The sequence below is a fragment of the Diceros bicornis genome, chromosome 1 (genome assembly GCF_020826845.1).
Source record: "Diceros bicornis minor isolate mBicDic1 chromosome 1, mDicBic1.mat.cur, whole genome shotgun sequence".
NCBI classification, from domain to species: domain Eukaryota; kingdom Metazoa; phylum Chordata; class Mammalia; order Perissodactyla; family Rhinocerotidae; genus Diceros; species Diceros bicornis.
Window position 1 is genome coordinate 725,751 of NC_080740.1, and position 72,089 is coordinate 797,839.

Here is a 72,089-nt window from a genome sequence, read left to right on the forward strand (position 1 = left end):
GCTGCTTCCCTGTGTCAGACCACACTCGAGGAGCATGGCAGACCCAGGTTGTTTCCCAAGAGTTGGTGTCCAGAACCCCCATCGGGTCCATCGTGTCAGCATGCTGACTCCCCATGTGGCTGGTCTCAGCCTGCAGCCCCTCGGGAGACCCAGCTGTAGGACCCAAAGCCCCTGGCTCATGGCACTTGGTCAGGTCACCCAGGGTGGCCCACAAGGCTGTGGGCAGACAGACATTCCCGTCAGGCAGGGCACCCCAAGGGCTGAGAGGTCACCTCCCAGCAACCAACTATACAATACGCCGTGTGCTCCCCAGTGACATAGCAATTCCAGCCCTGGGTCGATGTGCCAAAATGATGCTGGCACGGTTCTGTGAGACAGTGTACACAGGACAGTTACTCAATCTTGTTTGCAGCCTTGAGAGGTTGGAGGAGACCTGGATCCTCATTACTGAGGGAATGGAAAGGCAGATATTGGGGATGCCACCATGAGAGCTGTGCATCAGGACTAGTTCTGCTGAAAGACATGGACCTGGGGGTCCGTGGACTAGATGTGCATGCTGGAAACATTTGGAGAACTCCAGGGAGAGGCTGGTCTGCTGACGGTGTCTTAGAAGCAGGTGCAGCTTCTGAGGCTGTGACCTGCAGGGGAGGGTGGGGTAGGCTGCGGGGCTATCACCAGACTTGAGGACGGGGCCAAGCTCTGTGCAGACCTGTGCACTGATTCCCACCCTCTTGGCCATCGGTGGTAGGATGTCCCGCCAGCTCTGCCCTGCTGTGGGAGAGTGGGGTCGTGGAACACAAGAACTACCCACAGTGGTTTTACGAGAATGCTGCCATTGCTTTTCTGCCACCAGCAAGCAGGTTGGGGCCACCAGGTGCTTCAAATGGTTTCCTCAGGTGAGATGGTCAGGCTTATAAAAAAATGCCTGTTCTGCCCAACCCAGTGTCCTGTGGCCAGAGTAATACAGACAGATGTTCGGGCTTATAAAAAATGCCTGTTCTGCCCAACCCCGTGTCCTGTGGCCAGAGTAATACAGACAGACGGAGCAGTAGAAGATATTTGTAGTGTGGAGACCAGCATGGTTCATACTGAGACTGTGCAAGGAACTCCTACAAATCAAGAAGAGCCTAAAGCAGCTGGAGTGGTGGACAGACGGATGCAGAGGAGGAGCCAGGTGGCTCAGAAGCCCAGGCAGAGGTGTTCAGACTCTTTGTTTTCTTTTTTTGATCAGCTTTTTATTTTTATTTTTTTGCTGGGAAAGAGTCACCTTGAGCTAACATCTGTTACCAGTCTTCCTTTTTTATTTTCTTTCCCAAAGCCTGAGTACGTAGTTGTATATTCTAGTTGTTAGTCCTTCTATGTGAGCCGCAGCCACAGCATGGCTACTGACAGATGAGTGGTGTGTTTCTGTGACCTGGAACAGAACCTAGGCTGTTGAAGCAGAGTGCGCAGAACTTGAACCACCAGGCCCTGAGGGCTGGCTTTTGCTCAAACTCTTAGTTTTTGGAGCAAGGGAAGTTGCACGCCCCCAGGAGCAAGGACTTTGTTGCACTGTGAGATCTGTGGAGAGGGCCAAGCTCCCCTGCCCCTGCCCACGTCCCACCCCCTGCACTGCTGCTGGATTCTGCAGCATCCATTGAGGGCGTGGTGACCCTGGACCCAGCAGCCCCACTCCCAGGAGTTCAGTTCCAAGGACGTCCTCTCCAGGCCCACAGGGGGTGGCACTTGCATGTGCTCACTGGACCGTCAAAGGGTGGGCAGGGTGGGCGGGGTTGGTGTCCCTCACTGGGGGAGGTGGGAGGTCACGTGGGGGATGGAGGACACGGAGAACGCCGCAGCCCTGCCACGGAGAGGCACGGGGAGACATGTTGGGGCTTAGGGCACCATGCTGAGCCACAAAAATGAAGTGAAGTATAAAACAGCATTCTTCACCTCACTTAAAATGTGTGCACACAGAACAAATTAGTGGTTGTGGAAACACACTGATAAGTGGATCCATTGAGTAGCTGCCTGTAGGGTGGGGAATGAGAGGTGAATGGAGTAACAAAGCAGAAGGAAAAGAACCAAGGTGACAGGCAGGACTGGGGGTGCAAGGCGGGGAGGGGACACCTCGGTGGTCCTGGTGAAGGAAGTCAGGCTTCAGGGTACTTTGTCACTTTGGGTTTTCTGTGGTTAACTGGTTCTGTAACTAGCTCCTTATCAAATCTGGGTGTCCGGGGGGGGTGTGTGTGGGAGCCGTGGACGTTTTTGTGATATTAAAGTGGTATGCACGGGGAAAATGTTGGGAGCCCCTGCAGTAAACTAACAAAGAACACTTGCCTACTCTAACGTGCAAGCACATGGTTTGGTCTTAGAGACTCTGGCCACCTGCCATCATTGAGCTTGTGTGGACCTCCCTCCCGACTCCCACTTTGAGCCTCCCTAGGAGGCTGTGCTCTCCCACCTCGAGTGTCTTCTTACTTTTTCAGTTTTGAAGAGCGGCGGTCCTGCAGGGAGCTTCAGCGACAGCAGCTTGGAAGCCCTCTGCCCCGGAGGACCCTCCCTCCTGCCTCAAGTGTGGGAGGAGCGGAAGCAGCTGTTCCCACGCGGTCGGCATGTCCAAAGACGCAGGGCCCAGCGTTTTCTCGGGAAGGCAGGTGCTGGGAGGGGATGAAGGGCCACCGACAAACTAGGTAAACAGCAGAAATTACTCGAGAAGCGAGGTTCTGTCAGTTGCTCGTCGGCAGACAGAAGCGGTAAAGGGGCCCTGCAGGCGCCCAGGGACCCCACCCCACCCCGTCTTCCGAGTCAGACGGCTCAAAGTCGAGGTGCTTTGGTGCTGACGGGAACCTTACTTTGGAGACGGATAGCTTAAATGAGACAAAGGCCCTGAAGTCTTTTTTTTTTTTTTAAGATTATCTTTTGGATTCCAGGTTTTATTAAACCTCTGTTCCTGAAGAAGGATGTGCTAGTGAGCCACTTCTACTTGACAAGTCTTTCAAGTGTTTATAGAACCATTTAGAAATGAAGAAATGTCAATTAATAAAAAATGTTGGCGCCAGCCAGCTGGCGCAGTGGTTAAGTGCCGGCAGCCGCCGCAGCCGAGGGTTGACAGGTTCAGATCCCAGGCGCGCACCCACGCACTGCTTGTCAAGCCATGCTGTGGCAGCGTCCCGTATAAAGTAGAGGAAGATGGGCACAGATGTTAGCCCAGGGCCAGTCTTCCTCAGCAAAAAGAGGAGGATTGGCATCGGATGTTAGCCCAGGGCTGGTCTTCCTCACAAGAAAATAAATAAAAATAAAGTTCACCCTGTTTTAAGGAAAAATGTCAATTAAAAAATGTCAACACAACAAATGATCAAGTAAATCAACCGGTCAGAGTTAAACTTTCACAGGACACGGTAACAATCTCCAAAGTCGTCTTTTTTTACAGGACAGTGTGACACAAAAGTATGCAGATTTAAATAAAAATCAGCAAAAAACCAATCACGTTGGTCATAGATGTAAAGACTCCTCAGGTCTCCTATTTGGCAGAATAAGGCTATCCTCTTGTAAAAGTTCTCAATCTCACACCTCGAATCAGCCACTGAATTCTAGGAATGGTGTCTCTCCCCCTGCGCGGCAACCGCTCCTGGGTGCCTCTGTGCGCAGACTCCTTTCTTTAGTTAATTTTAAAGACTTGCTTCTCTTAGCCAGACTCCAGAACTCCACTCCTTCGTCTCCCGATAGCGAGCGGGCCGGCGGGGCCTGCCCCGGCCCCGGCCCCGCCGAGCGCAGGGCTGACCGCACCCCCGGGGAGAGCTGGAGCGCAGCGCCCCGCCGCCTCCCGGGGCCGGCGCCCAGCAGTAAGGCGACGCTCTTGAACAAGGCCAGCCCGTCTCGCGCTCGGTGTTTCTCTGGCCCCTGGAGGTTCCGTCGGGGCCGCAGCCCCGCGGGGGCCCGCGATCTCCGCCTGTCCACCGGTGCCACCAGCCTCGGAGAAAACCGGAACGTGAACGGGGACCTGAGGAGTGTGGACGAGCCGAAAGGCCCCTTCCATTGCCTTCCAGGGATGCGGCCATCTCCAAGCATGTGCGCCCCGAACACAGGGAGGACGGCGCTGCGCTCTGCCAGCCCGGGCCGTATGCAAACGAAGTGACTTTCTGGCTTTCGTCTGATTGGAGAAGCCTCAGGACTCGTCATCGCAGAGCAGCCAGCGGGGCCCCCAGGCTGCAGGACGCCTTTATCCCATTGGTGGCCGCAGCATGCGGCGGCGCGCTCCCCGACTATAAAGGTCGGTTCTCCTCTCTTCCCACTCCTGACTGGGAGATGTCTGGTCGCGGCTGGTAGGTTGTGAAGGTGCGCACCAACTGCAGCTGGCCGTTCGCGCCGACGAGGAGTTCGGCGAGCTGCTGGGGGGCTTGACCACCGGGTAGGGCGGCGTCTTGGCCGACGTCCAAGTCGTGCTGCTGCGTCACCAAAGGTTCTTTTCGGAGCCACCCACACGGCCGAGAGAAGAGCTACTGGTATGTCGCCACTGTTCCATCTTTGTCTTTCCTTGCCTTGGTGCAGGTGAAGTCCGAGGGCCAAGATTGGCACACAAGACTGGTAATGGCAATGGTACCGGCCTTTAAGTAGGAAAGGTATTATGCATCACCGTTGGTTAACAGCAGGCACTCGAGCTGGGCCACAGTGGCCAGTTGTGCGCCTTAGTTCTCCGCAAGAATGCTGTATGGAGTCGAAGACACACATGGGCATGTCGTAGTAGGAGTATGGAACAGGTGTACCACAGTGCGCACCAAGGGATGCTCTCCGTGGTCTGGGCCCATGTGCTCGCCAGCAGGCACCCAACCCCGAGCAAGCCATCCCAGGAAAAGAGCTTGGCTCACTGCCAGATTCTGCCCACTGCACCTTTCTGTTTCACACAGGCGTTTCCCACCCCTGGTTCTTTTAATGCCCCCATCTAGAACATAAAGCTCTCTGTTAGCTCTTGATGGACTTCAGGACATACTACCCCAAAATATGGCAGCTTCCACATTGAATACCTTAAGCTGAGGGAATTTGAGGAAACAGTAGGAGGGAGATCTCTGACCTCCTCACACCTTACACTTCTCCCCTGAAACAGGCCACAAAGTCCTCTTGTGAGAGGCTGCCTCCCTATACTCAGAGGAAAGGAGCATCCTTACCTTTCAAGACAAGAACGCCCAGAATCTGAACAAACAGGCCTTGCTGATTCCCCCAGTTCACCTAACTAACCTCATGCTCCTGGACCTGTCATATTCCTCCACGACTCCCCACTCTTCATCAAAGGCCGCATAAAATACTCAGGTCTAACTCTCTTTGGGTCTTCATTTCCTTACAAAGAGTCTTGTGTCCTGTAAAACTTATGTTAAATAAATGAGTATGCTTTTCTCCTGTTCATCTGTCTGAGTTTAATTTTCAGACCCAGCCAGGGACCCTAAGAGGGTGAAGGAAAACCTTTTTCTCCCCTTCACTCACTTGCCTTCTTTCCTCACGTTGTGTTGTAAACTGCACAACCTAGAACCCTAATTAGGTAGGGCTCCCAGTCCTTTGAAGTGGCTTTGACCTCAAATGAAGCCTGGCACAACAGACCCCAGAGGTGAGACCTAATCCAGTCTCCCAACGTCCAGCCCAGCACCATCTGTGGAGTCAGCATGCCCCCTTTGGGATGAAGGAGGCAGAGAGGGGAGAGAAAGGTGAGGCTGCAAAATGTGTGAGCTTCCAGAATTGTCTTCTGTGCAGAAGCTGCTGGCTAGCGACCATTCTCTGTACTGCTGACCGCCAGTCCCTCGTCACGCAAGGTCCTGGCTCTTCCACAATCTTCCCCTCATTTGGTACCCGTGTTGGCTGGTTCTGAACTTGGACAGAGGTTGAGAAGTCTGTAGGTGCCTGTTAACTGATGCTGGGAGTGAGCTAAGAAACCTAGGAACACAGGTCAACTCTCCAGCCTGTGAAAAAGTGGGCTTTTAAAAAACAAATAGTCCCAGGGCCTCGTTCCTGCAGCTTCCTTCTGGGTTCCTGGTCCCCTCATGCTTCGGCTGCTCTTGCTCTCCGGCCAGATGCCCCTTCTGTACCCTGCAGCGAGGAACCTGGTCCTGAAACTCGGAGAGGTTTGAATTGACCGTGTGTGTGTGTCCACTGCAGGCTGCCAGACTGCCCTGCCCAGGTAGGTTTTGGCTAATCTTTTTTTTTTCCTAACAGTTGTTTTCTAATTTTTTTTTTCTAACAGTTGTTTTCTGATTTTTTTCTGCCTGACTTTTTTACCCAGCTGCCACTGATCCTGGTTTTGCATCCTACATTTGTTCCTTTCATAGTTTAATGCGACTGCCTTCCACATTAATTGAGGTTGTTTCCAGAACACTTTCATAAATATTGTTTACGATTTCCAACAGCACTGTGAAGTGACATCTCCCTACATTTTAGAAGAGGCCATTGGAGCAGAGATGTTATGTGACTCATCACAGTGGTGGAGCCTAGTGGGTGATACATATCAACTGAGCCTGTCTGTGGTGGGTGTGCTGCCAAGAGTTCTTAGCCTGCGGGCCGGGGCTGGGTGTTTTGTATGCATTGTTTCTCCAACCACTTTACACACTAGGGTGGTAAAACCATCAACTCTCATCTATCAGACATGGTTATGAGTTCCCATGGGAGATTCTGACGAGAGTGGAATCTCTGGGAAGGTCTGGGCTGGACTGGGGATATCAGGGACCCCTGCCACACACGTGCACAGAACCTCAGAGAAGTGTGGCTCTTGACGGGCTCAAGCGGGAGTCCAGGGAAGAAGCCCTTTGTAGACAGGCAGAGGCGGTTGGACAAACTGGTGCATCTCCACTCCCTCCACTTGGTGGGCAGGGCCTGTCAGTGGCTTCCAAGAGGATGGCTCGGTTGGAAAGGCTCAGGGCAGGCAGATGCTGGCCAGAATGCTGCTGACCATGGCAGGTCCTGCTAGTGCAAAATGCAGAAAGCGCCATGGGGAGGACATGGGGGAATGGCCACCCAACCACAGCGCATGGGAAACGAGGAGATGCATGGATACGGAGCCCCAAGGCGTGTACCTGGATAGGAGGATTTACGGTCAATCGGCCATCCTGTGAATGTCCCCAAGCTGATCTCTGGAGTACAGGATTGCTGGTGTGTGTGTGTGTCTGTGTTGTTTTAATTGAGGTGTAACTCACGTACATCAAGTATTTTAAAGTGAACTCAGTGGCATTTAGCACATCACAATGCTGTGCAAACACCACTCTATCTCCTTCCAAAACATTTTCGTCACTTCAAAAGAAGACCCCAAACCCATGAGCAGTCACACCCCATTACCCCCTCCCCAAGCTCCAGGAACCCACTAATCTGCTTTCTGTCTCTATGGATTTGTCTGTTCTGGACATTTCATATAATTGGGATCATACACTATGTGGCCTTTTGTGTCGGGCTTCTTTCACTGAGCACAATGGTTTTGTGTGTGTAGAGAAGAAAAGATTTTACCTCTCAGGGTTTCCGGCTGGGCCTGAGAATTATATTGACATAAGATTAATAGGAGAAAAACATACAGATTCTTGCATGTACACGGGAGCCCTCAGAAGGAAACGAAGACCCACAGAAGTGGCAAAACCTAAATGCTTTTATACCAGGTTGAACCAAGAGGGCAATTGTGGAAAAGTAACTAAAACATATGGAAAGACTAAAGGAAGATGAGAATTTTGTTAACAGGGTCCGTTTGTGCAGAATTCTCCTTGGTCTTAACTTCCTGTCCTTGATGATAAGAATATTTCTTTTCTCCTGGTACAGGGTGGGCATCCTTCACATGAGAGTTTTAACTCCTGTTTTCAGGAAGAAAAAGGGAGATGAGAATGCCCTTCTTGCATCTGCTGTTTTTTTTAAGTGTCTTTAGCTCAAAATAATCCTTTTGCCAAAGTGGCATATTTGGGGGTGGCATGTTCTGCCCTTCTTCGTGTCCTTCATATTGTACCATGAATCAGAGCTTCATTCCTTTTTGTGGCTGAATACAATGCCATCGTATGCATAGACCACAATATGTTTAACCATTCATCCACTGGGGGACGTGGCTGTTTCCAGCTGTTGGCTGTTGTGAACAATGCAGTTGTGAACAGTGCTGCCGTGAACACGTGTGTACAAGTATCTGTTTGAGCTCTTATCTTCAATCCTAGGAGTGGGATGGCTGGGTCATTTGGTAATTCTGTGTTTAACGTCATGTGTTTTTCAATAAACAAAATGCTGTAAATATGGCTGCCATGTAACTCATTTCCCTAATTGGGACACTTTTGAGAGAAAAAGCAGTGTGATTGGTAATGACTGATTAATAAGTTATTATTAATAATATCATGAATAGCTAATAATAACATTATGGAGGGGGGCAGCAGATGTGTGCTGGGACCACACCAGTGAGATCCGGCGGGGAAAGGCTCTCCGGCTGTACCCCTCCCCAGCCAGCTGGCTTGGCTTTCTACAAGATCAGAACCAAAGGGCAAGGGCAGCAATGATCTTGGAGATTTTCTTCTCCGTGTTCCTGTGAAGGAAAACCCTGACCTACAGCTCAGCAGGTAGTACTTGGTGAAAATTAAGCTCACTGCTGTCAGTAAGGAACAACGCTGGTCTCTAGAGGCTCCCTTCATCCGCTCTTAGCAGGCTTTCTCAGTCAGCTCAGCCTGCATAATAAATACCAAAGACCAGGCTGCTCAAACCGCAGCCATCTATTTCTCAGTGTTCTGAAGGCTGGAAGTCCGAGATTAAAGTGCCGGCAGATTTGGTGTCTGGTGAACACCTGCTTCCTGCTTCCTAGATGGCTGCCTCCTGATGTCCGTGAAGTTCATTTGCAGACGCACCTGTTCCCCTCACTGACCTGAGGGGTCAACAGCGGTCTCCTATAGCGACTGGCCATTACTTAGTGGACTTCATTTGGGTAAGAAGAGGGGCCCAGCAAGGGAAACCATCAACAAAACGAAAAGACATCCCACTAACTGGGAGAAAATATTTGCAAATCATATATCCAACAAGGGGTTAATTTCCAAAATATACAAATAACTCATATAACTCAACAACAAAAAAAAACCTGATCAAAAAATGGGCAGAGAATATGAACAGATATTTTTCCAAAGAAGATATACAGATGGCCAACAGGCACATGAAAAGATGTTCAACATCACTAATTATTAGGGAAATGCAAGTGAAAACTACAATATCACCTTACACCTGTCAGAATGGCTATAATTAACAAGACGAGAAATAATAAGTGTTGCAGAGGATATGGAAAAAAGGGAACCCTCATACACTGCTGGTGGGAGTGCAAACTGGTGCAGCCACAATGGAAAAAATATGGAAATTTCTCCAAAAATTAAAAATAAAAATACCATATAATCCAGCTACCCCATTACTGGGTATTTATCCAAAGAATGTGAAATCAACAATTCAGAGAGATTTATGCACCCCTATGTCTATTGCAGCATTATCCACAACAGCCAAGATGTAGAAGCCACCCAAATGCCCATCAAATGATGAACAGATAAAGATGTGGTATATACACAATGGAATACTCCTCAGCCATAAAAGAGACAAAATTGTGCCATTTGTGATAACATGCATGGACCTTGAAGATATTAGGCTAAGCAAAATAAACCAAAGACAAACACCATATGATTTCATTCATGTGTGGAAGATAAACAAACACATGGATAAAGAGAACAGATTAGTGGTTTTACCAGAGTGGAAGGGGGTTGGGGGGAGAGCAAAAGGGGTGCATATGTATGGTGATGGATAAAAACTAGGCTATTGGTGGTGAACACAATGCAGTCTATACAGAAACTGAAATATAATGATGTACACCTACAATTGTACAATGTTATAAACCAATATGACCTCAATAAAATAAATTTAAAAAGAAGAGGGGCCCAGGCTTTTGCACACAGTGGAATAGTATTCAGCCACAAAGAGTAAGGAAATTGTGACACATGCCACAACCTGGATGAACCTTGAGGACATAATGCTGAGTGAAATAAGCCAATCAGCAAACAACAGACACTGTGTCGTTCCACCTATATGAAAGTCCCTAGAGTAGTGAGCTTCATAGAGACAGAAAGTAGAATGTTAGTTGCCAGGGCCTAGGGGAAGGGGCTGGGGAGTGATGGTTTAATGGGGACAGAGTTTCAATTTCGGAAGATGAGAACGCTCTGGAGATGGCTAGAGATACTGGTCGCACAATATTGCAAATGTACTTAATGCTGCTGAACTGTACACTTTATGATTAAAACGGTAAATGTATGTATATTTTACCGCAATAAAATAAAAGTGGTGCAATGTGCTTTGCTCTGTACCACAAGACTGGCTTTTCAAACTTCTTGACCCATGTCTTGGGTTGGGCTCCCTTGGAAGCCAATTCTGCAGTGCATGCAGGTGGTTCTCGGGGATCCTGTGGGCACAGCGTGGCAGGAGGGGCTCAGGCTGGAAGTGTCACCACATCTCCCTAAGCTCTGGGGACTCTGGGCTCTGGGACTCCACAGAGCTGTCCCAAATGGAGGAAGCCACTCTAGTCCAGGCCATACAACAAAAGTTCCTGTAGCATCATTTCTTTTCTGCATTTGAAACATGTTTTCTATTATATTTCATTGAAAAGAAAAATGCTGGTCACTATCCACTAAGTGGATCCAAGAAACTACCAATGGGTTGGCATCTACAGCCTGGGGAAGTTCTCCATGAGGCAGGTGGGCAAGGAGGGAACACTAGACAGCCCAGAATACTCAGTCTCATCTCATTGTCTCTCTCCATGGTTGGTTTTACTGGCTCACTTGCCAGAAGCAGCCCTCCAACGTGGCTAAACAATGGGAAGGAGATTGGGAGCACCTCAGAGAGAGCTGGTGCTCCCTCCGGAAGCTCCATGGGAGGATCCTTCCTGCCTCTCCCAGCTCCTGATGCCCCAGGCGTCCCTGGGCTTGTGGCCTTGTCACCCCAGTCTCTGCCTCTGTGGTCACATAGCTGTCTTCCTGTGTCTGTCTCAAATCTCGCTCTCCTTTCTCTCACGACACTTTTCATTGGATTCAGGGCCCACGCTAAATCCAGGATGATCTCTTCTTGAAATCCTTAATCATTCTTCAAAGACCCTTTTTCCAAATAAGGTCACATTTCTTGTTCATGGACAAGTCATTTTGGGGGGGGTCACCATTCAACCCACCATGCCAGTATATTAGCCCCAGTCCTCTAGACCATCTTTTGAGAAGAACGAACACACATAAATGGGGTTTCCCAGATGAGGAAAGCAAGGCAGCGCTATACAAGGGCCACTGCTCCATCTGATGCCTTCCTTGCTTGCTCCAACCTTGTACTCCCATCGCCCCCAAACTAAGCCTAAGGACCCTACGCCTGAGTAAACATCTTGGGGGCCAGGGTTGGATGGAGAAAGCTAACCACAAGGATCAGTCCCTACCGTAAATGCTGCAGCTGTTGGAGCTACAGGGTTTGTGCCCTACCTGAGGGAGCTTTCCAGATGAAAGGCCTCCAGCCCCAGCTTCGGGACATGCCTCATGCTGCTGGGGTTGCCCTTGCTCTCTGATGCATAGGCTCTCCAAAGGTGTTCCAGTCCAAGTTTCATTTCCGTAATTCAATCGTTTCTCTGTATTCTATGTGGGGGTGGGGGTGTGCCACATAAACACTGATGAGTGACTGACCCCTCCATGCCCTGCTCATCCTGCAGGTGACAGAATCTTTCTCCCCTGCTCAGAGCAGGTTGGAAACTTACAGGTGCATAAGAAGCATTTTGAGGACTGTTACAGGATTTGTCCCCCCAAATTCACATGTTGGATCCCCAACACCCAGGACCTCGGAATGTGACTGTATATTGAGATGAAGGTAAAATGAGGTCACTAGGGTGGGCCCTGATCCCACATGACTGGTGTCCTTGTAAGAAAAGGAAATGAGAACACAGACACACAGAAAGACAACCACATGAGGACACAAGGAGAAGACGGTGTCTACACACCTAGGAGAGAGGCCTCAAGAGAAACCAGCCCTGTCTACACCTGGATCTCTGACTTGCAGCCTCCACATTGGGAGACAAATGTTTAAGCCATCCCGTCTGTGATATTTGTTACACAGCCTAAACTAATACAAAAGCTTATTAAAAATGCAAACTCCTGTCCCCCTAACCCATGGAACTGACTTCAAAGGTCTGTGGTGCGGCCCAGGTTCCCCTAGAATTCACTTGGAGAAATACGGCTTTTCAGCTTAGTCTCCCAGAAGTCGTCTTAGGATAAGGTGGTACTTTTCAGCATTCATTCCATCATTGCTCTCTGACAAGCTTTTTTAGACTTTTTTTTTTTTTTGTGAGGAAGATCAGCCTTGAGTTAACACACATGCTAATCCTCCTCTTTTTTTCCCCCAAAGCCCCAGTAGATAGTTTTATGTCATAGTTGCACATCTTTCTAGTTGCTGTACGTGGGACACGGCCTCAGCATGGCCAGAAAGGCTGTGCGTGGGTGCGCACCCAGGATCCGAACCCGGGGCGCCAGTAGCAGAGACCGTGCACTTAGCCACTAAGCCACGGGGCCGGCCCTAGACATTATCCTTTCTAACTGCCCTCATGCCCATGAAATTTTTACACCACAGATACACCAGATATCTGTTTATATGCTGGGCCTTCAGAAGGCCCCAAACCACTGTGTCTAAGATGCTTTCAGCCCCAGGAATCAATTTTCACCCAGTGGCAGAAATAACATCCCTCTTGAGAATGCATGAGATACAAAAAGAGTTGCCATATTTTTTCACATGGGGAAAATGCTGCTTCAAAGTATCTCGCCTGTGGGATCAGGGGGCTCCACCTCCTCCCACTCACACATTTGCTGATGTCCCAGTCTTGGAAATATCTCAGGACCCGCTTCAAGGTCACACGGAACAGCACCACTGTCAGCAGGTGGATGCAGGGGAGATGCATGGATTTGGGATCTGAAGGCTCTGGCTCTAAACCAGTCACGAAGCTTCGCTGTCTCAGGTTCTTCATCTATATCTAATGCCCACTTGCAAGGTTGTTATGAGGTTAGAATGAACTAGGGCTCTGCCACTTAGAGTGTCCTGTGGTGGTGATTTCATTAACTCTTAGGTGGAGCTATTAAATCTACTTGTTGGGTCACTTTGGGATTGCTAGATTCCTTCCATACCATAACGCAAGTATGGTTTGAGTTTGTGTGAAAAGAAATTTGCTGTCTTCTGGCCTAAGGGAGGTTGATCAGTATCTGCTTGGGAAGCGGCTCCTTGCATCCAACGGGGCAACAAGAATCCTTCAAGGCCACTACTCACTAGAAGCCCTCACCATTTTTAAAGATCTGCTGGCAGCCAGGCTCAGGTGTTCTGCTTTCTGTGGAGCGAGTCAGCTGATCTGCCTGCAACAGAGAAAGCAGGTACAGGGCAGCAGCAGGAAGTGTGTTTGAATACAAGTCCCTCAGCCTGTTCAACTTCAACAACAACAAAGTAGATTTCCCACTTGAGAAGACAGATTTAAAGGATTGCCTCGTGTAACTTGGGAGCTGGTTAAGTCTACCTACAGGGTAGACCAGCAGGCTGGTAACCCAGCGAAGAGTTGATGTTGCAGCTTGAGTCCAAAGGCTGTCTGCTGCAGAATTCCCCCTTCCTCAGAAGACCTGTGTTTGCTCTTAAGACCTTGACTGGGTGAGGCCCACCCACATTGTGGAGGATCATCTACTTTCCTCGATGTCTACTGATTTACACATTAATCTTGTCTAAAAAAATACCTCCACAGCAACGTCTAGACTGGCGTTTGATCCAACGTCTGGGCACCATGGCCTGACCAAGGTGATGCACGGAATTAACCGTCACAAGGAGCGGAAGATCAACAGGTTGAAAAGCCTCAGTATTGAAAAAGCTGGGAAGAGGAGAGAAAAGGACCAAACCCAAAATCTTTTTGCCCTGTTCCATCATTTCCTCATAAAGGCAAAGCAAAAAAATAGATAAAAAAAAAAAAAGTACAGAAACTTAGATTGAGAGATGTGGCACGATAGACATCACTCTGGACCAGGAGTTCAAACTCCAGGCTGGAGGCAGGACCTGCTGCTGGGGGCCTGCCCCGGGGTTGTCCCTGGGGGAGGCTGATATGGTCCAATGAGGGTGATGTGGGAGCCTGGAAGAGGCTCCCATCCCACAAGCCCAGGTCTACTAGACTATAGACCTGGTCTCCCCTCCACGCAGGGAGAGCAAAACCCTGGGCCACTATCGCAGTGATGGTGGCCAAGCTTCCCCGGAGGAGCCCCAAGGTCTGCAATGAGCTTGGAGCTTTGCCCTGGAGGAGATTCCCCTGGGGCACCTTAATGCCCAAGGACTGGAACACTAGAGATTGGAAGCTACACATCTCACATTCATGGGAGAGACTACAGATGCAATAGCAGGCCCAATTATTAAAAGGCAAAACCACGAAATTGGTTAGCTTGCTGGCTAAAGACAAAATAACAGGCTACCCGTATGTACTGGATTCACACCAAAACAGGTGAGCTAACTTCCTGGCACACTCTCAAGTTTCATTGTTAATACTTCGTGTCCAGAAAAACAAAATTGTTCCCAAACTATGAACTGGACAAAGTGTCTTTTGTACCTTGGTTTAAAGCCTAAGAACCAGTGGCAGCAGCTTGGCTGGAACCCAAGCTTGCACCTTGCCGCTCAGCTGCTCCTGCCTGAGAACAGCCTACTCCAGGCTCACTGGGCTGACGACCAGCTGGTGGCCTCAGAGGCAGCCTGATCATTAACACAAACACACGTTTATTTTAATTTTTATATTTACTTTTTTGCGGAAAAAGTAACACTCGTGGCTTCTCAGAACACCTTCCTCCAGACTCCCTAACACCTGACAGGAACAACTCATTTTTCTCCCCAACTTCAGCCCTGACAACACAACTGCCCTCTTGACCCGACTTGCTTCTTCCTCTTTCTTTTCACAGGCTTTACTAGGTATTCTGTTTCCCCACTCTGTCACCCCTCCATTTCATGCTCTCTCTGCACTAGCACACACATTTAACCTTTCTGGTGGCCTCGCTCGCACAGCAATCTCTTTTCTGAGGACTAGAAGTTTGTCTAAGAAATTTTGTTTTTAATACTAGCAAATCAGCAGTGCTACACATCCACGTGGAAAGCATTATTTCACAACTTTTGTCCCATCCGTGTACAATTTGCACTCATCATGCCCATATCTAAAACAGAGCAGAAAAACAGCCACACGTTTCACTATGTGTTTGAGATAAAAAAAAACGAATGAAAACAAAGTATCAATTAAGACATTTGCTCCACGGTTCTCTTTTGAATAGCTGGAAAACAGAAGGCAGTTTTTGATTCGCCGCCTAGCAGGAAGGAGTAACTCCGCCAATCAGGACTACAGCTGGCTAACCGGCCAGAAAACCCTACACTACTCAGGGAATTGGCTTTTTAGAAACAGATAACTGGTAACATAATCCTTGGCTGTTGCTGCATTCCTGCACAGGGCAAGAAGCGAGACGCGCCCAGAAAGGCCCAAGTACTCTCCGGCCCTCCCTGCACATGCTCCCTCAACTCCCGCGCGAAATCCCTGCTCTGCACCGGATGGGGTGCTCAGCACAGCGGGCGGGAAAAAATAATCCTAATCTGCACCGTGAGAATCTCACAAGCGCAGGGAGAACGGGCTGTGAATGGTTACTCAGCAGTCAGCCAAGTTTAATCACAGTGAACTCTCCATCGCTTGGCCCCAGTGGAGCGAGCAACTCTTGACTCGGAAAACAAGCAGCCAGCTCCGGACTGGAAACATCAGGAAACATTCCAGCAATGAATAGAAAGAGCTACTGATACAGTAACAAGGAGAAAAGAAGCAAGTTCCACGAATAAAGACACGCGTCTCCGACCGTTTGCTTCATAAATCATATTAACCACCGAAACGCCACCCTCCAGGCACCAGTGGAGCCCTACTTCAGCTATCAGTCTTACTGGTGACACAAACCCTCTGATCACTCTCATTTCTGGCGACCAAGAAATATCTACACAACTCACTGGCTGTGTCACCAAGGCCGTGCCTTCCATGGTTTTCCCTACGTTCGTATTTATCCTCCGTTTCTTACGTGAAGACTGACCCTGTCCTCAACCACGCTTCCAGAACTTACTACACACAGCCAGCCCCGCCCCTGGACGCCCTGCCTCCCATACACACGAGCTGCACTGACTTGGGGACAGACGCCTCACCACTGCCTCGGGAGACTGGATTCTGACGTGACGACACCACTCCCCGGCTCACGTCCGCCACACAGCTTATAACAGACCCTTGGAGTGCGGAACTCAGAACACCGCGCTGTGAGAGCCCTCGGGTTCGACTATCTGCTCAATCACGTTCTGCTTCCCAGGAGCTACACGCGCCCCGCGCCGCCGGCCGGGGTCCCCTCGCCACCAGAGGCGCCGGGCCCGCTTCCTCCTCCCCGCCTCGGGGCGACACGCTGAAGGGCCTGCTGTCCCGTCGGTGGAGAACCACGCGACGCCCGCAGACCACCAGAAGCGCAGAACTCGGGATCGACCAGCCCACCCCACCCAGCCCGCGTGTCCGCACCCGCAACCCCGCCCAGGACGCCTGGGCGCCTTCGGCAAATGCTAGATGGGGAAACCGTCCCGGCTCGGCCTGGACACCAAATACTCAGCGAAAAGAACCCCAGTCTAGATAGGACCGCGACCTTGCGCCGCCAAACACTGAACTGACCGGGAAGATACACGTGAACTACGCACAAACGCCCGAACTTTTGCGCGCTGCCTGACAACGAGGAGCTTCCCAACACCTGCACAGTAAACAACCAAGATGTTAAGGACCGACGCGCCCTCCCCGCGGGGGCGACCCTGAAAAGGGCCCTTCAAGAGCAGACACCCGAGCGCGACAGCCCAGACCCCGAGACCGGAACACTGGCGCCGCGAGGCCCGCGCGCACACCGCCTCCGCGGACGGGACGGGCCAAGCTGGGGCCGCGCTGCTGCGGACGCCGGCCTCTCCCTCGCACTCGCGGAGAAATCTCCCATATCGGAGCACCTGCCAACGCACAACATCCCCCCGAGCATACAAAATACATGTCTCCCACACCACGTGCAGGAGACCGCTCGGTCCACCTTATCTTATAAACAGCTATCGGACCAGATTGAAAGCCTCAAACTCAAGGTCCGCATTTCCCGGCCAAACGCCGTCCTTTAGATTTGGCGCCCTCTCTGGAGGAAAGAGGTACTACAACATGTTCTTTGCTCTTGGATTCACAATTTACACCCTGATTTAGAAAACCGGTAGCACATAGACAGTGAAAATGGAAAATGACATGTCAGTGTTTGTTCATATTTTAACTTACATTTCAATTAAAAATATAAAATAATACTCTTCTTTCTGTCGGACATCTTTTGTTAACAAATCAATTTCTAAAGCTCAGCCAGGGGACGAGTTTTGGGGGTGAGGTCAGCGAGTGACATCCCGTGTTCTTTACAGATGCATGTGGTCCCACCGAGTGCCAGCACGGTCCTTTCAGCTGTGGTTAGCCCTTCGCTCCCAAGAAAGGGACAGCCAAGCGTCATTACCTCCGTCCAAATCTTCCTGCAGTGATTGACTCCCACAAAAGTCATTGGGACATAAAGAGACACTGTAAACATCTTCCCAAAGGCATGAAATCAGGGAATTCTCTGTATGAAGGATGACCTGAGTGGAGCTGTCGACGCAAATAATCCATAACCAATCTATAAATTAAAATTGAGGTGAGTTTATTATGAGCTAAATTTGAGGACCATATAGCCTGGGGCCTTCCTTGCCAGGCACCAAAGAAGTGGGGTATACAGAGGGGCTATATACTGTCAAAGACCATGTATCACATATGATTGCAATGTTCCTTTTACAATAGTCACGAGATTGCTCTGTAGGCACAGTGATTGATGGGGACAGCAGGTAGCAGGTCTGTTGTCTCAAGTTGGGTGGTCACAGGATGAACGCGGCAAACAAATCCTAGCCTAGGGAGAAATGCTTATCCTTAAGGAAATGCCAGTGTGGGAGAAGTTGCATTCTTAACTTAAGGGCATTTGTTTGTGTCTTTGGGGCTTAGTAAATGCTTAAAGCAGATGTACAATGCATGTTCAAAGGCCACGTCAGTCCCTTTTGGAAAAACAAAGTCCGACCGAATTAGCTTTACACCAAATGGCTTCCTCATGTACTCCAATATGTCCTATTGCTTGCCATTTATTTATCAGAGCCATATTAATATGGACCCAAAGCAGCCATTTCAGAGGAACTGTATGTCTTGTTTTCTTTATCTTCCAAACCGGACCAAACTGCCAACATTTCAAGAAATCAGTAAAGACAGGAATATCCTGTCTGTAAGGACTGATAGAACTGGACTTTGCTGATGACCGAATCTCAACCAATCACGGAAGTACAAATCTAGCCTTTTGCCTTATGACCAAATCTCAAGTCAATCTATGAAGTACAAACCTAACCTTACCTCATCCATCACCAATGAACTCTTCTTTAATACAACTCACCTCATCCTCTCTTTTTCTGATAAAAACCCTAAGCCCCTCTCCTCTCTCTAAACCCAAATCGGGACACTATTTAGGTTTCTATCTGAATCTGTGCTCCCTGAATTGCAATTCTTTGATCCCAAATAAACGCTTTGCCTCTTAAACTGGTTTCTGTTTCTGTAGGTTGACACCTGCAGTGTGTACTTAGTAAAAAGTTGGGAGGGAATGGTGTTGACTTCCTTTTCCCCTTCACTTCAGAGCCAAGAAAAGCAGTGGCACATTTCTGCTGGTCTCTCACTGTGATTGCCATCTGGAAGAGGGAGGGAGGGAGAGGTGTCCTGCGATCTCCCAGAACTGGAGGTGGCTGGGGGTGGGAGGAGGGAGAATCCTTGTAGGTGACTGCATTTTGCCTGCTGGCTGGTTGGGGCTCCTGAGTCCTTCCCCCCACTCACCCCTGTCACTCTGCCCAGTGAGAGGCTTCCAAAGGCCAGAGAAAGTCCCCCCCGCCCCCAAATTCTCCTGTACAATTTCTTTGTTTGTATCATGTCCTCATTATACGTGTCCTATTCAGAAAATTCTGTCATTTTGTGAGTTGCCAGGACAGATAGTTAGGCAAGATGGAGAGACAAGATTTTGAATGTTTTTTTTGTTAGTTTTGCACGATCCTGTTCAAAGCTCAGATTGGCCAACATAAGTAAGACATCAGGTAACTTCTGAAGGTGAGATCCGTGGTTGCAGGCATGGCCCAGATCAGATCCGCTATACTGAACTGGGTGTCTGTGTCGCTCCCAAATTCACATGTTGTAGCCCTAACCCCCAATGAGACAGCGTCAGGAGTGGGGTCTTTGGGAGGTAATTAGGTTTAGACTAGGTCATGTGGGTGAAGACCCTATGATAAGATTAGTGTCTTTATTGATAAATAAATGAAAAGCAATGGGATATATTGGAGTATAAGAGGAAGCCATTTGGTGTAAAACTAATTTGGCCTGACTTTGCTTTTCCAAAAAGGCCTGACGTGGCCTGCTGAGCACACATTGTACATCTGCTTTAAACATTTACTATGGCCCAAAGACAACAATGATGCCCTTAAAGATAGGGATGTAGCTTCCCCCATAGTGGCATTTCTTTAAGGATAGTATCTCTTCCTAGAAACTAAAGACTAATTACTGACCTGCTGTGCTCACTTTGTCACCACTGACCTGCTGACCACTGACCTGCTGTGCCAGCTAAGCATCTTGTGACAATTGTAAAAGAGATATTCCAGTCGTGTGTGATGTATGTTCTTTGTTCCAAGACGGCATATAACTACTCTGTACACCCCACTTCTTGGGGTAGTCCTCAAACATGGCTCATAGTAAATTCACTGCAATTTTGCTTTATAGATTGATTATGGATTATTTGCCTACGTTGTAAAAGTCAGGAGAGATCTTGCTCTTTCTCTCTCTGCTGTGTGAGGACACAGTGAGAAGGTGGATGTCTGCAAGTTGGGAAGTGACCTGTCCCCAGATCCAGACTGTGCTGGCACCCTGATTTTGGACTTCCAATCTCCAGAACGTGATAAATAAATTTCTGTGTTTAAGCCACCCAGTCTGTGGTATTTTGTTATGGCCACTGGAGCTGACTAAGATATCCCCAGGCCAGAGGACCCTGCCTGTGTCAGGTCCTAGAGAACCGACTGGGCTAAGAGTCCAGCGAGGTGGGACCACAGGCCACACAGAAATCATCTGGGTCGGCAGGAAATTCCTTCTGCCTAACCTCAGCTTCAGCCTTCATGGGGTGAGGACTGTCTCAGATCACCCCCATCTGGCCACACTCCACTGCAGGGAGTCTTTCTACCGCCTCCTGAAGAAGTCAGCAAGGAATCTTGGCAGAATGCTCCCAGGGGCAGAGAGCTCACCACCTCACAGGTCAACCTTTCTATTGTCAGGTGGTAATCTGTAATTCTACAATTAGAAAAGTCTTCCTTGTTCTGAGTCTCAGGACCCAGACACTCACCTGTTCCACCAAGAGCAGAATCACATGTTGGAAATCTAAGTGTCAGATGCTATTTCAACCTCGTCATTCATATGAGCTCGTTCCACCCTCTCAACAACTCCACAGAACACATGATGCTGATTACAGACCCTTCTACAGATGCGGAATCCAAAGCACACACGAAATTAAAGATTTATCACAAGCCATGCAGCTCATAAGCACCCCCCCTGCCCCCAGCAGCCTGGCTTCAGACGCTGCTCCTGGTCTTCACTGGGGTGAAGGCCCAGAGGACCTGAGGACTCCTGGCTGCCTCTGTATCCCAGTCCCAGTCTCAGTGTTTGTGTGCCTTCCTCCTAGCCAGACCATCTGGGTTAGCTTTGCTCTTTAGGGTTGAAAGCAAAATTGACAGTCCTAATCAGTGTCAGTTAAATATGAGAAGTGTCAATTTTAACTTTGAAAATGCATCTAGCATTAGGAATCATGCATATGCTGGCAAACAAAAGTCATGACTTATTGGGATATTTGTGCCCCAGACAGGGACCCGAAAGAGAACTCCAGATGTGTTGTAAAAATGTAAAAGAGAAACCATGCCGGGCCGGTTGAACAGACAAGGAAGACTTTACCCAAGACTATTTCAGTTGGGAAGAGAGATAGTACTCAACTCTGAATACAACGAGTGGGGATTTACAGCCCACAGGTGGGTGGGGTGAGGGAGATGATGGAAAATTACCAAGAAGACCTTGGTTAGGGATCAAGGATGGGGGGATTTTTGCTAGACTGGCTTAGCTGAATTCTTGCTAAAAATGGATTGGGCAGGCCAAGGATAAGGTCTAGATGAGAACAGGGCTCAGAGGAGCCTGACTAAAGCTCATTCTCCTCAAAAGAGTCAACTCAGGGGCCAGCCCCTGTGGTCTGGTGGTTAAGTTCGGCATCTCCGCTTCGGCAGCCCGGGTTTGGTTCCTGGGCACAAACATACACTGTTGGTCAGTGGCCATGCTGTGCTGGCGACCCACATACAAGATAGAGGAAGACACACAATGGATGTTAGCTCAGGGTGAAACTTCCTCAGGACAAAAAAAAAAAAAAAAAAAAGAGTCAACTCAGGCTGGCCTATCCCTGACTCTAGAGATTCAAAACAACAATGGATGTTCAAAGACGAAGAAGAAAGAACAGACGGTCCCAGCCCCTAAGGTCTTCCTAATGTAAAGGACAGATTGATGAGCTGATCATTAGAAGATATTGTTTCAGGTGCAATGGCAAGGGAATGTGACGGCAGGTCATGGGAACAGAGAACTAGTGCCCTGTTCCAGGTAAAGACAAGAGTTCAAGAACTCTCTAGAATAAGAAGTCTCATTCTAGCCAGGTGAGCCAAGGTGCAGGGTCGCGGCTGCCAGGTGGCGTCATGCAGGGCTCCCATCCACCTGTGTGATGGACACTTTGGCGTTCAGGTGAAGCCTAAAGACTTCTTACCAAAAATGTGTGTTTAAATGCCTGCAGCAAAATACATGAGGTATCAAGAGGAACCAACTATATTGAAATACATCCTCACAGCAATGTACTTTAAAAGCTTTTGTCATAGGATAATATATGCGCTTTTTGTTGACTCGTTAAATAACAAGATGATACATTTAAAATATAGGCAATTTAAAAATAATATGTCTAAAGAGATAGTATGAAAGCTCTTGCCTCTTGGCTTGAATGAGAACATCAAGCTGTGTGGGGTCGTCTTCGACAATCGATGCTCGTGACATGTTGGATACCCATCATCTTCATGTTTTGAGTTGATGGTTTCAAATGTCGAACTCCAGTAGCAGGAAACATTCTGTCCTGAGATAGAGGAGTTTGCCTTTGATTCCATCAACACCGTCAATATCGTGGGATAAAGGAAAGCCTGCAGGTTCATGGCACAATGCTGATGCCATCAAGACAGAAATAACTTTTCAGAGTTCTGAGGTGTTTCCAAGTATCCACAACACTCCCTTTTCAAATAAAGGGACAGAGAACTCTGCAGACAGGGAGCATCGGGAAGCACAGACCTGCCATCCAGAGGAGAGCACGTGACTTCGAATCTGGGGCACAGCTCCGCCGTGCTGGCCTGCTGCGTTGCGTGTGCTGTCCGTAGATGGAGAGATTGCAGTCACCAGCAGAGTACCGCAGGCCTGATCATCACGGTGATTTGCAGTAGTGATGTGTGTGAATGTTGTTCTTAGAGATCTGTAGGAACTATATTTTAAATCACCTATGAAAGTGTCTGCAGTTTCTGCAGGTGACAAGGTCACAGGAGCTGCAAATCTTACTGCAGGGTGTCGCTTACATCATCACCAAAGAAATGCTAAATTTTTATTACAGGTTAGTGAAAATGAAAACTTTACTTTTTTCTCCTCCAAGTTCATGGACGCATGGAATTAAGAACCTGTGCAGTGAACGGTGAAGGAGAAGGTGGCAGGAGATGTGCCCAGAGCCGCAGGGAAGGTTCTCAGGGCCGTGTCCGGGGACTTGAACTCCTTTGTGGTCAGTGGGACACGCCGTTCAACCATGTCAAGAGAAAAAGTGATAGCTCAGATTTGGGTTTTAGACTCTGTGGAAGGGAGATTTGAGGGGGATACAGTCAGGGACAGGGAGATGAGCTGGGAGACTAGTTTAGCAGTTCAGCTGAGAAAAGGTGGGACTTGAACTGGGGTAGTGGAGGGGAAGGAGATTCCAATATATAATTTGTATATTTAAACATTATGTTTACACATGTGTCTATATTCATTTATAAATGATGCGTTTAATATTTATATATACCCATGTAATTTGGAGATAAAATGCATGGGGTTGGTCATTTATTTGATGTGGTGAATGAATCAGGGAGAGAAAGGAGGCAAGAAAGACTCCTGGCTTTTTAGCTTGAGCAGTTGAGTTCATGGTAATGCCCCAAAACAGAAGACATAAAACGTGCAGTTGATTTGAGCCATGTTGGGCTGGGCGGAGGGGCTATTGTATACTCCCAAGGTAAAAATATATTAGGTGATGAAGAAATGATTGAACAAAGTAAACAGTGGACGGAATGAAGTTGCTTAGAAGAGTCGGCACGTTAAGAAAAGCAATAAGCAAAATATCCAACGCAGGAGCAGGATGAGGAGGACGCCAGCAGCTGACAGCAATGAGGAGCCAAAAACAGAAAGTGGATAAAAGGAATGTTACGGGCCTCAGAGAAATAGGATCTCCTGCCCTGCCTGTGCGTGTTGGGTTATTTCACGGGGATGGAGCCATGTTGGCATACAGAGGAATGAGGTGGACACCGCCGCCACCTGGTGGTCATGGATGGACACACAGGGCGCGGCACAGAGAAGGCGCATCCTTAGATTGACAAAATTCTAACTCACACCTCCATTGAGCTGGGGACCCAGCAGTTGGACACTCAATAATTGGGGACGTCTCCACGTGGGTGGTCACGACGATAACAAAATCGCAATAACTTGTATCAATTGAATTCTTGCTAGGTTTCATGCACGGTTTTACTCAGATTATCTCACTTGATCCTCACAACTGCCCAATGAGTAATTTCTAATTTCTCCTCTCTTTTTACGGGTGAAGCCGCTAAGGCTCAGAGAGGTACGTGACTTGCGCAACGTCACACAGCTGGTAAGGCAGTTGACCGTACAGCCTGTTCTCTTGGCCATCAGAACCAAAATGCCCTAAACGCACCTCCTCATCCTTCCTTTTCTTTTTTGTCATCGACGCCACCACCAGCTCTGACTCTCTGTTCTTGGCTGAGTGCACCAGCCTTTTAGTGGCTCTGCCCTGTGTTCTTCAAGCACTGTCTTTCACATCCCTGTTCAAGAAATTAAGAGGCCTCTTTACTGGCCAAGGCCGTGTTTCCCACAGGAAGATTCTGGGAGAAGCAGGTTCAGGAGATGTTTATTAGGGCATTACACAAAGAAAAAATCTTGTAGTCAAATACATTTTGTTTTTGTTTTTTCCAGCTTTATTGAGGTGTAATTGGTATACAAAAAACAGCACAGAATTAATTACACGATTTGGTGAGTTCAGACACATGCACACACCCGCGAAACCACCACCACAATTAAGGGAACAGACATATCCTTCACCTCCAGAAGTTTCCTTGTGTCCCTTTGTTGTGTTGTTTTTTTGATTGTAGTAAGAACACTTAACTTGAGATTTTTTTTTTGCGTGTGTGTGTGTGTGTGTGTGTGAGAGGAAGATCAGCCCTGAGCTAACATCTGCCAATCCTCCTCTTTTTGCTGAGGAAGACTGGCCCTGGGCTAACATTCGTGCCCATCTTCCTCTACTTTATATGGGACGCCGCCACAGCAGCCCGATCTGAACAGGTGAACCCTGGGCCGCCACAGCAGAGCGCGTGCACTTAACCACTTGCGCCACTGGGCCGTCCCCCTGAGATCTACCCTCTTGACAGATTTTTAGCTGCACAGTTACCTGCATTAATTGTATTGTTGACTATGGGCACCGTGTGGGACAGCAGATCTCGGGAACTTATCTCGTGTAGCTGAAACTTTATACCCACTAAATAGTGACTCCCCTTTCCCTTCCCCCACCTCCCAGTAACCGCCGTTCTGTCATCTACTTCTATGTGTTTGACTATTTTCGATGCCTCACATAAGTGGAATCATGCAGTATGTGCCCTTTTGTGACTGGCTTATTTCACTTAGCATAATGTCCTCAAGGTCCATCCGTGTTGCTGCAGATGGCAGGATTGCCTTCTTTTTTAAAGGCTAAATAATAACTCAATAGCAAAAAACTATAACCAATTAAAAAATGGGCAGAGAATCTGAAGAGACATTTTTCCAAATAAGACATATAGATGGCCAACAGGTCCATGAAAAGGTGCTCAGCATCACTAACCATCAGGGAACGCAAATCAAAACCACAGTGCGATATCACCTCACACCTGTTACAATGGCTACCACCAAGAAGACAATAGATAACAGGGGTTGGTGAGGACACGGAGAAAAGGGAACCTTTGTGCACTGTTGGTGGGAATGTAAATTGGTGCAGCCACTATGGAAAAAAGTGGAGTTTTCTCAAAAAATTAAAACTAGAACTACCATATGACACAGCAATTCCACTTCTGGATATTTATCAGAAGAAAACAAAAACACTAATTCAAAAAGCTATATGCACCCCTAAGTTCATTGTAGCATTATTTGCAATAGCCAAGACATGGAAGCAACCTAAGTGTCCATTGATGGACGAAAGGATAAAGATGTGGTCTATATACACACAATGGAATACTACTTAGCTATAAAAAATGAGGAAATCGTACCATTTGCAGCAACACAGACGGATCTTGAGGGCGTTTTGCTAAGTAAAATAAGTCAGACAGAGACAGAGAAATACTGTATGATCTCATTTATATGTGGAAGATTAAAAAACTCCACCAAACTCCTAGAAAAAGAGATCAGATTTGTGTTGCCAAAGGTGGGAGGTGGGGGAGGGGGAATTGGAGGAAGGTGGTCAAAGGTACCAACTTGCAGTTTTCAGATAATAAGTCCTGGAGTGTGATGTGCAGCATGGTGACTGCTGCTAACACTGCAGTATGACGTATAGGAAGGTCGTTTAGAGAGTAAATCCTAAGAGTTCTCATCACAAGGAGAATTTTTTTCTTTCTTTTTATTGTATCTATGTGAGATGACGGATGTTACCTAAACCTATTGTCAGAAAGTTTATACCAAGGCAGTCAATTTGGAGCTGTGCAGAAATGTAGTGACGTGCCTGTTTATGATAGCAGTGCTCACAACAGCAAAATCGGACAGAACCTAAATGATGATGCGCTTTCTAAACAGCTGCTCAGACAGGGGATTGCACACGAGAACATTGCCCAGGAGTGTTCCATAACAGAAGGTGGGTTTATTCTGCGTTATTGAGAGGATTTCAGGATTACACACAGCACTTGGCACAGTCCCATTTTTCTGTAGAAACGAAAGGCCTGAACTCCACTTGCAGGCAGGAACAGCGGCCTCCCTGGGTCTGTGTGACGTGCTCACCAATGGCTGCCTTTCCCTGGGTCTCTTAATCTTTTCTTGGTGCCCTATGAAATAACGGCCCACCTTCCCAGTAATCTAGAATTCTGTCTGCATGAGGCAGGAGTGACGTGAGGGTCTGGGCGGGATCCCTGTGGTGGCACTGCTCACTGGGGGACAGTACAGGCAGCCAGACGGCCGGGTTCTGGGACACAACTGCCCCCTTCCCTTCCACACCAGGTATGTCCTCACACAGTCACTCACTCACATTCAGAGACTTGCACACACTCACACACACACACATTTGTGCTCTGTCTTCACACATTCACAGACTCGCACACACTCACACACTCACAGCCTGAGCCAATACAACAGGCAGCCAGTCCCCACGGTCTGGCCAGGCCCCCAACTGGGGACAGCCCAGCCTAAAGCCTCCTCTGGGGCCAGCAGGATTATTGAAACCCCAAGAAGACAAAACAGAAAATTCTAGGAAGACTAAGCAAGGCGATCCAACTGGGATAAAGAACGAAAAAAATACAAGCAAGAAGAAAAATTAATACAAAACAGTTAAGCCAGGGGATCAATACTTTGATGGCTGTTTGTGTGAAGATTCTGACCAGTTTTCTAATCACTCTCTTATCTATTGTTAGTGTTTTGGTGGCTTGCTAGGACTTTGAAAAATTTAGATCTTAGGATATATTATGTATAAGTTTAATTAGCTTTTTACAAGTTTTTGATTAAGTTTTTACCTAGTGTCTAAAGTTTGGGAAATATAGTTTGTAAGACTGAAAAGTTTTAATTTTTATATTTGTGCAAATAGTCTGTGAGTATTTAGGGCAAAATTGACTGCTAAGTATTTTAAAAATGATCATTGTTTAGTAAATTCATGTTATTAATATATCAGATGTTAAGCAAAAAAGCAAAAAAGTGAGTAGAGAATTATTATCCACACACAAACTTCCAGGACACTAAGGAATATGTCAAAAATAGCAAACCAAAGGATACAGCTAAAAATGTGTCTACTTAACTTATTTATTTTTAAAGTTAAAGTTATTTTAAAAAATTAAATGAAAACATATGGCTAATAAACCCAGTACAGGATTTTTAAGCAGGCACCAAAAGCACAAATCATAACAAAAAAAATTAAAAATGTGGATCTCGCCCTTGTCGACAGATAGTGAAGTATAGAAACCACTATGCGTGCATAGTGTAAGATATATGTACATAGGTCAGGTCACCATGATGTGCGCTTTAAATAGCTCATGATTTTATTTGTCAATTATTCCTCAATAAAGCTGAAATTAAAAAATAAAAGAAGCCAAGCCACATATAGCCAACACAGGGCTCATAAGAGCAAGTATGGAACAGCCTGGAGTGTGTGAGGAACTCCTGCGATTCAATATAAGACAACAGCATCAGATGATAAGTGAGGTTGTAGTGAAGGGTATTGCTTTGAATAGGCCATCTATTTTTCGGATGTCTTGTTCGTCGTTTAGGTTATGGATAACGGATCCGGAGCATATGAATAGTATAGCTTTGAGGAATGCAGGTGTGCAGATGTGAAGGAAAGCTAGGTATGGTTGGTTGATACTGATCATTACGATTATCAGACCTAGTTGGCTTGAGGTAGAGAAGGCGATAATTTTTTTGATGTCATTTTGGGTGAGTGCGCAAATTGCTATAAATAATGTAGTGATAGTCCCTAGGCATAATGTAAGTGTTTGGATAGTTTTGCTGTTTTCTATTAATGGGTGAAAACGGATTAGTAGAAATACGCCTGCTACAACTATTGTGCTTGAGTGGAGTAGGGCTGAAACTGGTGTAGGACCTTCTATGGCTGAGGGGAGTCATGGGTGTAGGCAGAACTGGACAGATTTTTGGGTTCCGACCAGGAGGAGCCCAATTAATGGGAGGTTGAGGTTGGGTATAAAGATTTGCTGGAAGTCTCTTGAGTTTATATTGGACAAGAATCACGCCATTGATATAATGAAGCCAATGTCTCCAATACGATTATATAGGACAGCTTGAAGGGCAGCGGTATTTGCGTCTGTTTGGCCGTATCATCAGCCGATTAGTAAGAATGATATGATTCCTACTCCTTCTTATCCGATGAATAGTTGGAAAAGGTTGTTAGCTGTAACTAGGATTGGGATAGTGATAAGGAATATAAGAAGATACTTGAAGAATCGAGTAATGTAAGGGTCTGAGTGTATGTATCATATCGCGAGTTCTATGATGGATCATGTAACAAGAAGCGCTACTGGTACAAAGATTACTGAGAAATAGTCTAGGGCTGGCCCCATGGCTTAGCGGTTGAGTGCACGCGCTCCACTGCTGGCGGCTCGGGTTTGCATCCCAGGCATGCACCGACGCACCACTTCTTCGGCCATGCTGAGGCCGCGTCCCACATACAGCAACTAGAAGGATGTGCAGCTATTACATACAAGTACCTACTGGGGCTTTGGGGGAAAAAAAAAAGAAATAGTCTAGTTCGAAGATGAGTGATAATTTTAGGGTTTGAATCGTTATTCAGTGTCAGTTTGAGATGATGATTTCTTGACCCGAGTGGATAAACGTGATTGTGGGGATGAGGCTAACGCCGAGAGCGTATGAGAGCGTATTTTTTACGTAGCATGGGTAGGTGTTATTTTTGTGGCTCTTGAGGGCGGTTGCTGTCATTGGCAGTCTTAATGTCAGTGGTGAGATTAGTACAAGGGAGGAGAACGTATTTGTTACTTTTACTTGGAGTTGCACGAATTTTTTGGTTCCTAAGACCAACGAGTAGCTCCTATCCTTTACCAGCTTGAGAAAGCCGTACTGCTAGGTGTGGGGGCATGAATTAGCAGTTCTTGCATGCTTTCTCCGTAAATAAGAAGTTTTGAGTTTCTGTTATTAGATCCACAGTCTAATGTTTTTGTTATACTATATTTACGGTATACAGGTTCTAAAATGATCTTAGGGTTAAGTGACAGGAGTAGAGGGGTAATAGGTGGAGGGTTATGACTGCATTTTCTCATGTGAGTGATTGTTTGCCATTGTTGATATGGTAGGTGTACTTGCCTCTCTGTGTTGTGATCAGTATGTAAAGGGCGTGCAGGGCGGTAATAATGATATTAGTTTCTATTAGGATAACGGTAGTGTTCGATCATGAGAATGATGATATAACTACAAATAATTCTCCAGTCAGGTTAATTGTGGGGGGTAGAGCTAGGTTGGTTAGGCTTGCCAGTGACCATCATGTTGCTATTAGTGGGAGGAGCGTTTGTAACCCTCGGGCTAGGATTATAGTTCGGCTATGGGTTCGTTCATAATTTGAATTTGCCAAGCAGAATAATATTGATGATGTGAGACCATGTGCGATTATTAGGGCTGTGGCTCCTATGTAGCTTCGTGTTGTTTGGATAAGGACAGCTACGATTACTAGGGCCGTGTGGCTGACAGAAGAGTATGCGATGAGTGACTTTAGGTCTGTTTGGCGTAGGCAGATTGAGCTCGTTATTACTATTCCTCATAGGGATAGTATGAGGAATGGGTAGGCTATATTGTTTGTTAGGGGATTTAGTATTGTTGTGATTCGTAACACTCCGTAGCCTCCTAGCTTTAGTAGAATGGCTGCCAGTACTATGGAGCCAGCGATGGGGGCTTCTACATGTGCTTTTGGTAGTTAGAGGTGGAGGCCGTGTAGGGATATTTTTACTATAAATGCTATTATGCATGCTAATCATAAGAAAACACTAGATCAGGAGGCCTGCGTAAAGTCGTTCTGTTTGGTTACCTCAGCGGGCGATGATTGGTGTTGGAACTAGCGTTGCTTCAGATAGAATGTAGAAAAGGTTAGTTCTGTTGCAGTGAAAGTTATAATTAGGAATGTTTGAAGTATAACTAATATTGTAAAGTTTTTTTCAAGCTAGTGTTTCTTTGGATAGGTGGTGTTGGCTGGCTGTGAGTATAAGTGGGAGTAGTCATGTTGTTAGTGCTAGTAGGGTGCTGATAGGGGATCAGAGAAGAATATTAGTGAGAAGTTAAGGCTATTTTCACTGAATTGATTTAGGAAAGATAGGCTAATACGGCTAATTAGTAGACTGCAGGCTGTAGTGTTAATTCAGGTTATGTTATTTTTTTGATAGTCACATTAGTGGAATTAGTATTACAGTTGGGATGATAATTTTCAACATTGAAGGAGATTGAGGTTTTGTACGTAACCTACCCTGTAAGTGTTAGAAACCATAACTGTTAAGGATAGTCCTAGTGCAGCTTCTCAGGCCGCAAATACTAGTAAGATGATAGGTGTCATGCTGGTTAGTGTAAGGTGAGAGTTCAGGATTATTGCAGTTGCTATAATGAATAGTGATACCTTCTAGACTTAGTAGTGAGGATAGTGGGTGAGATCACGATATTAATAGTTCTATGAGGGATACTGTGAATGCTAGGAAGATGTTAATGTGGACTAGGGACATTGGATAATTATGAAATGAATCATAATTTAATGAGTCGAAATCATGTGTTTTAACTTTAATTATATTCAGTTCATTCTAGCCCTTTTTGGGTTCATTCATATGCTAGGCTGACAGCTATTCGTGAGATTAGAACTAGAACTACTGTGGGTTTGGTTTTCGGGTTGACGGTCTGGGATGCCCATGGTAGAGGTAGGAGGAGTGCAATTTCTAGGTCAAAGAGCAGAAACGTAATGGCTACTAGGAAAGATTTTATAGAGAAAGGTAAGCACACTGATCCTACAGGGTCGAATCCACATTCATAGAGGCTAAATTTTTCTGTATAAATATTTAATTGGGGTAGTCAAAAAGTGATAAATACTAGTAGTGAGGCCAGTAGTGTATTGAGGAATAGCGTTAGTATTAGGTTGATTATTCTTTTTCCGGTTATACCAAATCTAATTGATTGGAAGTCAATTGTACTGTTTAATACTAAAAGAACAGGACCCTCATCAATAGATAGATACATACAGGAATAGTCATACAACATCTACAAAATGTCAGTATCAGGCAGCTGCTTCAAATATGAAATGGTGGTTGGATGTAAAGTGAAATTTTAGCTGGCGTAGAAAACAGACAATGAGGAAAGTGGAACTGATGATTACGTGTAGTCCGGGGAAACCTGTAGCTACGAAGAATGTTGACCCATAGACACCATGTGAAATTGTACATGGTGCTTCATAATATTCTGAGGCTGAGCGTAGAGTGAAATAAACTGCTAGTGAAATTGTAATAAATAGGGCTTGGAGTATGTGTTTGTGGTTCCCTTCTATGAGGCTGTGGTTGGCTCACGTAATAGAGACTCCAGATGCTGAGAGTACTTGAGGGATTAAGGAGGGGTACTTCTACGGGGTTTAGGGGGGATGCCTGTGGGTGGTCAGCAACCTCCCAGTTTGGGTGTTGGGCTAAGCTTGAGTGGTAAAAGGCTCAGAAAAAGCCAGAAAAGAAGAAGACTTCTGAGATGATAATAGGATTATACCGTATGGGAGTCCTTTTTGTATGGTGGGTGTATGATGGCCTTGGACTGTGCTTTCTCAAATAGTATCTCATCATCACTGGTATATAGTTAATAAGTTAGTTGTTAATCCTAAGGATAACAGGAATGTTGAGTTAAAGTGGAATCACATTACTAGTCCTGGTGTTATGAGAAGGACTGAGAGGGCTCCCGTAAGTGGTCAAGGACTGGGGTTGGCTATATGATATGCATGGGTTTGGTGGGTCATTAGGCGTTATCGTGTAGGTAAAGGCCAACTAGGAGGGTAAACACGTAGCCCTGGATCAGGGCTACTGCAAATTCAGGGATGGTAAGTAAAATAAGAATAATGAATGTAATGAGGGCTGCAGTAAGGCTAATATTTATTAAGGCTAGTGTTGCTCCTCCGATCAGGTGAATTAAGAGATGTCCAGTGGTAATGCTAGCTGTTAATCGTACAGCTAGGGCTACTGGTTGGACAAATAAGCTAATGGTCTCGATAATTACTAGTATAGGGATAAGGAACATAGGTGTTCCTTGGGGTAGGAAGTGAGCTAAAGATGCTTTTGTTTCATGGCAGAATCCCACAAATACTGTCCCTGCTCACAGGGGAATGGCTATGCCTAGATTTACTGATAGTTGTGTGGTAGGTGTAAATGAGTGTGGTAGTAGGCCTAATAAATTGGTTGAATCAATAAACAGGATAAGCAATATAAGTCTTCGGGTTCAAGTTTGTCCATTGTGATTGTGGAAGGACATTATTTGTTTTGATGTAAGCTGGATTAGTCATTGTTGGATGGAGACCAAGGGGTTGTTGATTAGTTGGCTAGATGAAGGGAGTATAATACTTGGGAATATAATAACTAGGATAACAATAGGTAGTCCTATTATTGTTGGGGTAGCTAAAGAGGCCAATAAATTTTCCTTCATTTTGATTCTCAAGGGGTGGTGTGTATCGGTGTTTTAGTCATTTTTAGTTCTGGGTTTGAAGGGTAAGAGTGCTTTGAGATTTTTAGTTGGAATACAATTAATAGCGTGATAATTATTGATATAATAGTAATAAATCATGTTAATGTATCTAGTTGTGGCATATCATTAAGGAGAGACTTAAACTCTCAATCTTTAACTTGAAAGGTTAATGCTGTATATCGTCTTAATGATTTTATAATATTGAGGCAAATCATTTTTCAAAATATTTTAATGCGACTAATTCGAGAACAATGGGTATGAAGCTGTGATTTGACCCGCAAATTTCTGAGCATTGTCTGTAATATAATCCTGGTCGTGTGGATACGAGAGTTGTTTAGTGTAGGCGTCCTGGGATGGCGTCCATTTTCAGGCCTCAGGAGGGGACAGCTCATGAGTGTAGGACATCTTCAGATGAAATTAACATTCGGATTGTTATTTCTATGGGTAATACTACTCGGTTGTCAACTTCTAGGAGTCGTAATTCTCCTGGTTTTAGGTCTGACAAGGGATCATGTAGGAGTCAAAGCTTAGGTCTTTGTAGTCTGTGTATTCAGAGCTTCAATACCATTGATGGCCTATAGTTTTGACAGTTAAGGAGGGGTTGTTGATTTCATCTATTATACAGAGAATTCGTAATGATGGTAGGGCAATTAGAATTAAGATAATAGCTAGCAGAAATGGGCAAAGGATTGGAGCTGACAATCATGGCAGAAGAGGCATGACACCCATGAGCCTGAGGAAAGATGCCCATCTCACTTATCAGCAGAGAAATACAATCTACAACCCAATGCAGGAGGAACACACACGCTACAGAGGCTAAAATGGAAGAAAATACTGATGCCGTGAGATTACCTTACGGGCGAGGATGTGGAGCACCTAGAACTCGCAAACCCGCTGGCGGGAACGCAAAATGGTGCACCCCCCTCACCCCCGCTCTAGGGACCCTGTGGCAGTTCCTCAGGAAGTTGAGCAGAAACGTGACACGAACTCCCAGGTATTTACCCAAGAGAAAGGAAAGCACACGTCTGCACAAGAACACATGCGCGTGCATTCCTGGCGGCCTCACTCGGAATAGCTGACAGCTGGAGGTGAGCCAAGTCCACGAGCTGGTAAGAAGAGATGGTGCATAGAGAAGACCCCTTGGCGATGAAGGGGGGGGGATGAGGTGTTGTTACAGGCAACCACACGAGTGACTCTCAGTGTTGTGTCTAGTGGAAAGTCAAACAGGAAGGACGATGTGGGTCTGACTCCACTTCTTTGAAATTCTAGAACAGGAAGCACTGCAGAGGGTGCCTGGGTCGGGGTGGGGAGAAGGGACCAAATGGAACAGATTTGGGGGAAGTTGACGAGGAATAGTCCCTCTCCTGATGGTGGTGTGGTTACACGATTGTACACAATCACCAAAGTTCATCCGACGGTACTCTTAAAACCAGCAGGTAAACTGTTATTACAGGTGAATATTACCTTGACAAACAAAGAGGAGGCATTTGCACGGCATTTCTGGGCCGGTCCACCTGCTGACCACCTTGGTGCTCCTGGAGCACTAGGTTCTGGGAGACATAAAATTGACCTCGTCTTCGTAGGAGGAACCTGACTCTGAGAAACAGTCATAGATTCCTGAGGGTCCCCGTTTCCCACGTTCCTCCTGCTCTGAGGGTGTGGCCATCCTTCAGCCCTTTGGTCTCAACTCCACACCTGCTGTGGTGGGCTGAACGGGGACCCCCAAAAAGGTGCATGCAAGTCCTGACCCCCAGTACCTGTGACTGAGACCTTCTTTGGAAATGGGGTCTCTGCTGCTGCAATTAAGGTAAGGGTCTGCAGGTGCGACGACCCTGGATTGGGGCCCTGAATCCAACGACAGGTGTCCTTATCAGAGAAGGGAGGGGAACGTTTGAGACACAGAGACACAGGGAGACGGTCACATGATGACGGAGGCAGAGACTGGGGTGACCCGGTCACAAGCCCAGGAACGCCTGGAGAGGCATAAAGCACATTCTCCCTAAGACCCTCCAGAAGGACCAACACTGCCCACGCTTTGACTGTGGATGTCTGGTCTCCAGACTGTAAGAGAATACAGTCCTGGGGTCTTAAGCCCCCCACTGTTGGTACTGTCAGGGCAGCCCCAGGCACCCCACAAGGCCCTCTGCACTCTGCTCTGGGGTAGTGGCCCTGACCCTACAAAGCTCATGTCAGCTGCTCCCCATGAGATCTGGCAACGGGAAGCAAGGGGCAGCACGTAGGATGGGACAGTCCCAATCCTGTCCCTCTCAGGGCCACCGGCCTCTCAGCCCCGGACCCCACTTTGCATTCTCCCAGCAGTTGAGGCACCAGCCACACTGGGCCCCTGAGCAGCGTTCCCCCAGCTCGGGCTCCTCCCGCCTCCCCTCCGTCCCCAGACACAGGGTGGAAGCAGCTCTGGCAGCAGGAGCCCCGTCACCCCTCAGAGTTCCCTCATGCCCTCTGAGTGCTTCCTTTCCCAGGTGACACTTAAGTCTAGTCTATTCTCTCTGTCAAACTGCCCCTGTGGTCTCTGCCCCACTGGACCCTGACCAACACCAAGGGCAGCCTGGGAGCTCTGGATCTGTGGCTTGGCCTCCACCTGGCCCTGGGCTAACCTGTCACGGTGAGGGAGGGAGAGAGAGGGGGACCCAAGGTCGACCAGACATCTAGGGGGTTGTGAGGAGGAGAAGGAGGGAGAAGGAAGAGAGGGGGAGGGGGAAGAGGAGGAGGAGGAAGAGGGGGAGGAAGGCTGGCATTTATTGAGCAACTACTACACACCTGGTACTGGGGTCAATGTTTAAAATGCCCCCAAGCACATTTCCCAAAGTCACCCAATTGTGTATAGCATGGTGTCTCAGTCAGCTTGGGCTGTGTAACAAAGACCACAAATGGGGTGGCTCAAACCACAGACGTTCATTCTCTCCCAGTCTGGAGGCTGGGAGTCTGAGGTCCAGGTGTGGGCAGGGCTGGTTCCTCCTGAGGCCTCTCTCCTTGGTGTGTAGATGGCCGTCTTCTCCCTGTGTCCTCACGTGGTCATCCCTCTGAGTGTCTGTGTCCTCATCTCCTCTTCTCATACGGACACAGTCATGGGGGATCAGGGCCCACCCCAGTGACTCATTTCACCTTCATCACCTCCTAAAGGCCCTGTCTCCACATACAGTCCCATTCTGAGGCCCTGGGGCTCCAGCACGTGAATTCTGGGGGGCACAATTCAGCCTATAACGTATTGTCGTCATTTTACAGAAAAAGAAAGCTAAAACAGGATAATTCACAAAGTTGCACCATTGTGTGTGGCCCTGCTGGGATTTAGGAGACTGGGTGCATCTCCCAAAGATCTGGGCTGGGGAGAACGTGGACCTCGTCAGAGGAGGGTCCCCGTCCCACTCCTGTCCCTGGCCCTGGGGAGGATCCGAGGCCTCTGGGAGCCAGTGTCCTGAGCAGATGGTCAGGGGTCTGGGGTCGTGTGTCCAGAGGCAGAAGAACGGCCGCAGGGGGGCTGAGACAGAGAGTCCAGAGAATGCGTAGATGAGGGATCTGTCAGGTGCACTGTGGAAGGAGATCCTGCCGGCGTCACAGTCCAGGAGAACGCCCACCCGATGCAGGGGCTCCAGAGGGTGGAGGCGAACCCTCGGGAAGCTGAGGGCCCAGAACTCCTGCTTGTACAATTCCACGGCCCAGAGCCCGTGCTGGGGCGACTTGGGGACCCTTCCCTTCCGATCTAAGCTCTCCAGACACACGCCCAGGGTCCAGGCCACCCTGTGCCCTACCTCCACCTCCCAGTAATGCCTCCCCGAGGAGAACCCCTCCCGGCCCAGCACACAGGGGTCCAGGTCGAATCTGCCGGGGTCATCGTGCAGCTCCTGGTCGAAGCGCAGCCGCCTCACACTCTTCCCATCCCCAGACAGCAAGAGTTTGGGGCTTGCAGTGTCGGGGTCCAGGGATGGGCTGACTGTGGGGAGAGGAGAGGGTCAGGTTTGGGGGTTCAGGCCCACGACCCATGCTCTTACAGGGATGGGACCCCGGGGCCTCTCTCCCATGTCTCTGGGGGAAGTGGAGGCACAGCAGCCCTGGGAATCCCTGTGTTTCCCCATTTTCTGCCAGGACCCCATGCTAATAGCCTGCCCCGGAGCAGGTGAGGCAACTCCAGGTAGAGCCAGGGGCCGACTCGCAGGGGACAAGGAGACACGGCCGGTGCATTGTGAGGTCTGCCCATCGCCCAGTATTCAGGCTCCCCGTGCATGTCTGTGATAGACAGAGACAGAGAGAGACAGAGAGACAGAAATAGAGATGGAGAGAGAGTAGGACAGAGAGACAGACAGACGAGAGACAGAGAGAGGCAGAGCTGAGGGGAAGACCCGGGAGAACATGAGATGGTACCACATGGGCACTGATGCAGGTGCTGTGGGCCAGCTGGGGCCTCAACCACTGTGGAGTCCCGTCTGGAAAACCCCAAGAGGGATCTTACAGCCCCAAAAGCTGAGACCAACATCTTGCAAAACAGCCCACTTCTCTCCTGCCCTTGATCTCTGTCTAGTGCCCCTCTCAGAGCTCCCAGGTCCCCAGCCTCTGACCTGGGGGAGGGTCTGTCTACAGTGGGCTCCATAACGAGAGGTGGGGAGGGCGTTTGGGGACAGCCTGGGGCTCAGCTCTTCCAGAAGCTGCCTTTGCCACCATGGAAGCATTCCAGGCCCCAGAACCAGAGCCTGTGCCCGCCCTCGTCTGTTCTAAAGCCCCACATGCTTGGGTCTCCCCCCAGATGTCCCAGACGCTCATGTTTCCTGAACTGGAGAGGACTCTGCTCTCCTACTGTGAAAACCCCTGCGTGCCGCCTTCGTCTCTCCCCACATTGCCTAATTCCTTTTAGGGAACGAACATACTCATTGCCTTTTCCTTCAGTTAAAACCAAACCAACCACACTCCACCTGATTCCCCACTCTCTAATTTCCAGCCCAGCCTAACAGACAGTAATTCTGGAATTTTCTACCCAGCTCTCTCCGCGGAGGCAGCTCCCTTCATCACAGCACTTGTGGGTTTTTCCGGGTCATTTTCTGTTTTCATCTTGCTCCACCATCAGCCGCCTCTCAACACTGTCTCTGATGTCGGGGTGAAGCCTCTCCTGGTCCCTCCCCAGCTCTGCCCGCGTGTTCCAACTCCTCCGTGAGGAGCCATTCTGCTCAAACAGACCTTCAGACGCTGGGGTTCTCCAAGACCAGAGCTCAGCTCTGTCCTCTTTGTCCTGTATCTTTCCTTTCTTTGTTTTTAAATCTTATTTCCTATTTTTAAAAAAAAATTTCAAGAATGATTTTAGATTAACAGATAAGTTGAGCAGACAGGACTGTGACTTCCCAAATCTTATCAGTTTCATAATTGTAAAAGCCAGTGTATGTGGTTGACCCCAAACTCCTGTCTCCCTCCACACTTCTCCTGGGAGCTCTAGGCCTTTGGTTCCGACAATGGAGTGGACGTCTGCATTGGACGTCTGAGAACATCTCCGTCTTAGGGGATCCGAGATGACCCTCACTTCCTTGGCCTGAATCTGTCTGTTTCTCCCAGGCTGTCCTTTTCCAGTGGATGGAGCCACAGCGGCCCAGTGACTCACCCAGCTGAGGGTCACCTTGGGCTCCTCCGTTTCCCTCGCCCCTCTTGGCTCTGCCTCTTGTGGCTCCAGGACGCCTCTTGTGTCTGTCTTCCTCCATCAGTGCCTCTCCTCTGCTTAAAACCTCTCACTCGTTTTGCATCACGTCACACAAAATTCTGACTCCCGACCGCGGCCTTCCAGGCTCTGCACGAAGGGGCGCCCGCTCGCCCCCCAGCCCACTGGTGTCTCTTTCACATGCCCAGCTCTCGCTCCGCAGCCCCCGTGCTCCCTGCTGTGGAGGAGGAGTCTCCTCCTTCTCCCTCTGATGCCATCTCCCCATCACCCAGCCATCCCTTCAGATGGTGCCACCCCCTGCAGGGCCTGGCGGTCCCATGTGGCCAACTTCATTATCGCACCCATTTCATTCCTGTAATATTTACCCTGACTTATTCCAGTCTCAGTTAAAGAGTTTCGTTGGTTTATCACATGCCTCCCCACATGGATCCGATGCCCTGCGGGCACGGAGGAAGCCATTTCACTCACTAATAAATACCCAGTTGCTGGCCCACGAGGCACTCAGTCACTATGTTGAACGAATGAATGAAGAAACGAAAGAACGAGTTCTCTCTCTCCTCCTTGGCCCTTCAACAAGTGGCCATGTTGAGACAGGGTCCGCGGCTTCCCTTAGTCCTCTCGCTTGCCCCGTCTCGTGCCCTGTCAGTTTCTCCTCTCCGGGTCCTGGGCGCTCCCTTCCACAGCCGGGCTCTCCCCCTCTGCACTCCACGCCTCCCGTCTGTGAGATCCTGTCCTGAGGCCCAAAGTCACTCGTTTCTCTGCTCTCCACAGTAACAGTCCCCCCAGTGCCCTGCCTCAGAAAAGCTGACTCTCCAGGCATCTCCCACAGGCAGGACTCATTGCCAGAGGCTCTCCCAGGGCCTCCGGAGATAAAACAGAAGGAGCCGATGTGTCTTGGGGCAGCTGAGACTTGAAGTTCACAAGGATGTGGCTGCCACTCACCAGCATGTAATAGCATTTCTGCACCCTGGGCTAGAACACACATGCACACACACACACACACACACGTACTCACATATGTGGGCACACATACTTTATGCTTATGCACATATGCACCCCGACATGCACATGTGTACACATTTGTGCACACACAAACCAGCATGCACACTTTTGCGCAGGCATGCACACACGCATTCACACACATGCATCCAGACATGCGCACACAATCATGCACACTCGTGCACACACACACGTGGGAAAGAACATTGGAATGCAGAATGAAGCCAGAAACGGTGTGCATTTGCCTGCTGGTGGCCTTCCTCCACCTTGCTCTCACCATCCTTTTGAGTAGCTCTGAACTTCTCACACTTATTTCTATCAGAAAAGAGTGTGTGAAAGAGACAAGCCAAGACCCATAGGTCATTGAAGCAGGGCGCTTTCTGCCCTTTCCTGTTTCCTGGAGACCAGCTCTGGTTGTGGGGTCCCTAGGAGAGGTGTCCCCGCCCTTTCACCCCTGCTCCATGGAATTAGGGCTGTGTTTCTGATGCCTTTGCCTTTAGGGGGTGGGACTTGGTGTTGTTACTGGACCAAGTGAGTCTGCTCCTTGGTGAGCTAAAATCAAAACCTACACCAGGAATCGTTGCCACACGAAGCAGAATTTTATTCTCAGCAAGCAGCGAACAAAATGAAGAACATAGGGAATAATTTCACAAAGCTAAGGGCCCTTGAACAAGGAGAGCAGGTGCCTTTTATTTAGGGTAGAGAACGAATGTGCAAGAGGGAAGTTTTGTCGTTCCGTGTAGAGGCGGGCACGGCTGCACATGTGCAGTTCAGATACATGCCTCCACATACGTCACGTGTTATGTTAACAAGGCTTAAGCCCCTCCTGGGGCAGAGATCCTGGCATTACAATGAGGCAAAGCTTACGTTGGTACATCTTTCCATTCTTCTGCACAGGTGTCGTTCCTGCAGTGTGATTTGGACTGGTCTGAGTCAGTTTAAGATGATGGGTAGTTTAAATGGCTGATTTGCAGTCCTGAAAAACAATTTTGAGGAACTATGAAATGCTGATGGAACATCTCTCAGAAACTCTTGAAGCAACTCCCGGCAGTTAGCTGGTGACAGGGTCGCCTGGGGGCAGAGGCTCCAAGCCTCCAGCATGGGCTTCACCGTGGGTGAGGCCGACCTATGCCGAGCCTGCACTGAAACAGAAAGATGGGGAGCCATGGGAATCAGCATATCAAATGTTCTGGGAAGCTAAGTCAGAACAGGACTCACCGAGCTCTTCCCCTGGTCTCTCTGTAAAACAAGAACGGATACACTTGCTTTAGGGCTCAGGGAAACGTAACGGGGAGTGTAGCCCTGTGGAGGGCAGTTTGTGGGGCCCAGCCCACTGGCCCAAGGCTTCCCTTCCAACCTAAAGTCATAACGAGGCTCTAACACCAGATGAGGGACAGTCTGCTCTGCTCCCAAACCTGGGCCTGACCTCTGCGGCCAAGTCTCCAGCTCCTGCATGACACAGGAGGCCGGGGGTGGATGAGTGGTGAGGGAAACAGTGAGTATGGTGACAATCTAACGACAATGACAACAGGGGCCCTCAAGGGCCTGGCTCGCTGCCGCGTTTGACCACTGCTGCATTCTTTCAGGTTCAGGCTCAGACCTGTCTGCTTCCCGGATGGAGACCTGCCGGCCTTCCCGAAACCCCCGGCTAGGAAACCGAGGGTCTCTCAGAGACAAGGTTTCCCTAGGTCTGTGGAGACTGGGCCACCAGGGTTGGGCCTGCACGGGGCACTCCTGCCTCCTGCATTTGAGGTGCACAGGGCTCTGCATGGGCGCCCGCACTCTGGAGGGGGGCAGGCCTGTCCCGTCGGGGTCCCTGTGCACCAGGCAATGGCAGGTCCCGCTCCTCTGCCCCACGAGCTCCCTCTTCTTCCGGCAGCTTCCTGTTCTTACCCCTTTGACGCTTCCAACAGAAGTAGATGGATGTGGATACTGCAACTCCTGCTGTCACGAGGATCAGAGGCAGAACTATTTTCCAGGCTGTAGACTGGAACCATCTGGAGGAGGGGTCTGCAGGGGTCCCAGAGAGTGAAGAACACAGTGAGAGAGCTTCTGTGTTCTCAGGGTGTAGACGTCACAGGGGTCGTGGGTCAGGGGCACCATGTTACAAACTGCTCTGACATGGTTCGGAAAACCGTGTGTGTGTGTTTGTACAGACAGATCTGGGTGGATGGGCAGGAGAGAGACAGTGGACGAGGGCAGAGAAACGGTAAAACAAACGGGCAGAACATTAACCGTTGGGTAAAGCTTGCACAGATCTGTGTATTATTCCTGCAAATTTTCTGTAAGTTTGAAATCATTTAGAAATGAAAACATTATACAAAGTTGCACTTGGAAGCCACCAAGGTGTCCTTCAGTAGGCGAATGGATACGTAAGTAAACCGTGGGACAGCCAGACTGTGGACTGTTCCTCAGCACGATAAAGAAACGAGCTATCAAGCCACGAAAAGACATGGAGGATCCTTAAGTGCATATGACTAAGTGAAATAGGCCAACCTGAAAGAGCTCCATACTGTATGATTCCAACCATATGGCATTCTGGAAAAGGCAGAGCTCTGGAGACGGGGAGAGATCCTTTCAGTGGTAGTCAGGTGTTGGGGGAGGGAGGGGTGAGTGAGAGGAGCACAGAGGATTTTCAGGACAGTGAAACTACTCTGTATGATACTGCGATGGTGGATCAACGTCATTGTACCTTTGTTCAAACCCACAGAATGCACAACACCAAGCGTGAACCCTACTGTGCATTATGGACTCTGGATGATGAGGTGCCCGTGTCGGTTCATCAACTGTACAAATGCACCACTCTGGTGGGGTGTGGATACTGGGGGAGGCTGTGTGTGCGTGAGAAATCTCTGTGCCTTCCCGTCAATTATGCTGGGCACCTAAAACTGCTCTAAAAAATAAAGTCTATTAAAAAAACTTTTAAAGTTAATATGGAGCGAGTGTTTCTCTTTCCCGTGCAGGGCAAAGCTCTCCTGTGGGCTCCCTCTGCACCCCATCTCTGCTCCATCTCAGGAATCAGCACCCCAAACTGTGGGTCTGCCCTGACCCCCAGGCCAGGCCGTGGACAGGGACCAGCCATCCCGTCCACTCTTGCTACAAGCCTTGGGGCTCCCTCCTAATGTCCTGGCATCTGGGGACTCGAGGGCCTGTGCTCAGAGCTTTTGAGACAAGAACTGAAGAGGACTCTCACCAGGCAGGCGGTGCCTGCCGCCTTACTCTCTGTAAGAAGGGGGCTGGAGAAGGAGCAGACGAGGCCCCCCACAGCCCAGTCAGGGATGGTCACGTTGGATACCACAGCCCAGAGGCCGGTCGTTCGCGAGGCCGAGACGTTGTTCACAGAATCTGGTAGGTTCTTTCCCCGGAAGTCTGTCCACTGCACCTGGGGCTCCGGGTACCAGCCTGCCGAGGTACACTCTGCCCAGGCACCTTTGTCCTGGTCCACTGGCACTCGGATTCCGGGCTCGGAGCCCAGGCCTGCGGGAAGAGATGCCCCAACCTCTGCAGCCACCGCTGCTTCTGCCAGAAAGATAAAAACCCTGAGAATTTCCAATAGGGGTCCGGGATTTTCACAAACTATCTCCCCTGTGTAGTATTTACATCCCAAATATGTGACGCTCATTCCCAGAAAAAAAAATAGGACAAAACAGAAAAGATTCAGGTAGATTAAGTACCTCTCCTGTATCACAAGATTAGTAAGTGTGGGGATTGAACAGAGGTTTGCTGCCCTCAAACAAAGCTCTGGATCACCAAGGGCAGGTCGCCATCTCCCACACTCTCCTCTCTGTCTCTCTGCCTCTCTCTGTCTCTCTATCTCTCTCTGTCTCTGTGTCTGTCTCTCTATCTCTCTGTCTCTCCCTCTCTCCCTCCCTCCCTGTCATCCCCTTTCCTCGATGGGGTTATGAGGACAAGGAGAATTAGCACACAGAGCCTCACTCAGAACCACCTGTCCCGAGAAGCCCTGGCCCTTGGGCAGACCCGGACCTCAGGATGCCTGGAGGCACCTGTCGTGGGGAGCTCTCAGGCTTAGGAACTTTGGGTCACAACTGGACGATCTGGAGCTGGGACGAAACTTCTGGGAGAAGTCTCGGGGAGATCCGGGGCCCCGCCAGCCAGCCCTCACCTGCCACCCGCAGCCACAGCGTGGCCTCTGCAGACCCAGTGCTGTCATTGAACCAGCAGTGGAATGTCCCATTATCGAAAGCGGTGACATTGTGTATCCTCACGGCAGCCTCGCCCTGGGCCACAAGGTCCTCCACGAACGTGGTCCTTCCCTGATACAGCGCCATCTGATCTTCCTGCACGTCCCCCCCTTTCCTGTGCACGTACACGGCGGGGGAGGGCTGGTCCCTGTACCACCGCAGCTCCATGTCCTCGGCGCTGATGCTGGGGGACAGGAGGCACGGGAGAACCGCGTCTTCCCCGACCAGGGCCGGAACAGGCTCACCGGGCCCAGAGAGCTGGAAATCGGCTTTCCCTTTAGCGGCAGATCCCAAAGGGCTGATTAGACCAGGGGCGAGGAGATCAGCCTCTCCCACCCACGGCCAGGGTCCCCTGGGCAGGAGTCCTCGGATGCTGAGCTGACACGGGAAGGCGGGACGGTCAGCCTGGCTCCCCCTGGCCTTCCCCTCCCTGCCCTGGGGCATCCTCCTAACGTGGGGAGAGAAGCTCTCCTGCAAGCTCTCCTACCGTTTCCAGGGATGGCGCCAGACAGCAGCTGCAGGACGAGGAGGGTGACGCAGCCGCTGGGCCGAAAGGCACCTTGTCCACGTGTCTTGGCCATGCCTGCTGGGGACAGAGAGAGCCCCGGACATCGGAGACAAGGTGGGGACAACAGTAGTTTCTCTTTCTGTCGCTGTCTCTGTCTCTCTGTCTCTTTCTCTATCTGTCGCTCTGTCGTGGGGGAGACACGGCACTAACAGGAGTCTAACGGGAGTGAAGGAAAAATGACCTTGGAAGAGAAAGGTCATTTATAACCATCTCAGCCCCTCCCTTGCCCTCACAAGTTATTAATCCCAGACAGAGAGATCACAACTGCCAGCTACTCCTGTGTCCCCTAGCCCGTGGATAAGGTTTCTCTTATCGGCATCCATCCACAGAGTTCCACAGAGACCCCGCCCGTGTGAGGGGACTTGCTTTCTCACCTGCTCAGGTGAGATTATTGCCCAACCTCTAGCCACGTTCTGTGGTGAAAGACCAGCAGTCTGGGGGAGAAAACCCAAATCCAAGCTCAGAACCACATCCACAGAGCCCCTAAGGCCCCCTGTTTCCTGTTGTCCCAAGAGGACTTCTGCAGTTGGAGAGGGGGACACAGACCCCAGGGCTCCTTGGCAATGATGTCCTGAGGCCAGCACACCCCATAAGCTTTATTACTTGTGCGGACTCCGTTTAGAGAGCAAGTGTTCTGAAGCACGTCTGTTGGCCTGGCTGCTCCTGCCCTGCACAGCCCCATAGGACCACGTCCCCGTGGAGGAATCAGGACTCGTGTTGGCAAATGCTCTCCTCCTACTTGCACTTGCCTTCCAAGAAAGCCCGGGGTCTCCCTAGGCCTCGAGGACGGGAAGAAAGTGGAGAAAGCAAGGACGTAGAAGGGGCCCCCAGGTAGAAGATCCTCACCTAGCCCGAGTCCGGCCGCGGAATCCGGGAGGCGTTGAGGAATCAGGTGAGTTCTCTGCCAGTCCCAAATGGGGCATCAAACAAGTGAGCCAGGCTGTCTACAGGTGGCGGGAGAGGGGATCCTGGAGACACAGCGGAAGCAGCCGAGTCCCTGGTCTCTGGAGGACACTCCCACGACTTTTTTGCAAAAATAACCAACTGTGCCTTTTTGGCAGTTTCGACAGTAATACACCCAAACCCGAGGGCTTCCTAAGGGGTGTGGTCACTAGAGCTGAACACGGGAGGGTTGAGGAGCAAGACCCTGGCAGCAGGAGATAAGGGGAGAGGTGGAGACTGAGCGGGGTGGCTGGTGGAGGATGGCTGTCCAGGCGGCGCCAGGAGCCCGAGGGGGAGACTGGCATCTCGAGGGCTAGGACCCAGGCCAAGGGCGGAGGCTGGGGCTTCAGATAAAGCTTCTACGTTATCAAAAGACCTCCATCCTTGCCAAGCTGGGCCCGTTACTTTGGGAAAGCTTTTCATGATGAGTTTGAAATTGACCAAATTCTGGCATTTCCCCCCAGAGACTCCTGTGCAGAAATTCAGGCCACCTCTATCCCCATGGCCACGGCAATCTGTCCTCGCTGGGACCTGACTCGTGAGTCGGGGGGGCCTCAGAACACCCAGCTGAGTAAGATGCTGGGCCAGACCGTGTTCCTGCCTAGTCTTCCTTCTGTTGATTGAAGTCTGGAATTTTCTGGAAGGATTTTGGTGGGAAAAGAGGAGGGTTGCACAGCCTTCTTGGAGGTGTGGTGTTTAATTCCATTTGGCCGAATGTGATGGGCTGAAGGTCTGTGTCCCCCCAAAGTCAGTGCTCACACGGGGGTGGTGTGGCCAAAGCCCCCCGACCCCCCTGCCTTCCTCCTCGGGGAGTGAACTGTTGGTAGGCCGGGTGGCCCCCCTTAGACAAAAACCTGAGGGGTTATGACTGCTCATCTTCATCTTCCCCTGCGTCGCTCTGACCAGGTGGCGGCATCAGCTAGAACTCCTCTCAGGTGCACTCTGAGTCGGGAAGGAGGACCAAGGCTGTAACAACCTGACAGAGCACCTCAGATTTGCCAGCTGTGCCGGAAGCGGGATGCGAGGCTTGCCCAGGAGAAGGACAGATGCTGAGAGTATTCGGAGAGGAGAGTAACCGCCGCCCTGATCGGAGAGCTGTCGTGAAGGAGGCGTGGGCTCCACACCCGCAGAGTGACCGTCCTCCAGATCCACAGGCCGTCACCTGACAAGTGGTCCTCACGGGACATGAGCTCGTGTGAGGCCCAGAGCCTTTCTTCTGGGCATCGAGAGATGCGAGAGACGTCCACCCAACTCCTCAGGTGCAGCCTTTCACCTGGGATGGGGACAGGCCCCCTGAAAGTGCAAAGGGAGGTGGACGTGGCAGGCCGACGGGGAGGCCAGGTCCTGTAGGATTCCACGTGTATGAAGCGTCCAGGGAGGTGACTCCAGACAGCCAGCAGATTGGTGGTTGTCAGGCACCAGGGAGATGGGGAGAAACGGGGTGTAACTGCCTAGTGGTTTTGGGGCCTTATCTTAGAGCGATGAAAATATTTAAGAACCAGATAGGGTGGTGGTTGCAAATATTGTGAATGTGCTGAATACCACTGAATTGTTCACTCTAATATGGTTGATTTTTTGTTATGTGAATTTCCCCTCATTGGAAAATGGAAAAAGATGAAAAAAGAAAAAAAAGAGAAATGAAAAAAGGAAAAACAAGAAAACAAAAAAGAAAATTGAAAAAAAAATGAAAAATAAAGCTTAAAAAAGGATAAAATGAGGAAAAATAGTGAGGAGAGAAAAAAGAGAGAAAAGAAAAATAATAAAAAAGAAAATTAAAAATTTTAAGGAGAAAAAAGAAAATTAAGAAAAAAGAAAAATATGACAACAAAAAAAATGGAATAAGATGACAATTAAGAAAAAAAAAAAAAGCAAAAAGGAGAGCCGCGTCTACCTCCTTGCAGGTGGAATTAAGTTTTAAAAAAAGGAGACCCAAGTCTCATCGACTTTGTAACAAGCGGACTTTGCTGCTCTTTGGCGCCCCCTGCAGGCACGTGTGTGCAGTCCGCCCGCCCCCCTTCCCCGGCTGTCCTGGGGGTCCCCAGGCAGGGCGCGTGTTCTCCCCGCGCCTGCACCGGGCCTGGGTACAGCTTCCCCCCGGGCCCCGGGCACGCAGCCTGTCTGTGCTCTCTTCTCCCAGAGCCCCCTGGAAACGCTCCGCCAGGGACCCCGCAGCCCCCTCTGGCCCGCAGAGGGACTCGGCCCTGGGAGTCTCCGAGGACACACCACTCCCTCTCCCACTTCTCCCCATCTCCCCGCACAAGCCTCCTGCCTCCCACGCCCCGGGACTGCGCGCACAGCTCTGTGCACACGGGGACTGTTTCCAGGTCCTCCAGGCACCGAGAGTGCCGCGCCCAGCTCATGCAGCCTTTGGCTCAACTTCCTCTGGGACGTGAATTCAGTCTCGCCGCGGCCTTACGGCTCTCAGACCCACGTGGCCTGGTCCAGGACCCAAGGGCGGCTTTCAGGGGCTATCAGGTCCTCATAGATTCCCTGGGCCTCCCATGCCTTGACGGGAAGCCTTCCTTGTTCGCATTATTAGGTCAAGCCCTCTGTAAATGTAGCTGAAAGATGCTCCTTAGAACCAGATCCGTCCAATTTCCGAGTTTCCCTGTGTCTTGTGCTTCGGAAACTCTGTGAGATGCAGGACGGCTGAGCGCAGTCAGGATGAACGCCTCTGGTGATCGTTCCGGAGCAGAGAGGACCCCCTGCGGGTTGGGAGCGGGGGAGTTCAGCAGGAGAGTGAGGCGGCGGGTGGGTGCTTCAGGGCGTGAGCGGAGAAGGATAAACGAGATGCTTGGGTCGGAAAACACTACAATCTGAAATCCAGGGGGTTGGGCCATTTTGTACCAGATAGTTATTCATTCAAAACATCTTTGTGTCAGGTGTTCGGTCCCTCGGAATGTGCTAGTGAATAAAACCAACAAAAACACCTCTGGCCTCGGGGGCTTACATTTTCCTCCCCCTCCTCACAGCTCTGTTGTACACTCTAGTACACTTAGAACGTACAATTCCACGTTTTTGGTGTACTCGCGGAGCCGTGCGCCATCGCCACAGACGATTTCAGAAGGGGAAGGGCTTGGGAGTCCGTCCGTCCGTGGCCACTCCGAGGGCGGAGTCTGAGGAAGGTCTGTGGCGGCCGTCCCGACCTCGGCTCGCGCCCTGGTGGACCTCAGACAGCGCGCTCTGAAGGCAGGGAGGGAGGTGGTCGGCGCGCACAGAGGAGGAGACGAAAGGAGCCAGTCGCTGCCACGCCGTTACTGCTTCTTTTCTCAGCACCTTGAGGGTATTTTCCAGTGTCTTCTGGCTTCCAGTGACGTCTTTGATGAACCTGGCACTTTTCCTCTTTTCCCCGGGTGATGCCAAGACGGGCTGCCTTGGACCCAGAGGCGTCGCATATTGGAAATGAGACGCCAGCCTTGGATTGAGGCAGGAGAGAGAAGGAAACGTCTGTCTTCTTTAGTCCCCGCTGCCCTAGGTCTTCTTGCTAGAACCACGTAGCACGCCCTCTAATAGCTCGTCTACTTCAACAGCGCCCTGCAATCAGATCCCCACGTGGGAGCGGCATTCACTCTGCTTGTCCCCACTGCACACAGAGCTTCTTTACATGCAACACAACGACAGCTTTTAACTCAAATCGAGTCACCAAATGGCCAAATCCAATTGAGTTCAAGTGTTTTTTTCTTTTGGTCAAGATATGTGCCCTTACAAATTTGAAAATAAAATACACTTCAGTTTTTTTAGAGACGTAAACAACGCATCTATCATTAATCCAGACTCAGTTACAATAAGAAAATATGAAGCCTATTTAACAGATATATTTTATTCTTTACAGGCCAATGAAATAAAAGAAATTGAAATAGTGTGGATTTGCAGTGTCTTTTGTAGGAGCTAGGGCTAGCCTGGGCAGAGAGGGTTGAAATGGGAAGGGCAGGAGTGTGTTTCAGGGACTTTCCAAAACAGCCACACTTCTGACCTGCAGACATGGGCACTAACACGTTGGCGTTGTTTAAATTGCTAAGTTCGTGGTAATTTGTTATGCAGCAATGGAAAACTAACGCATCAATCCAGTATAACAAAGATAGAAAGCACTTAAAAAATAACAAAACATCCTTTTCAATTTTAAGAAATACATTATTAAATAACTTCAGAGTGGAATAAGAGATTGTGATGGAAACTATGTATTTGAAAGTAAGGAAAAAAAATCTAATATCACGGATGCCCTGACATCAGAAAGATGTCAATTCTCCCTAAATTGAACCATAAATTTAATGTGATCCCAACAAAAATAGTAACATTTTAATACTTAGGGAGGCTGATTTTTAAATCCTTATAAAAAGTAAACAAAAAAGTTCATCCAGGAAAATTCTGAAAATGCTGAGTAATGAGTGGGGTCTGCCCTGCTTGGTGGTCAGACACACTACGATGAGACGGTTTTTAAATGTGGTGCTAGGAAAGGAACAGATAGACAGGCCAAAGAATAGGAGAGTCCAGAAATCGACTCAAATACATATAGCAGTTTAGTATATGATAAAATTAGCACTATATGTTTTTGGAAAAAAGATGAATTATTCAATAAATTATGCTTGCATAATTAGTTAGTCATTTGATAAAACTAAATTTGGTTCCCAGCCTCTAAACTCAAAATTCATTAAGGATTATCAAATACTCCTAAATAACAATAAAAGTGAATTTCATGTTAAGAAAAAAAGCACTGAGAAGCATAAAATTGTGTGTTCAAGGACTCATAACTAGTCAGAAGACAAACAACAAATCTGAAAAAAAATTCACAACATCTATCATAGACTAAGAGCTAATAACCAGGATACATGTAATAAAGGGGGGGAAGTACTCCTAGAAGTGAGTATGAGACAGAACCAACCTAAAAGAAAAATGGGAAAAGATGAACCAACAGCTCGTAGAAAAGGAAACATACGTGGTTCTTAGACATATGAGATGCGCTCAGATTAGCTCAGAATAAGAGAAATGCTAGTGGAAAGCAAGGATGAGGAAGTTTGGTGACACACTGTGCTGCCGTGAGTATGGGGAAATGGCGCTCTCAGACACTGTTGGTGGAAATTCAAGTTGATCCACCTGCTAAGGAGTGGAAGTTAATGATATCAAAAGTTTTAGTATACTGATCCTTTGGTGCGCATGCCTAACCATTCCAGTTTTGGGCCATGGAGTACAGAACTGGAAGAAATGAAGTGGGCACGATGGAATCTGTCCAGCATTATTTTCAAAAGCAAAACTGTAAACAGTAACACCAAACACATAGCACTTCCTAGGTGCTGGGCACTATTACAAGTTACGAACATGCATTAGCTCTTTTAATACTCACCACACACCCACGAGATAGGTATTGCTACTATTCCCATTCTAGAGATGAAGAAACTGAAGACCAGAGAGGTTACATAATTGGCCCAAGTTTATGCATCTAGGGGGCAAAATGGGTTTCAAACTCAGCCAGGGTGTTGGACAGTCTGTGCTTCTAACCCTCATAGTGTATTCCTTTTGAGTAACCTAAATGTGCATAAATAGGAGACTGATTAAAAAATTATTGTGCATCCTAACAAGAGACTACAATGGAGCTATTAATAAAGAATGAGGCAGCTATATATACACTGATGTGGAGAATTAACTTCAACATATTAAGAGGAAACTCAAGGTGCAAAATAGTCATATACTCATATAGTATGCTACTATTTGTGCCTGTGTAAATATATATTTATTAGGCAACAATATATATATTATGCAGCCATATATATATATAAAATAAAATGTGAACCTGCTCCGGGGGTTGCCACGCTGCACCCAGTACTGAAATCACACTGCCCACTGTTCTGCAGCCAGCTCCTTGTGACGCTTCTGAATGTGGCAGCAAGAGCAAGCTACAGAAAATGGAATGCTCTCAGAAACAGAGACCGGGGTCTGTGGGAGGGAGAAAACACAAACTTGGGGAGTAGTGCCTCCTTCTGGAGAACAACAGAGGGGCTTCCAGCAGCCAGCCTGGGGAGCTGTAAGGATCAGAGAAGACATAAAAATGTATGAATTCTGCCACAAGAGGGAGCAAAAACAACGGAGCAGGTGGACTGATATAAGAGCAGAGAAAGCTCCAGATACAACAGGACTGACGAAACCACCTACAGGCAAAGACTTGAGGACGTGTCCGTGACTTCAGTAAAGTCAGGAAAATAATGCATGAACAAAGTAAGAAATTTAACAGACATATAGAAAGCATAAAAAAGAACCAAACAAGTTCTAGAGCTTTTTGGATATGACACAAAAAAACACAGGCCACAAAAGCAAAACTCAACATGTGGGTCGATATCCAACTATAAAGATTCTGCACAGCAAAACAAACCATCAACAAAATTAAAAGGCAAACTTATGGAATGGGAGAATATATTTGCAAACCATAGATCTGACAAGGGCTTAATATCAAAAAAATATAAAGAACCTATTGTCTTGACATGAGTACAGCCATGTTTGGCTGCTCCATTGACCTATAGCCACCAGCACAAACAGAAATACCAAGCTGCTTTCTGTGTGGTGGGAACTGGCCCTTCCCCCACAGAGAGAGTTGCAAGTTATAACATTTCAAGGCTCTTGGAGCGTCGTAGCACGGGATGGACTGGCCATCTGTGCCGGGCTGGGACGATAACCAAAAGAACAATGCACGTACACAACTACTGGGCTGGGACGTTAGCCAGGGGGCTCAGTGCACGTACGCCACTGATAACCATTTTGTGCATGGAAACACTAAATGCTTGCTCTGCAAACTTTGTAATTGCTTACTCTGAAAATTACTGATGGTATAAAAACTGCTGGAAACTGAGACCCAGTGAGAGTTCCACCTGTGGAAGGGACACCTTGCCCAGGACGTGTGATCCTTGCCCAGCCGTGTCGATTGACAGGGCTCTCCCGGCAGTGGGGCGTGGATGTTGTGAGTAACTGATTTGATGTGAAGCAATTGATTTGATATGAAGTAATTGATCCGATGTGTTCTCTTTTCAGTCAACCTGGTGTTTCTCTTTCTGGTTGATTTGTGTCATTTCTCTTCAGCCGATGTGGGTGTTTTCCCTTTCCAGTCGGGCTGATTTTTTTTTCCCTCTTAATATTTGACCTATTTGGATCTGTTTGCAGACTGTCACCTTTGCTATCCTCTATATAATAAAATATACCTCCGGTCCATTTGTTTGGAGTGGAAAGTGTCTTTTACGTCTCCGATCGAATCCCCGAACCTCTCTTAACACCTATATAAACAAAAAAGAAACAATCTGATTTAAAAATGGGCAGAGGACCTGAATAGAGATTTTTCCAAAGAAGACATATGTGAAAAGATGTTCAACATCACTAATCATCAGGGAAATGCAAATCAAAATCGCAATGAGACATAACCTCACACATGTCAGAATGGCTGTTATGAAAAAGACAAGAGATAACAAGTGTTGGTGAGGATGTGGAGAAAAGGAATCCCTTGTGCATTGTTGGTGGGAATTAAATTGGTGCAGCCACTATGGAAAACAATTTGGAGGTTCCTTAAAAGATTAAAATTGGAGCTACTATATGATCCAGCAATTCCACTTGTAAGTATATATCCAAAGGAAATGAAAATGGGAGTTCAAAAAGATATCTGCACACCCATTTTAATGCAGCACTATTCAAAATAACTATAGAAAGATACTAAAGATATGGAAACAACCATGTATATACACACACATACATACATACCATGGAATATTACTCAGCCATAAAAAAGAAGAAAATCTTGCCATTTGTGACAACTGGATGGATCTTGGGGACATTGTGCTAAGTGATATAAATCAGACTGAGAAACAAAAATACTGTATGATATCACTTATATGTGGAATCTAAAAATGCTGAACTTGTAAAAACAGAGAGTAGAATGGCGGTCACCAGAGGTTGGGAGTTGGGGTATGTTGTTTGGGGTACAAACTTGGAAGTAGGAGATAAATAAGTCCTGAAGAGCTAATACACAGCATAGTGATTATAGTCAACAGTACCGTATTAAACACTTCAAGTTGCTAAGAGACTCGATCTTAATTTTTCCCACCACAAGAAAGAAATGATAATTATGTGACATGATAGAGACGCTGGCTAATGCTACAGCAGTTATCATATTGCAATACATAAATGTATCAAACCAACATGTTGTACACCTTAAAGTTACACATAGTTATGTCTATTATATTTCAATTTAAAAATAAAAGTACAGAAGTGACCACCAACAAAAAGTAAATAAAGAAAACACTTAAAACCTTTTTAAAAGATAAAAATTTTGGAGCTGAAGAATTTAAAGAATGAAATGAAAAATGCAAAGAACATTTTTTCAAAATGAAAGAGCATTCTTTTCAAAAATGAAAAGAGCATCTAATGTGCAATAGACCAAATGGAAGATAGAACCAGTGAGCTAGAGGAGAGGAACCTTGAAATAACCCAACCAGAGAAAGACAAAGAAAAGAATGAAACAAAAGCAAAGAAAGCATACATGATCTGTGGAAATCCATCAGACGTACAAATGTGGAACAAGTGAGTACCAGGAGAAGAGAAGGAGCAGGCAGAAAGTTTATTTAACATAATAGCTGAGAACCTGGAGAGACGCTTCGACATTCAAGTTCACAAAGCTAATAGATCACCCTATAATCTCCATGTAAAAAGACTTCTCCTAGACATGTAATAATGAAACCATAGAAAATTGAAGAAAAAGAGAGTATCCTAAAATCAGCAAGAGAAATTGAGATTGCAACCTACAAAAGAACCCTCATTAAGATATCAGCAGATTTCTCAGCAAAAATCCTACAGGTCAGGAGAGAATGAAATGACATATTCGAAGTGTTGAAAGAAAAAAATTGACAGCCAAGAATACTCTATTCGGCTGGTATCCTACAGATATGGCAGAGGATTAAAGTCTTTCCCAGACAAACCAAAACTGGGAGAGTCCATCACCACTAGACCTGCCCTGCGAGAAGTGCTGAGAGGATTCCTTCAAGCTGAGATTCAAAGATGCTAATCAGTGCCATGAAAACACACAAAGGTATACAAGACACTGGTAAGGGAAATATCACCAGTTTAGAAAACTCTAATTCTATAAGAGGATGGTGTGTTAACGACTTCACCATACAGTATATGTTAAAGGAAAATAGTATTAAAAATAACTAATAGCTACCATAATTTGTTAATGAATACAGAATACAAAAAGGGTAAATGGTGACATCAAAAATACAACAGAGGGGTAGAAAAGGGGTGATCTTTCACACATGCTCTGGGTTAAGTTGCTATCAGATTAAAATTGACTATTTTATCTATAAGGTTTTTCATGTAAGCCTCATGGTAACCGCAAAGAAAAACCAGAGCAGATGCACAAAAGATAAATAATGAGGAATGAGAGCGGAAAATCACAGAAAGTCACCCATTTACAACACTACGCAGAAACAGAGGGGACAAGAAACAGTGGAGATACAAAACAGCCAGAAAGCAATTAATACAATGGCATTAGTGAGTGCTTACATATCAAGAATTAGTCTACGTGTAAATGGATTGATTTCGCCAATAAAAAGGTGCAGAGTGTCTGGATGGATAAAAAAAAAGCAAGACACAACCATAGGCTGCCTATGAGAGACTCACTTCATCTTTAAGGACACACACAGACTGAGAGTGAAGGAATAGAAAAAGACATTCCATGCAAGTGGAAACCAAAAGAAAGCAAGAGTAGCTATATTTGCATCAGACAAAATAGACTTTAACCCTAAAATGGTAACAAGAGACAAAGAAGGTCATTATATAACAGCGAGGGGGTCAATTCATCAAGAAGATATAATAATCATAAGTATATATGCATCCCACAATGGGGCACCTAAATATATTAAGCAAATACTAATAGATCTGAAGGGAGAAATAGACAACAATACAATAATAGTGGGGGAATTCAATACCCCACTGTTGGCATTGAACACTCATCCAGACAGAAATTCAACAAGGAGACATTGGACCTGGACTGTACGTTACACCAAATGAACCTAACAGACAAATGTAGAACATCCATCCAACAGCAGCAGAGACACGTTCCTGTTCAGCCCACATGGGACATCCTCCAAAATAGATCACATGAGAGGCCACAGAACAAACCTTAGCAAATTTAAGAACATTGAAATCATATCAAGTATCTTTTCTGACCGTAATGGTTAGGAAAGTAGTAATCAGCAACAAGAGGAAAGTAAACAACACTCTCCTGAACATCAATTAGTCATAGAAGATATCAAAGTGATATCAAAAAATCTCAAAAAAAATGAAAATGGAAACACAACACACCAAAACATATGGGATGCTGCAAAAGGATTTCTGTGGGGGATGTTTATAGAGAAAAAACACATTTATTAAGAAAATAGAAAGATCTCAACTAAACAACTAACTTTAAATCTCAAGTCTAGAAAAAGAAGAACAAATAAGACCAAAGTTAGCAGAGGGAAGGAAATAACAAAGATCAGAGTGGAAATAAATAAAATATAGATGATGAAAACAGTAGAAAAGATCAACAAAACTAAAAGCTGGTTTTTTGAGAAGACAAACAAAATTGACAAACCTTCAGCTAGACTAAGTTAGAAAAAAAGAGAGAAAACTCAAATAAATGAAATGAGAAATGAAAGAAGAGAGGTTACAGCTGAAACTACAGAAATCCATAGGATCATAAGAAACTCTATGAATAGTTATATGCCAACAAATTGGATAACCTAGAAGAAATGGATAAATTCCTAGAAACACACAACACACCAAGACTGAATCAGGAAGAAACAGAAATTCTGACTAGAGCAATAACAAGTAAGAAAATGAATCAGTAATCAAAAACCTCCCAATACAGAAAACTCTAGGACCAAATGGCTTCACTGGTGAATTTTCTTTTATTGAAGTATAGTTGACGTACAGTATTATATTAGTTTCAAGTACACAATATAGTGATTTGACATTTATATACATTATGAAATGATCGCCACAACAAGTATAGTAACCATCTGTCACCATACAGAGTTATTACAATACTATTGACTATATTTCCTATGCTGTACATTACATCCCCATGACATTTATTTTGTAACTGGAAGTTTATACCTCTTAATCCTCTTCACCTATTTTGCCCATCCCCCCACCACTCTCCCCAGTTGGTTCTTTGTATCAATGAGTCTGTTTCTGTCTTGTTTTGTTTGTTTTGTTTTTTAGGTTCCACATGTAAGTGAAATTATACAGTGTTTGTCTTTCTCTGTCTGACTTATTTCACTTAGCGTAACATCCTCTAGGTCCATCCATGTTGTTGCAAATGGTAAGATTTTATTCTTTTTGATGGCTGAGTGATATTTCATTGTGTGTGTATATATATATCACATCTTCTTTATCCATTCATCTATCAATGGACACTTAGGTTGCTTCCAAGTGTTGGCTATTGTAAATAATGCTGCAATGAACAAAAGGGGTATATATTTTTTCAAATTAGTGTTTTTGTTTTCTTCAGATAAATACTCAGAAATGGAATTGCTGAATTGTAAGGTGGTCCTATTTTTAATTTTTTAAGGAACCTCCATAGTGTTTCCCAAAGTGGCTGCACCAGTTTACCTTCCCACCAACAGTGCACAAGGGATTCCTTTTCTCCACATTCTCACCAACACGTGTTATTTCTTGTCTTTTTGATAATAGCCATTCTGACAGGTGTGAGATGATATCTCATTGTGTTTTGATTTGCATTTCCCTGATGATGAGTGATGTTGAGCATCTTTTCATGTGCCTGTTGGCCATTTGTATGTCTCCTTTGGATAAATGTCTATTCAAGTCCTTTGCCCATTTTTTGATAAGATTGGTTTTTTATATTGAGTTGTATGAATTCTTTATATATTTTGGGTATTAACCCCTTACCAGATACGTGGTTTGCAAATATCTTCTCCCATTTAGTTGGTTGCCTTTTTGTTTTGTTGATGGTTTCCTTTGCTGAGCAGAAGCTTTTCAGTTTGATGTAGTCCCACTTGTTTATTTTTGTTATTGTTGCATTTGCCTGAGGAGACAGATCCAAAAAATATTGCTAAGACTGACATCAAAGAGCTCACTGCCTATGTTTTCTTCTAGGATTTTTATGATTTCAGGTCTTACATTTAAGTCTTTAATCCATTTTCAGTTTATTCTTGTGTATAGTGAAAGAAAGTGGTCCAGTTTCATTCTTTTGCATATATCTGTCCAGTTTTCCCAACACCATTTGTTGAAGAAACTGTCTTTTCCCCATTGTATATTCTTGCCTTTTTTGTTGTAGATTAATTGATCATATAAGTGTGAGTTTATTTCTGGGCTCTCAATTGTGTTCCATTGATCTATGTGTCTATTTTTGTGCCAGCATCATGCAGTTTTGATTACTATAGCTTTGTAGTATAGTTTGAAATCAGGGAGTGTGATACCTTCAGCTTTGTTCTTCTTTCTCAAGATTGCTTTGGCTATTCAGAGTCTTTTGTGGTTCCACATAAATTTTAGGATTATTTGTTCTACTTCCGTGAAAAATGCCATTGACATTTTTGTAGAGATTTCAGTGAATCTGTACATTGCTTTGGATAGTATGGACATTTTAACAGTATTAATTATTTCAACCCATGAGCATGGTATATCTTTCCATTTATTTGCATCATCTTCAATTTCTTTCATCATTGTCTTATAGTTTTCAGAGTACAGGTATTTCACCTCCTTGGTTAAATTTATTCTTAGGTATTCTATTCTTTTTGGTGCAACTGTAAATAGAATTGTTTTCTTAATTTCTCTTTCTGCTAGTTCATTATTAGTGTATAGAAACACAACAGATTTCTGTATATTGATTTTGTATCCTGCAACTTTACTGAATTCATTTATTAGTTCTAATATTTTTTTATTTTTGTCCTTCATTTTACTAATGTGGTGTATCATGTTGATTGATTTGAGGATATTGAATCATCCTTGCATCCCTAAGATAAACCCCCCTTGATCATGGCATATGATCCTTTTAATGTATTGTTGAACTTGGTTTGCTAATATTTTGTTGAGGACTTTTGCATATATGTTCATCAGGATCACTGGTGAATTTTATACACACTTAAAGAATAATTAATACCAATCCTTCTCAAACTTTTCCTAAAAAATTGAAGAAGAGGGAACACTTCCAAACTTATTTTATGAGACCAGTATTTTACTGATACCAAAGGCAGATAAGGACACCCCAAGAAAAGAAAACTATACACCAGTATCCCTGATGAATATACATGCAAAAATTCTCAACAAAATATTAGCAAACTGAATTCAACAACACCTTAAATACATCCATCATGACCAAGTGTGATCTGTCCTTAGGACGCAAGGATGGTTCGCCATATGCAAATGAATAAGTGTAATACATCACATTAACAGAATGAAAGATAAGAATCATATGATCATCTCAATAGATGCAGAAAAAGCATTTGACAAAATTCAACATCCATTTATGATAAAAACTCTGAATAAAGTGAGTATAGAGGAAACATATCTCAACATAATACAAGCCAAACATGACCAGCCCACAGCTAACACATTCAATGGTGAAAAGCTGAAAGCTTTTCCTCTAAGATCAAAAACAAGAAAGGATGACCACTCTCACCACTTTTATTCAGCGTAGTTCAGGAAGTCCTAGCCAGAGCAATTAGGCAAGAAAAAGAGATAAAAGCCATCAAATCAGAAAGGAAGAGTAAAATTGTCTCTGTTTCTATATATAGAAAAACCCTGAAGACTACACCAAAATCCTGTTAGAACTAGTATATGAATTCGGTAAAGCTGCAGGATACAAAATCAACACACAAAAACAAGTTGCATTTCTATACACTAACAGCAAACTTTAGAAAGAGAAATTAAGAAAACAATCTCATTTACATTAGCATCAAAAAGAATAAAATGCTTAGGAATAAATTTGACCAAGAAGGTGAAAGAGCTATATGTTGAAAACTAAGACACTAAAGAAAGAAATTGAGGAAGACACAAACAAATGGAAATATATATCGTGCTCATGGATAAGAGAATTAATATTGTTAAAATTTCCATAACACTCTAAGCGATCTATGGATTCAATGCAATGCCTATCAAAATTCCAACAGCATTTTTCACAGACATAGAACCAACAATTCTAAAATTTGTATGGAACCACAAAAGACCTCGAATAGCTGAGGCAATCTTGAGAGAGAACAAAGCTGCAGGCATCACACTGCCTGATTTCAAGCTATATTACAAAGCTATAGTAATCAAAACAGTATGGTATTGGCATAAATACAGACACATAGATCAATGGAACAGAATCAAGCACCAAGAAATAAACCCATGCATAAATGGTCAATTAATTTTCAACAAAAGAGCCGATAATATATAACGGGGAAAGAACAGTCTCTTCAATATATGACGCTGAGAATACTGGATTGCCACATGCAGAAGAATGAAACTGGACACCTCTCTTTCACCATACACAGAAATCAACTCAAAATGGATTAAAGACTTGGACATAAGACCTGAAATCATAAAACTCCCAGAAGAAAACAGGAGGTAAGCTCCTTGACATTCATCTTGGCACTTATTTTTTGGATTTGACACCAAAAATAAAGGCAGCAAAAGTAAATATAAACAATGGGACTACATCAAGCTAAAAAGCTTCTGCTCAGCAAAAGAAACTATCAACAAATTGAAAAGGCAACCTATGGAATAGGAGAAAATATTTGCAAACCTCATATTGGATAAGGGGTTAATATCCAAAATATACAATGAACAAATATAACTCAATAGCAAAAAATAAAAATAAATAAATAACCCAAACAAAAAGTGGGCAAAGGACCTAAATAGACATTTTTCCAAAGAAGACATACAAATGGCCCACAGGTATATGAAAAGGTTCTCAACATCACTCATCATCAGGGAAATGCAAATCAAAACCACAATGAGATAGCACCTCACACCTGTTACGATGGCTGTTATCAAAAAGACAAGAAATAAGTGCTGATGAGATTGTAAAGAAAAGGGAACCCTAGCGCACTGTTGGGAATGCAAATTGGTACAACCACTATGAAAAACAGTATGGAGGTTCTTCAAAAAATTAAAAATAGAAATACCATAGGATCTAGCAATCCCACTTCTGGGTATATATCCAAAGGAAATCAAATCATAATCTCCAAAGACACCTGCACTCTCATGTTCATTGCAGCATCATTCACAATAGCCAAGACATGGAAACAGCCTAAGAGTCTGTCAATGGATGAATGGATAAAGAAGATACAGTGTTTATATATATATATACATATACATAATATGGACACACAATGGAATATTATTCAACCATGAGAAAGAAGGAAATTCTGCCATTTGTGACAACATAGATAGACCTTGAAGACATTATGCTAAATGAGGACAAATACTTGATGAGCTCACATATATGTGGAACCTAAAAACACCAAACTTATAGAAACTTAGAGTAGAATGGTGGTTGTCAGGGGCCGAGGGGTGGGGAAAATGGGCAGTATTTGCCAAAGTGTACAAACTTTCAGCTGTAAGTTGAGTAAGTTCTGGGGATCTGCAGCACAGGAGGCGACTTTAGTTAACAGTACTGTGTGGTATATCTGAAAGCCGCTTTGAGAGTAAAGCTTTAATGTCCTTACTATGACAGCAACAACAAAATGATAATTACGTGAGTGAAGGATGTGTTAACTTACCTTATTGCGATAAACATTTTGCAATATATACATGTATCAAATCATCGTATTGTGCACCTTAAACCTTACACAATGTTGTATGTAAATTATATCTCAATAAATCTGGAAAAAAGATAGTTGAGTACACTCACACACACACAAATGTACACATCTATAGCAGCTTATGGGTCGTTATTTATTTTACCAAAATACAGACTTTTATTATATACGTTTCCCCCCCAACCCTTGTGTTCTTCCCCAAAAATTCCTTCTGGAGATCCTTCTAGTTGTCTGGTATAGTTTTCATTCATTCTTTATAACAGCTATGCAATCCATGATGTGGGTACACCACAATTTATTCAGCCATTACCACCGGTTGTTGCCAGTCTTTGAGTAGACAATTCCACAATAAACATGTATTTACGTATGTTAAGTATTGACACTTTTATTTCATTTATTCTGGAAAATCCCCAAAAGGAGAATTCCTTAGAAGAATGTGAAACAATATTTAATTTTAATAAATTGCATTCCAAAAAGGCCATAACAGTGCACATTTATACTAGCAAAGCAAAAGATGCCGTTTTCTACACGTCATATCCACCAGTAGATTTTAGAGTGCTTTTTGGTTTTTGATGATCTGACATACGTTAAATAATATATACCACAATTTAATTGTAATTTTTTGTGAGGTACAACTGCCTATTGATGACAATGGATTTTGCAATATATTTCAATCGTAAAGTTTCATCATGATTCATATGGGCTGATATCAGAACCATTTCCTTGGTCACAGAAAAACTAAAGAAAATCCTTCTACATCAGGAGAATCTTGACCTGGGCCTTACTTTTGGGACTCACAATTCCAACAGGACTTATCCTCTTTTGTCATATGAAAGGTGGGATTGCCTTAGACGGCACTGTCACAATGTCAGAGACAAGCCTTGCCTGGATGTCCCTCACAGCTCTGGTCTTCGCAGCAGCTAGTCAGCCTTCCTGTCTCCACCTTATGTTCCGTGCAGTGGAGGCATCATCCACTCCGGTCTGAGGCAGCCATCAGTGTTTGCTCGTGTGTCCACAGCAGGCATGGATCTCCTGAGGAGTCCAACCCAACACCTCTCTAATGTTCATATAACAACTATGAAACTTTGCTCATCTCTATTAGTCACTTCACCCTTATTCATGGTTCAAGCTGTTCCATTCTTTGGTGAATCTTACAACTACTTTACATAGACTGCCAAACCCAAAAAGACTCCAATCACTTTTATCTCTCTGCATCAAAGGTGACCTATTTACACATTTATTATAGATGAATAACAGTGTCTTGTAAGAGCTTACAAGTATCCCATGAAGAAAAATACAGCTCTGAATATGCACTGATTCCAGAGAGTCTGGTGAATATTTGCCATGGCCAGAGGGTACTTTCTCCAGATAGGCAGCAGGTAGGTGTAGCTTTTTGAGGCCCTTATCTCTACTCCCTATCTTGAGTTACAACTGCACTCCCTGGACGAGGGATCTGAAGCCAGAGCCAGTGAGGGCTTGGGGAGCTTGTAAAGTCTAGAGGAACGCCAACTGCATTTCTCTTGTCCATGGCAGACAATATTTTTACTCAAAGCTAGGTGTGTCAGTCTCCACAGGGAGAGTCTTCTTGCACTTTACCTGAGCTTAGGACTCTTGCTTATCTGAGGATGACCAGGAAAGTTTCTACCCAAGACAAGTAGGGAGAATAGAGCCAACATGTTGAGTTTGCCAGGGTATTCAAGAGAGAAACAAAGTTATGCTACAATTGTCCCTGACGAGATCCATTCTTTTTTACATACCAGTCACATCTGTCTGTTCCCGGAAGTTGGTGCTTCTAACAATGGAAACCGAATCACCAATAACACCCACCAGGACTGAGACTCAAGGGCAGTGAGAAATGTCTAAGTATTTCAGGTATAAAAAGAGATGATTGGAACTTAGTCTATGCTCGCGAACTGGTCTGAAGAATAGCAATTGAACTGATCCATTTGGGAAACAAATGTTTACACACTGAGAAAAATCTCTTAACAAACTGTTATTTATTGAATTAATATTGTCAGTTGAATTCAACGACAGTTTGCCCACCGGGCTACAGCAAATTTCCTCGCGCTGGAGAACGCGATTGTGGATGCTCCTGGAGTCCTTGCTCTTTGACCCTCTCGACAGTTGTTTTCTGCTGTGATATTTTTGTGTTCTGTTTAGATACTGGACGTTTCCTCAGGACTTTCTGAAAAGCGCCCACCACATCCTTGTTTCTCAGGCTGTAGATGAGTGGATTTAACATGGGTGTGAGGACAGTGCAAAATACAGACACAGCCTGCTCCTGCTCAGGGCTGTGGGAGGAACCAGGCATCATGTACATATAAACACATGGTCCTAGATAAAAACTTACCACTGTAAGATGGGAGGAGCAGGTGGCTAAAGCTTTGTTCCGGCCTTGGGGGGATTTCATACGAACGACAGTGAGGAAGATGAAGGTGTAGGAAGCCATGATAAGTCCAAAAGGGATGATGATAAATGCAACGCCCATCACAAAGACCACCAGCTCATAGGCGGAAGTGTCTTTGCATGAGATCTTCATGATTGCTGGCATCTCACAGAAGAAATGGTGGATTTCTCTGGAGCGACAGATAGGCAGATTCATGGTATAGGATGTGTGGGCTGTGGAAGCTAAAATGCCTGCAATCCAAGACAATATGGCCATTTGCAGACAGACCCTGTGGTTCATGATGACTGCATACCTCAAGGGGTTACAGACAGCCACGTATCGGTCATAGGCCATGAGGGTCAAGAGGATGCATTCAGCACCCCCAAGAGTGAAGAAGAAAAATATCTGTGTTCCACAGGCCAGACGTGTGATGTTCTTCCTTCCAGAGAAAAAGTTCATCACCATCTTTGGAACAGTGCTGCTGATGAGGGCCAGGTCTACGAGAGAAAGCTGGCTGAGCAGAAAGTACATGGGGGTGTGCAGCCTCGGGTCCACCCATATCAGGAGGAGCAGGATCAAGTTCCCAGCGACTGCAGCAAGGTAGATCAGGATGGTGGTGTAGATAAGGATGCTGACGTACTTCATATTGGGGAAGAGCCCTGAGAGAATAAAATCTGCTGTTAGTGTCTCATTTCCTCCCTCGTGGCTCAGACTGACCTGGTGGAACCAAAGGAAGAGGCAAGGAGAACAAAGTCAAGGAAACGGTACAAGGCCCTTGCAAAGTATTTTCTGTCGGTCAGTCATTGCTGTAATAATTTGAGGTGAAGAATAACTCCACACCTCAGTGGCTTTTGACAGCAAACAGGCATTTTCTTGCTGCCACGTCTGCGGGTCAGCTAAGGCTTTTTGCTTTAGGCTGCAAGTCAGGTGCAGATGTACTCCACCACACATCTCTCATTCTGGGGCTTGCTCTTCTCAAGGAAGACGGCAGAAGCCAAAAAGGGGAAGCAGATTCCCCATAGGCCTGAGCTCAGAACTGACTATCACCTTCGACCACATTTCACCAACTAAAGCAAGTCACACATAGAAGCCCAATATCAATGTGGTGCGGACATAAACACCATCCACAGTGAACCATAAAAGGATGGGGAGGGAAGAAGAAATTGGAAGCAATTAATACAAGATGTTCCTCAGAGCTCCTAGCACCCCCATCCTCAATGTCATGGTCTTAATGCTGGGTTTTCAGATATTCCATAATTTAATTCTTAGTCTTCTGTTTAATGTGTTCTGTTAAGCTCCATTGATGAAGATCTATGGATTTCCTATGATCAGAAACTAATTTCAGGGGCCGGCCCAGTGGCGCAAGCAGTTAAGTGCACGCACTCTGCTTCCGTGGCCCAGGGTTCGCAGGTTCAGATCCCGGGAGCGTGCCGACGTGCCGCTTGTCAAGCCATGCTGTGGTGGCGTCACATATAAAGTAGAGAAAGATGGGCACAGATGTTAGCCCAGGCCAATCTTCCTCAGCAGAAAAGAGGAGGATTGGCATCGGATGTTAGCTCAGGGCTGATCTTCCTCACAAAAAAAAAAAAAATAAAGAAAAGAAAGAAACTAATTTCACTGTGGTGAATGCCTTGAGGTCATATGTGGTCATTTGATATATCCAGACAAGCAACAAACAACCACATGAGCTCTTCTCTTAGTGGGCCTTGGCCTGTTGCTCTGGTTACATATATCCGTGGAAGAAACTGTAGACGTAGAAGAGAGCGAAATGCCCCTGTTCTCCCCACACCCGAATGGAAACTGGGAGGTCATCTTCTTTAGTAGTACACACCAACCAAGGAAGGAGCGGATAGTCAGTGCTCTGTTTTCCTTTAGGTTTAGTCATAGAAACACAATATGAACCACATCAGGATAAATCCAGAAACAATAACTGAATCAGATTCCGTAAGCTGTAAATGAGAGAGTAGATTGTGCCTATGCGCGAGAGGGAGGATACCCCTCCCACAAGTTTATGGAAGGAGAAATGGAGGAGGTTCTACTCCAAGCAGCTAGGAGCACGGAATGAATTTTTTTATGGCCATGTCACTAATTGCTCAGATGGTATTTAGGCATTAAGGAAACATAAATCCACAACAAACCTGTAGGGTAGGAGAATGCAGTTAAGGGTGGGGTGAAGGTCAAATTTCAAAAGGAAAACTGACTGGGACATGAACAGTCCACTGAGATTCCCACTCTCCCAACCAACACCATCAAGAGGTTTCCTGGCGCACCAGCGGTGATGTGTAATTCTTATCGAAACGTGAAGATACACTGAGGACTTACTGTGAACGCTGCTTCGTTGAGGTTTTTAGGTTCATTTACTTGTAGGACCCAATAATTCTGTCTTCCCATCAGCTGATCACAGTATTTCCAGGTAGAGGATACGGAAAGCTCTTAGGGACAAGGAAGTGGGAGCTGAAGAAGGAGCCAGATCCAAGAGGAGATTTAATTCTGTAAAAATGTTCTTAATGTTTGTTCCTTTTTTTTTTTTTTTTGGTGAGGAAGATTGGCCATCGCTAACATCTGTGCCCATTTTCCTCTATTTTCTGTATATGGGATGCCACAGCATGGCTTGATGAGTGGTGTGTAGGTCCGCGCACAGGATCCGAACCCACGAACCCTGGGCCACCGAAGCAAGCACGCGAGCTTAACCACTGCACCACCAGGCCGGCCCCTGTTCTATATTCTTAAAGTTGCACCCAGTTAATTGAACTAAATATTGTCCCCTGGCTTCTCAAGTTGCTACAAAGGACTCTATTAAGGGGAAATACGATCCAGACAAGGGCAAACCAGCAGATGTGATGGTTGGAAGCCAGGTCAGTCTTTTTCTCATTTACCTGAGCTCGCATGCCCACACTCTCGATTTTCCTCAGCACATCGTGTTCCCAAGTAGCAGTGCTCCCGGTTACTTCTGGAGAGAGGCTTGATGTTGGGAGACTTGAGCATTTTGGTTTCCACCTACAGGTAGTATTTCTGAGATCATATGACGACAGCAAGTGCCCAGAGGGTCCTGGAGACAAATAGGAAACCACAGAGGAGGTCGGTCCCTAAGCACTATTAACTGAGTTGTTTACCTCCACTGCAGTGGATTTTGCCCAAAACAAGACTCTACGGGGGAAATTACCCTGTTTATCTAGGACTTTATTCTCCTGGGTTGCTTGGATATGTTCCACATTTTGGCCTCTCCTGGGGTCTCATTTATTTGGGACTGATTTTCTGAGTCATCAACAAGAAATTATATTCTTGTGAACTCTTACTGAATTTACATGAAGACGGTGAAATTTACTTTCTCCAGTAGCCGCCGCATACGGAGGGGATATTTCTCTCTTGCAGATTCAAAAACTTTGTCCCTCAGGACAAACAGCCATCATGAAACCTGGCCATCTTGATTTTCAAATAATTTCGTTTCTAATGGTTTTCCACAAGTAATCTATAAATATATTCGCAGTGTAAAAGATTTTTTAAATACACAATTACAAGGAGTAACTAGTGAAATCCACCTATCGTCCTCTCTCTTCCACCTCTCTCCCTGGAGGTAATTATTGATAACAAATTGTTGTGCATCATCTGACCTCTTGCTATTCAATATACACACATATGAGGTTATGCCTCATGTATAGCTTTTTAAAATGCATTTTTATTTTGGAATGATTTTTACGTTTACAGAGAAGATGCAAGAATAATACAGAGAACCCCACCCACCAGCTCCTCGTCATGTCACCACAGTGAGTCTGTCAACACTAAGAAGTTAACACTGCTGCATTACTGTTAACCAAACTCCAGACTTCATTGGGATTTCACCAATTTTTCCACTAATGTCATTTTTTTTCTGTTCCAGGATTCCATCCAGGACACATTTCATTCAGTCATCTGTTTCCTTAGTGTCCTCTGATCCATGACAGTTTCTCAGTCTTCCCACTTTTTCATGACCTTGACGCTTCAAAGTGTATTGGTCAGATATTTGGTGCAACGTCCCTCCATCTGAATTTCTCAGGTGCTTTGTTATGGCTGGGTTGGAGTTGTGTGTTGGGGATGGTTACTGTACAGATGGCGTGTGTCAGACCAGGGCAGAGATGACATCAGCACGCGTTCTCGGTGGTGTGTTGACCTTCATCACACATCACACATCAGGATCTTTCATTTTAAAGTTACTATTTTCCCCTTTCCATACTCCATTTTTGAGAGTGAATCTCTACGTGCAGTCCATATTCAAGGGGGTAAGGACTTAAGCTCCCCCTTCAGGGAGTATCTACCTACTTATTATTTGGAATTCCGTAAGGAATTTTTGTCCCTTCTTCCCCATTTATTTATTAAACCGTTCATTTTCGTGAGTATGGTCTCATATACATGCGTGTTAAACCTTGTGTTACTTATCCAACACCGTGTTATTTATTCACTGTGTAAATACCCAGGAGGAGGAGTGCTGGTTTTTATGGCAAGTGTGTATTTATCTTGATAGGAAATTGTGAAATTGCCTTTGAAAGTGCTGTACCATCTTGCCTTCCCACCCTGGCCAGCATTTGGTATTGTCAGTTATGGATTTTAGCCATTCTAACATGTGTAGTGGTATGTTATGTGATTTAAATTTGATTTGTACTACTCAAATTACTAATAGGTTTGATCATCTTTTAATTGCTTTGGGTGAATTATCAGGTCAAATCTTTTGTCCATTTAATGTATATATTCTAATTATTGATAATTCAGAATTTTTGGTATGTTTTCCATACAAGTTCTTTGTCAGCTGTATGCTTTGCAGATATATTCTCCCACTCTATGGCTTGTAATTTTATTCTCTTAATCATGTCTTTTATAAAACATCTTTATAGAGGTATAATTCAAATATCATAAAATTCACCTATGGGGCCAGCCCCGTGGCTTAGTGGTTAAGTGCACACGCTCTGCTACTGGTGGCCCAGGTTCAGATCCTTGGCGCGCACCAATGCACCGCTTGTCCGGCCATGCTGAGGCGGCATCCCACATACAGCAACTACAAGGATGTGCATCTATGACATACAACTATGTACTGGGGCTTTGGGGAGAAAAAGGGAAGAAAAAAAGGAGGAGGACTGGCAATAGATGTTAGCTCAGGGCTTCCTCAGCAAAAAGAGGAGGATTGGCATGGATGTTAGTTCAGGGCTGATCTTCCTCACAAAAAAAAAATAAATAAATAAATAAAATTCACCTATGTAATGTATACAATTAAATTGTTTTAGTATTTTCAGAGCTGTACAACCATCATCACAATCTAGTGTTAGAACGTTTTCATCATTGCAAAAAGAAATCTTATATCGAGTAATGGTCAGTCTCCACCCTTCCCTTCCCCAGCCATAGGCCAACACTAATCTGCTTTCTGTTTCTATACATTTGCCTAATCTGGAAAATTCATATAAATGAAATAGTACAACATGTAGTCTTTTGTGTATGGCTTCTTTTCACTTAGCATAATGTTTTCAAGCTTCATGTATGTTGTAGCATGTATCAGTGCTTCATTCCTTTTCATTGCTAAATAATATTCCATTGTGTGGATAAACTACCATTTGTTTATACATTCATCAGCTTATGGGTATTTGGTTTCCTCTTTTTGTCTATTATGAAAAATTTGCTATGAACAATCATGTACAAATTTTTGTGTGGACGTATATTTTCATTTCTCTTGTGTATATAACTAAGAGTGAAATTGCTGGGTCAAATGGTAACTATGTGTAACATTTTGAGGAAGTGACACACAGTTTTTTAAAGCGATCATACCATTTTACAAGCCCACTAGCAATGTGTGAGTGTTACAATTACTTTACGTCTTTGCAAACATGTATTGTCTGTTTTTTCTGTCTTAGACATCCTAGTGGGCATGAAGTGGTATTTCATTGTGGTTTTGATTTGCATTTCCCTAATGACTAATGTTGTTAGGCATCTTTTCAGTGCCTGTGTGACCTTTGTACATCATCTTTAGAGAAATGTCTATTCAAGTCCTTAATGGGGTTGTTCATCTTTTTATTATTATTATTTTTCCAGGTTTAATGAGGAATCATTGACAAATATAATGATATACATTTAAAGTGCACAATGTGATGATTTCATAAATCTATACATTATGAAGTGATTACCAAGATCAAGATAATTAACACATCCATCATCTAATATAGTTAAATCTTTTGTGTGTGTGTGATAAGAATGCTTAATATCTACTTTCAGCAAATTTCAAGTATTCAATGCCATATTATTAACTATAATCACCATGTTGTACATTATCCTCAGAACTCGTTCATCTTATAACTGAAAGTTTGTACTATTTGACATACGTCTCCCCATTTTCCTACCCTCGGCCCCTCACAACCACCATTATAGTCTTTCTTTTTACAAATTCAGCTTTTTAAAAAATTCTGCTTATAAGTAATACCAAATAGTATTTGTCTTTCTCTATCTAGCTTATTTCATTTTGCATAATGCCCTCCAGTTTCACCCATGTTGTCACAAATGACAGGATTTCCTTCTTCAAGACCAATGTCAAGGAGCTTTTTCCCTACATTTTCTTCTAGGAATTTTACAACTTCAGGTCCTACATTTAAGTCCTTAATCCATTTTGAGTTAATTTTTCTGAATGGTCTAAGATAGTGGTCCAGCTTCCTTCATTTGCATGTGTACATCCAGCTTTCTAACATCATTTATTAAAAAGAATATCCTTTCCCCATTGAATATTCTTGGATGCATTGTCAAAGATTAGTTGACCACATATGCATGGGTTTATTGCTGGGCTCTCAATCTGTTCCATTGATCTGTGCACCTGTTTTTATGCTAGTACCATACTGTTTTTATTACCATAGTTTCTAATATAGTTTGAAATCAGGGAGTGTGATGCCTCCAGCTTTCTTCTTCATGCTCAATATTGCTTTAGCTATTTGGAGTCTTTTGTGCTTCCATCCAAATTTTAAGGTAGTTTGTTCTATTTCTGTGAAAAATGCCATTGGAATTTCAATAGGAATTTTCTTGACTCTGTGGATCACTTTGGGTAGTATGGACATTTTAACAATATTAACTCTTCCAATCTAAGAACATGAGATCTTTCCATTTATCTCTGTCCCTCGTCAATTCCTTTCATAAATGTCTTATAGTTTCAGCATACAGATTTTTCAACTCCTTAGTTAAATTTATTCCTATGTATTTTAATGTTTTGATGCAATCGTAAATGGAATTGCTTTCTTAATTTCTCTTTGAGATATTTCATTGTTAGTGTACAGAAATGCAATTGATTTCTGTATATTGATTTTGTATCCTGCAACTGAATTCATTTATTAGCTCTAACAGTTTTTTGATGGTATCTTTAGGATTTTCTATATACAAGATCATGTCATCTACAAACAGACAATTTTACTTCTTCCTCTCTGGTTTAGATGCCTTTTATTTATTTTTCTTGGCCTATTGTTCAGGACATCCAGTACTATGTTGATAGGAGTGGTGAGAATGAGCACTCTTGTCTTGTTCCTGATGTAAAAGGAAAGTTTCCAATCCTTCGCTATTGAGTAGGATGTTAACTGTCAGTTTGTCATATAAGGCCTTTATCATTTTTAGATATGTCCCTTCTATACCCAAGTTTTTGAGAGTTTTTATAATAAAAGGATGTTAAATTTTGTCAGATACTTTTTCTGCCTCTACTGAGATGATCATATGAATTTTGCCCTTCGTTCTGCTAATATACTGTATCATACCTTGATCTTCATATGTTGAATCATTCTTGCATTTGAGGGATAAATACCGCTTGATCATGGTGTACAACCCATTTAATGTGCTCTTGCATTAGGTTTTCTCGTATTTTGTTGAAGATTTTTTCATCTATTTTCATCAAGGATATTGGCCTGTAATTTTATTTCTGGCAGTGTCTTTGTCTGGTTTTGCGTCAGGATAATACTGGCCTCATAAGATGAGTTTATAAGTGCTTCTACTTCTTCAGTTTTCTGGAAGAGTTTCAGAAGGACGAGTATTAATTCTTATTTAAATGTTTGGTAGAATTCACCAGTCAAACCATTGAGTCCTGAGCTTTAATTTGGTGTGAGGTGTTAGATTACTGATTCAAGTCCATAGTTATTATTAGTCTGCTCAGATTTTCCACTTCTTCATAATTGAGTCTTGGTAGGTTGTATGCTTCTAGGAATTTGTCCTATTCCTCTAGGTTATCCTATTTGTTGGACATAGTTGTTCATATTATCCTATTATGATCCTTTGTATTTCTGTGATATCAGTTGCAATAGCTCGTCTTTTATTTATAATTTTATTTATTTGAGTGGTTTCTCTTTTTTCTTACTTAGTCTAGCTAAAAGTTGTGAATTTTGTTTATCTTTTCAAGAAACCAACTCTTAGTTCATTGATCTTTTCTATTGTCTTTCTGGTCTCTATTTCATTTACTTCTGCTCTAATCTTTATTCTTTCTTTCTTTCTAATAACAATAGGCTCAGTTGTTCTTGTTTTTCTCATTCTTTGAGGTGTAAAGTTGTTTATTTGAGATCCCTTTTTTTCCTTAATATAGGCGTTTATTGCTATATCTTCCCCCTTGGAATTGCTTCTGTTGCATCCCATAATTTTGCTATGTTGTGTCTCCACTTTCTTTTGTCTCAAGATTTTTTAAAATTTTCCTTTTGATTTCTTCTTTGACCTATTTGTTGCTAAGGAGCA

At 45.6% G+C, this 72,089-nt stretch overlaps 2 protein-coding genes across 2 annotated transcripts; both read right to left on the reverse strand.

The window, feature by feature from the left end:
• Window positions 1–35,047: 35,047 nt before the first annotated feature.
• LOC131404887 (putative butyrophilin-like protein 10) lies at window positions 35,048–44,308 on the reverse strand. Its single transcript, XM_058540334.1, is given in 7 exon segments — window positions 35,048–35,072; window positions 36,221–36,812; window positions 41,409–41,525; window positions 42,709–42,729; window positions 42,732–42,992; window positions 43,639–43,992; window positions 44,205–44,308. Coding segments are annotated over 7 exon segments (1,464 nt in total). The 5' UTR covers window positions 44,299–44,308.
• Window positions 44,309–63,047: 18,739 nt separating this feature from the next.
• Window positions 63,048–66,274, reverse strand: LOC131405766 (olfactory receptor 2T11-like). Its single transcript, XM_058541323.1, has 2 exons — window positions 66,263–66,274; window positions 63,048–64,103 (listed from the first exon to the last, which is right to left on the reverse strand). The coding sequence occupies exons 1-2, from the start codon at window positions 66,272–66,274 to the stop codon at window positions 63,048–63,050; spliced, it is 1,068 nt and encodes a 355-aa protein (XP_058397306.1).
• Window positions 66,275–72,089: the final 5,815 nt, after the last annotated feature.